At 43.5% G+C, this 72,089-nt stretch overlaps 1 long non-coding RNA gene across 3 annotated transcripts; it reads left to right on the top strand.

Annotated features, from left to right (window-relative positions):
• The first annotated feature begins 39,425 nt into the window (after positions 1-39,425).
• LOC124231772 (uncharacterized) lies at positions 39,426-71,324 on the top strand. 3 transcript variants are annotated; one of them, XR_006886676.1, is made up of 6 exons: positions 39,426-40,616; positions 46,296-46,420; positions 46,978-47,066; positions 56,992-57,260; positions 64,615-64,728; positions 71,241-71,324. It is a non-coding gene; the product is annotated as an uncharacterized LOC124231772 (long non-coding RNA). The 3 variants fall into 3 exon arrangements; XR_006886675.1 differs by lacking the exon at positions 71,241-71,324 and adding an exon at positions 68,482-70,773; XR_006886677.1 differs by lacking the exons at positions 56,992-57,260; positions 64,615-64,728; positions 71,241-71,324 and adding an exon at positions 47,461-48,988.
• The last annotated feature ends 765 nt before the right edge of the window (positions 71,325-72,089 follow it).

Raw genomic sequence — 72,089 nt, 5'->3', positions numbered from 1 at the left:
TAGGGCAGGGATATCTTTACTATTTTTTTTATTTTCTGTTTTTCTTGCTATGCCTAAAACAATGTCTAGCATATAGTAAGTACCCTAAATAGCCAGAGCAATCCTGAGAAAGCAGAACAAAGCTGGAGGCATAGCATTCCCTGATTTCAAGCTATTTTACAAAGCAATAGTAATTAAAATGTGTGGGATTAGCAGAAAAACATACATGGACCAATGGAGCAGAAAAGAGAGTCTAGAAATAAACCCATACATATATGGTCAGTTAATTTATGGCAAAGGAGTCAAAAATATACAATGGGAAAAGGACAGTCTTTCCAACAAATGACGTTGGGAAAACTGGACAGCAACTTGCAAAAGAATAAAACTGGGCGACTATTTTACACCATACACAAAAATTAACTCAAAATGGATTAAAGACTTGAACAAAAGACCTCAAACGATTAAACTCCTAGGAGAAAACTTAAGTGGTAGCCTCCTTGACATGGGACCCGGTGAAGACTTTTTGGATTTGACACCAGCAAAAGCAACAAAATCAAAAATAAACAAGTGGGACTATATCAAACTAAAAAGCTTCCACACAGCAAAAAAAAAACTATCAACAAAATGAAAAGGCAAACTATTGAATGGGAAAAATATTTGCAAATCATATATCTGACAAGGGGTTAATATCCAAAATACGTAAAGAACTCGTGTAACTCACAAACAATCTGATAAAAAATGGCCAACAGGTACATGAAAGGATGCTGAACATCACTAAGCATCAGGGAAATGCAAATCAAAACCACAATGAGGGCCGGCCTCAAGGCCAAGTGGTTAGAGTTCTGGGCACTCTGCTTCAGCAGTCTTGGTTCGCCGGTTCAGATCCTGGGCGTGGACCTAGTCCACTCATCAGCCACGCTGTGGAAGCATCCGGCATACAAAATATAGGAAGACTGGCACAGATGTAAACTCAGAGCTAATCTTCCTCAAGCAAAAAAAAAAAAGAAGACTGGCAATGGATGTTAGCTCAGGGTGAATTTTCCTCATCAAAAAAATAAAATAAAATGAAATAAAATAAAACCACAATGAGATATCACCTCACATCTGTTAGAATGGCTGTTGTCAAAAAAAATGAGAAAAAACAAGTGCTGTCAAGGATGTGGAGAAAAGGGAACCCTCGTGCACTGTTGGTGGGAATGTAAATTGGTGCACGGAAAACAGTACGGAGTTTCCTCAAAAAATTAAAAATAGGACTTCCATATGACCCAGCAACTCTACTTCTGGGTATTTACCTGAAGTAAAAGAAAACACTAACTCAAAAAGTTATGTGCAGTCTCATGTTCATTGCAGCATTGTTTACAATAGTCTAGATATAGAAACAAGATGTAGTACGTATATACCAGGGATTATTATTCATCCATGAGAAAAGAATGAAATCTTGCAATTTGCGACAACATGGATGGACCTTTCGGGCCTTATGCTAAGTGAAATAAGTCAGACAGAGAAAGACAAATACTGTATGATCTCGTTTATATGTGGAATCAAAAACCAAAACAAAACAGAAACCAAGCTCATAGGTACAGAGAACTGATTGGCAGCTGCCTGAGGCGGGGGTTGGGGTAGGTGAAACAGGTGAAGGGGACCAAAAGATACAAACTTCCAGCTATAAATAAATTAGTCATGGAGATGTAGTGCACAGCATGGTGACTATAGTTAATAATACTATATTGCATAATTGAAAATTGCTAAGAGAGTAAATTTTAAAAGCTCTCATCAAAAGAAAATAATTTTGTTAACTATGTATGGTGACAAATATTAACTACACTTATTGTGGTGATCATTTTGCAATATATACAAATGTTGATTCATTATTTTGTACACCTTAAACTAATATAATGTTATATGTCAATTATTCCTCAATATTAATAAACAAATTAATTAGTAAATAAAAACTCTCAGCAGATCACTATAATAAAAAATGAAACTTCCCCAATATGATAAAGAGCATTAACCAAAAATCTCTGGTTAACAGCACACTTAAATAAAAAAGTAAATGTTTCCTAGTAAGATCAAGAACAGTTCTCAAATGTCTACTTCCACCATTCATGTTTACCTTTGTGTTAAAAGTCCTTTCTAGTGCAGTAAGAAAAACAAAAAAACCTGTATCTATGTTCACATGTATATGTCTATAACTATATCTATCTAACTTTTCACAGATAAGAAAGGAAGAAATAAAACTACTTGTATTCTCAGATGACAAGGTTGTCTGCATAGAAAATCCCAATCAACAAAAAAGCTACCAGAATAATGGAATTTAATATGCAAAAATTATTTTTTTCTACAGTTTAGCAACATACAATTAGAAATTTCAAAAACATTTTAAAGGAGCCAGCCTGGTAGCATAGTGGTTAAGTTTGCACACTCTGCTTCGGCAGCCCAGGGTTTGCTAGTTCAGATCCCGGGCACAGACCTGCATACCACTCATCAAGCCATGCTGTGGCAGCATCCCCCATACAAAGTAGAGGAAGATTGGCACAGATGTTAGCTCAACGACAATCTTCCTCAAGTGAAAAAAGAGGAAGATTGGCAACAGATGTCAGTCCAAGGGCCAATCTTCCTCATCAAAAGAAAAAAAAACTTTAAAGTACCACTTACAATAGCCCCCAAAAATATGAAATTTATACTTAGATATATTACTGATAATGATTTTCAGCATATCAAATTATACACTGAAATCTCCAAAAACACCAACTTAAGAAGTTAAAGACCTAAATAAGCAAATAGTTATATTGTATTTATTGGATAAGTAGTTTCAATATTGTTAAGATGTCAATTATCCCATAAATTGATATATAAAAGTCAATACAATGCCAGGATTAATTTTTAGTTGAAAAGCTGGTTTTCAATTCCCATGGAAAGGCGATAGGGTTAACTGGCAGCTGTTCTGGGTTAGCTATGTGCTTGTCTCTAGGGATAACGCCTAGACTGCTAGTATTGATTCTCAACCATGATAAGGATGAAACGTACTAGTGTTTTATGGTGTATTGTTTTAAATGCTGAAACTCCACTGGAGGCATCCTGTGCTGGCTTCTCTACATTGTTCAGTGAAAATGTATAGATTGATGGTGTACATCTGGTTCAACTGGTTTAACACTTGTTTTAGCTACATGACCAGTGGAGTAAAAGAGACCCCTCAGTAAACTTGTACCTGTGTATCTTAAAACCAAGATACCTTACACAAACCTTACATCTTAAAACCAAGATACCTTACACATATCTTGGTGGATTACAATCCAAAAATAAGTATACCTATGGACCTGAGAAGATAAACCTTGAGGCTGTATCTAGAGGTCTCAGTCCTCTCTATGACTGTCTAGATTTTCCTTCTCCTCCTGGATTACTTACATTTACTACTGCCTTACATGAGTATTCCCTGTGAAGTCTCATGAGTCCTTTCAGTGATCTCATGCTGTGTGATAACTGCAGGCAAAGGAATACAAATAGACAAAAGAATTTTTTTTAAAAAAGAATAATGTCAGAGGACATACACTATCTGATTTTAAAGCTACAATGTTTAAGACTGTAATATTAATAAAAGGATAGACGCATAAATGAGAGAAAACGTAGTTGAAACCTAGAAATAGATCCACATATATTTCACCAATTATTTTCAACAAAGATGCAAAGGCAAATCAATAGACACAGGGTATTCTTTTCAGTAGATGGTGCTGGGAACATTTCCAACAAATGAACCTTTGCTCATGCCTCACACATATACAGAAATTAGTAGAAAATACTTCATAGGAAATAAAAGTAAAATCTAACATAAAAATTCTCAAGGAAAACATAGGAGAAAATCTTTGTGACTTTGGGTAAAGGAATATTTTCTTACATAAAATACTAAAATCTTGCTTCATAAAAGAAAAAAAAAATACATAAACTGCACTTTACCAAAGCCAGAATCTTCTGCTCTTCAAAAGTCATTATTAGGAGAATGAAACTCCTAATAAAACAAACTGTAGATAAGCCTTTATTATTTGAAAAAATACGTAAGAGCTAGCCACATATTGGTGAGATACGGAGCAACTGTATCTCTCATGTATTGCTGGTGGGGATAAAAGATTGTACAGCTACTTTGAGAAACAGTTTGGCAGTTTTTTGTAAAGTTAAACATATACTTACCATTTGATGCAGTAATCTCACACACAGATGTTCACTCAAGAAAAATGAAAACTGATCTTTATGCAAAAATTTGAACATGAATGCTTATAACATTTTTCTTCATAATTGCCAACAATTTGAAACAATCCAAGGGCCCTTCAATTAATAAAGAGATAAATTGACTAAATCCATACAACTGACAAATAATTATTAAAAAATGAACTGATACTTGCAACACGATTGAATTTTAACGGCAGTTTTATGTTAACTAAGATAGACTCAAAAGATGCCACAAACTATATGATTTAATTTATGTGACATTCTCAAAAAGGCAAAATTATAATGACAGAAATCAGATCGGGGTTGCCAGAGGCTGACTATGGTAGGAGAATACTGACTATAAAACAAAATGAAAAAATTAGGAGGATGGTGGAAATGTATTCTATTTTATTTTTCATAGTGGTAACATAACTGCATATATTTTTTCAAAGTGCATAAAAGAGTGAATTTTATTCTATGTAAGTTGTGTCAATAAATCTGATTTTGTTTTTACAGAGAGTAACAGAGAAGAACTAACAAAACAGATACATTATGGAACTGGTTGAGAAAAGAGACATGCAATAAAGAATAGTTTTTAAAAAGTCAGAGATATCATTTATTTAGTTTAGTGTTATTTTGTTTTTGTTTTTGAGAAATTGAAAAATCTGGACAACACTAAGCCCAAACTTCTGCAAGGTGATAAGAGGTAAGAGCTGAGTAGAAGCTGTTCACTTTCAATGGTCCTTGTACTGTCACTGTTTGGGATTCCCCATACTCCTCACTCTCTTTCACCTAATCTGCTTTACTGATTGCCAAGATAGTGGGGACATCACTCTTTGCTGCTCCTAAACCAAGATACCAATAATGATCTATATCTGTTGTTTGAGAGAGGGGAAAAACAAGGATCATCAAAGGAGAAAAAGGTATGCTAAAGACAAGAAATACTTATAGGAAAAATTGTTTAAGCAGCAGCAATAATGATAGTGAATATTAGGAATTTTAACATTTTCAAAAATAAAAACTTTGTTTAAATGATTTAAGAGTATCTGAGCACACAGAGAGTCACTATAATTTAATGATTAGAAGCACACATTTGTTATCTCTATACAGAAAGATTTGGTCATATTAATAGAGACAGAACTAAAAAATTATCTTTATTTTTTCTATATAATAATTCACAGTATAGGATTTATAAGGCTTTCTTCCACAACAATAAATCTATCACATGTAACCAACTTTGTCAAAAAATTTAAACATTTCACTTTTTCTTTTAAATTAGCTGAAATAGTGCCTGAGGGATGCTGGAAAATACTACAACATAAGGAAGAGGAACAGAGATATATATAAGATTTATAGTCCAGGACTGCAGGCAAAATTTATCTCTATCTTCTTATCAATAAAAAGATAGTTGTTCCTGCTGATTTAAGAAATTGCAAATTGGGAGCTACAGTCTACCTCAGAAAACCAACTCATTTGTCAGAAGCTTCTAAGTATCTAGCTGTTTTGTTCTTTCTTAAATCTTTTTCGATACATTGGGACAATTAAATTTCCAATAACCCATTTGTTTCTAACATCCACTAGTATCCTTGTTGAATGGGGGGAAGAGATTGTTTGTTCAGAGTTTGTTAACCTTGAAATGTTTTTCAAAATTGTGCCAATTAACCTTTTTCAATTAAATTTTTTGTTATCTCTTGTTTCAACAAGAAATTGACTAACGATAGAGGTCAGGTCTGGAGCACACGCGCCCAGGAAAAGTCTGAGTTCAGCAATAAAGTTTATCCTTTCTCTCCTGGATTTTGAAAACTGTTTTAGGGAGACAGCTTTAGAATTCAAATTGCATGGGGAAGATCCATTTTGTTGGTTAAAGGATGCAGACCATTGGATATTGGAATTTGTTTCCTTTTGATTTTAAGACTCCTCTCAAATGAATGATCTTGTTCATGTCAAAAGTTCTTTAAGGTTGTCATTCCAATTCTCAATTGTCCTTGTTGAAATTATGCCATTTAAAGAGACACATGCATGCATTAAAATTACGTGAAAACATAAGAGAAGCAGGAGTTCAGCCTAGAGGAACACAAATTTAAACAAGATGACCTCACATAAACTAAAATGTTCTGTAAGAGTGGTATTTCTGTAATGTCATATCTCTAGGAACTGGCCAAAAACAGCTGTCAATAGTTGTGGAACTGACAAATCCACAGTTCCCAGTAGACAGGATAAATAAAGCACTTCTCAGAAAAACAAAAATAATGCTAAGGAATGCCCCTAAAAGTTACTGAAAGGGTGACCCAAGTTAAAGTTTGGCTAAAAGATTGCAGTCTGATAAGATCTTTAGAAACCCCCCAAAAAACCAGTGGACTAGATCAAAGACATATATCAGACAGATATATTGTCAAATTGTTATTATAGGCCACTTATAACTGAATAACACTTAAGACACTGAGCAAGAAAACAGATAATTGAAATATGATGTTAGAAGTCATGTCTCATCAAGGAACATGTAATATGATCAGAGTTCAGTTGCATCAAGAATCAAAAATAAACATAACAGGGGCCTGCCTGGTGGCACAGTGGTTAAGTTCATACGTTCCACTTCAGTGGCTCAGGGTTCGCCAGGTTCAGATCCCAGGTGCAGACCTACACACTGCTTGTCAAGCCATGCTGTGGCAGGTGTCCCACGTATAAAGTAGAGCAGGATGGGCACAAATGTTAGCTCAGGGCCAGTCTTCCTCAACAAAAAAGAGGAGGATTGGCAGCAGATGTTAGCTCAGGGATAATCTTCCTCCAAGTAAATAAATAAATAAATAAACCTAACAAAATATTCAGAGATCACAACTGGCACAAAGTGTATTTTGCATTACATGCAGAGGAGTCTCAAGCAGGTGAAAATTCAAGGCCTTTCAGATGAACACACTATTACTGAGCCAAAGATTCTAGTCCATGGCAGGGAAGATTTTAGCCCAATTTCAGGCGAAACTCTGGGATTATTGAAAATTGGATAAAAATAAAGTTAGGTTTATATAGCTTGCTTCAGGAAAGAAGAGCACGATATTAAAACAAACAAATGCACAAACAAAAGCTGTGAGGCTATCTCAATAAGAGGAACAGACAGGGACTTTTTATATGATTTTGATTTCTGACTGACAACTCTAAGGGAGGATTAAGAAATTCGGGGGCTGGTTGTGGATTATATACTATCAGAAAGTAGTGTTAAATCAGCATCAAAGTATCTTAATTTTCACCTAGGAAAGAGTATTAAGTTTAGGCTAGAGTTGCCATTGCTAAGAAAGCAGCAATCCATCCAGGTTACTCAGAGAATAAAGCTATTGAGAAAGCCGGTGGTGTGGCGTAATAGTTAAGTCCTGCATGCTCCGCCTTGGCAGCCCAGGGTTCCGGGGCTTGGATCCTGGGCATGGACCTACACCACTCATCAGCCATGCTGTGGCAGTGACCCAAATACAAAATCGGGGAAGACTGGCATAGATGTTAGTTCAGAATGAATCTTCCTTACCAAAACAAACAAAAAAGCTGTTGACTCATTTTGTTGGTTGCAGAGAAGCCCTGTTCCAAACACAATCATGAAGTGTACTTGCCTGTCCTTCTCTGAGCATATTAAATATTAAATTAGGGCCATCACTAGATTGTTATACATTTAAGAAGCTAATCATAATCCCCAAGATAACCAGTGAGAATATAACAAAAAATACCAAATAATAAAAATTACAGAAAAGGAATAAAGAAGAAAATCAAAACAGTACCCTGCAAAGGCAGCACATGCTAAAGAATACAGTAATGGAGGAAATGATGAAAAAAAATATTTTAAGACATATAGGAACCACATAGCAAAATGGCAGAAGCAGTCCTTCCTTAATAGTAATTACTTTTAATGTAAATGGATTAAACTCTCCAAACTCTTAAAAGGCAGAGATTGGCAGAAGAATAAACAACCAAACTTAATCCAACTATTTGAACTGTTTGCTGTCTAAAAGAGACCCACTCTGCATCCAAGGATACAAATAGGTTAAAACTGAAAGAATGTAAATATACTCAATTTAAATAGAAACCAAAAGAAAGTGCAAGTGGCAATGCCAGTATTAGACAAAATAGAGTTTAAATAAAAATTGTTACCAGTGACAAAAAAAGATATTATATATTAATAAAAAAGTCACTTCATTAAGAAGATATAATAATTATAAACATTTATGGAAATAACAACAGAACCCAAAATTATGTGAAGAAAAATCTAAAGGGAGAAATAGATGGGTCTACTCTAGCAGTTGAAGATTTCAATACTCTCACTTTCAATAATGGATATAACAACTAACAGAAGATCGGTAAGAAAACAGAAGACTTGAACAACACACCCAACTAGACCTAATAGATATGTAGAGAATACTTCACTCAATAATAGCAGAATATTTATTCTTCTTACCTGCACATGGAACATTCTTCAAGATAGGGCATATGTTAGGGCATAAGATAAATATCAATACATTTCAAAAGACTGGAATTATTCCAAGTATCTTCTCTGACTACAATAAAATGAAATAGAAAGAAAAAGGAGAAGGACAATTTGAAAGTTTACAGTATGTGGAAATTAAACAACACAATGTTAATAAACCAGTATCTCAAAAAAGAAATCACAAGGCAAATTAGAAAATGCTTATGGTCAAATGAAAATACGAAAATTTGTAAGCCAGATTAGTACACAACTGTACACCAAAAAATAGTATAAGATAGATGAAATGGACAAATTCCTAGAGACACACAAACTACCAAAACTGAATCATGAAGAAATAGGAAATATGAACAGACTTAGAACAAAGAGATGGAATCAGTAATCAAAAACTTCCCAGCAAAAGATAGAGAAAGACAAACTCTGTATGACTCCACTCATGGATGGAAGTTAAATATATAGACAAAGAGAACTGATTGGTGGTTACCAAGGGAAAGGGGGGCTGGGAGGAGGGCACAAAGGGTGAAGTGGTGCGCCTACAACATGACTGACAATAATGTACAACTGAAATTTCACAAGGTTGTAAACTATCATAATCTTAATAAAAAGTTAAAAAAAAAAAACTTTCCGTCAAAGAAAAGTCCAGGCCCAGAGAGCTTCACTGCAGAGCTCTACCAAACACTCAAAGAATTAATATCAAATCTTTACAAACTCTTCCAAAAAACAGAAGCCAAGAACACTTCCCAACTCATTCTAGAAGGCCAGTATTACACTGATACCAACACCGGACAAATACATTACAAAAATAAAGAAAATTATAGACCAATAACTCTTATGAATGTAGACGCAAAAACTCTCAACAAAATACTAGCTACCAAACCCAGCATCATCTTAAAAGGATTATACACCAAGACTGAGAAGTGTATAATTTATCCCAGAAATGGAAAGGTTGTTCAACTTGTGAAAATCTATGTAATACAACACTTTAATAGAAAGAAGGGAAAAAAACACTTGATCACTTCAATTATGCAAAGAAGGCATTCAACAAAATTTAACACACTTTCTTGATAAAAAAAAAAACTCAGAAGACTAGGAAAAAGAGGAATTTCCTCAACATGACAAAGAACATTTATGAAAAATCCATAGTTAACATTTTACTCAGTGTTGAAATACTGGAAACTTCCCCTCCAAGGTCAGGAAAAGATAGGGATGCTCATTTTTGCCACTTGTATTCAAATTTCACTGGAAATTCTAGCCAGAGAAATTAGACAAGAAAAAAAAAAAAGCTATCTATATTGGAAAAGAAGTAAACTATATCTATTTGCAGATGACACAATTTTATATATAGAAAATCTTAAGGAACACACACACACACATACAAAGAAATGGCTAAGGATAAACATATAGATCCATATATAGATATATAAGAATAAAATTGAGAGTCCAGAAATAAACTGACACATCTATAGTCAACTGATTTTCAAACTAGTCAAGGGAAAGAAGGGTGCTTTTAACTGAATAACCACATGAAAAAACATGAAGTGGGACTCTTACCTCACACAGTATTAAAAGATTAACACAAAGGACCAGCCCAGTGGCATAGTGGTTAAGTTCCCACGCTCCACTTTGGTGGCCCAGGGTTCTCAGATTTGAATCCCTGGCATGGATCTAGCACCGCTGGTCAAGCCACTCTGTGGTGGCATCCTACATAAAATAGAGGGAGATTGGCACAGACCCTAGGTCAGCAACAATCTTCCTCGAACAAAAAGAGGAAGATTGGCAAGAGATGTTAGCTCAGGGCAAACCTTCCTCACCCACAAGAAAACAGTAACACAAAGTGGATCAAATACCTGTATATAAGAGCTTTACATATTTTGATGTTATATCTTAAGTGCCTATATATTTGCTGTTAGTATATGTTAGATAAATTCTTTATTATGAAATATAAATCTTTAATTCAAATGCTTTCTTTTCTTTTCAAAACTATTCCTGATTTTTATTAAATATTTCCATAAGACATATATTTCCATGTTTCTATTAATAAAATTTCTATATCCTTGCAGTGTTTCATTTCTAAGATACATATACTTAAGAGTTTTTTTGTTCACAGTCTGATATCTGTTTTTAAATGTGTATGGGTTGCTAAACTATTCGTGAAATATCACTGAAATTTTAAAATATAACAAACCTTTTCAATCATGCTTGTTTTTTTTCTTTTACTATAGTATATACTATTGCCTTCCCTAAAATTGGGAATATTGAATATATGGCTAATATTCTGAGTGTGAAAACCTTCAATAATCAGGATACATATGTGTATATATTTATGTAAAATATATTTATAAACAGAAAGATAAACAGGATATATATACGCATATGTGCATATATATATATATATATGTATATAGAGAGAGAGAGACTCACACATGAATAAATTAGTTAATTAGTTTATTTATTCTACAAATAAGTTAACCTTGAAAAACTAATGGTCAGGATAAAAAAACATAAACTACTTGCCGTCATGTCAATTTAAAAACACAAAGTCCAAATTTCAAATTCAGCATTTATTTTAGTACTTCTGTCCATTTCAGCTCATTGTTATGGAAATAAGCAGAGAGAGAGAAACTTCATATGTATGATCAAGCAAGTAAAATTTGAACTCATGGCAATATATAATATGCATTTGAGTTTATATTAAGATTTACCCTCTCAAGCAAATGAAGAACATAAAAATAATGTGTAGGGGACTGCTGTCATGTGGTTTCTTCATTATGAGGCAGATTATAAGGATCAGAAGGATTAAATTATCTTAGAACAACAGTCAAAGGTAACATTGCCAAAAGTAGTTAAATACATATTTTATGTCAGGTTGAAATGTTGTAGGTCCACAATGTCCACTAAAAGAGTTTACGTTTATTTATTTTCTAATCACTATCATTTTTCATATATAATATTAGTATATCTATATTCTTTAATATATAAATACAGTGAACATTTTCAATCATAATTAAAGTATTTGAGACTTACTTTAATAACTTGGATTCTTTGTTTCCAGGCTACTCTTGGGGCATATCCTCACTTTCATACTGTCTAAATATATTTTTAAAAATCATAAGGAATAAATATTTCTATTTAAAATAAATTAAATAGAAACATATTTTCTTAGGGATTCTTATGGACCACCAAAACCCTGCTATTATCCAAAAACATTGAAACCCTTCTCACTCGCTGACCAAGACCGTTAATGCACCTCTTTGCTTCCCCAAGGTATGCAAGCAATTGAAAATTATAAAAATCAAAATCAAGATGTTTTGAATTTATAATTTTCTCGGTTTTACAATTTTGTGATTTTTTTCTCTCCTAAATGTTTCTGTTGCAATCATGAAACTAACAATATTATCTGCAAAGACTTCTATTTCATTTTTTCCACAGTAAAAGTGTATTTAAGTAGTTTGGTTTAATATGTTTAATCATTTTCTGTACTACTCTACTCTGTATATTTCTGTACTTCATACATTTTCATGCTTATTTCATGAGAAACTAATTGAACTGTTATCTGTAACTGAGTCATAGCTATAACCATAGATTTTTAGTCATACGTACTATTTAAATTTTATTTTTATTCCTTCTCTGATTAATTGTGGGTGTAGCAGAAAGACTTAAGTTTCTCTGCCTTATTTTCTTTTAACTGCACAATAGGTTAAAATATCCTCTTGAATTTTCATGAAGCTTCAATAAAATTGTATATATAAATATTTTTTAAAGTATCTAGTTTTGTAAATGCAATAACATGTTATAATAGTAATAATGTGATTAGTCAAAGAAAATAGAAATATTTCAAAGGAGAAATAATTTCTGCTTAAGTTCATCGTTAACAGAGTTCAAGTTGCTATAAACTTAAAAACATTCATCTTTTTTCTTTTATTACTCTGTTACTTTCCTTTATATTAATCACTGTTATATCAAGTAATAAACTTGCATATAAAGGCATTTTAAATCTGAGTTATTATTGTTAATTTTACCATAATACTATCTATCAAATAGTTTATATGTATAACTTAATAAATCTTATAATTAAAAATGTAAAACTGACTTCTCTATACTCAAAGCTTGAAGATTTGGCAGTTCTTCATTTTTTTCATAGGAGAGTAACTTTTCTAGGTACAATGATCAGAATACGGAAAATAATAAGATAACAGGAAATACAATTGGCCATTTCCCAATTTTTGAATGGAGAGCACTCTCACTGTAGCGATATCTAGGAAAGAATACAGTAGATATTAGAGAGCATTTAACAAGATCATTAATATTACTACATGTTATTTGATTATCAAAATAAATTTGCTTATATTTTGAACTATTTTACAAATATATAGTATGTATTTTATGTATGAAAAGGATCTAATCAGAGCATGAAAGCACACCCACCTTTGACGCAGGTATAAAACTATGTATAAAAAGTAAGATTTTCTCAGAGATTCTTTAAACCCCCTTCCTTGCACTGTTACAGAGAGGCTAACATTCCTCTTATGAGAATTGCAGTAGCCTGCTTCTTTGCAAATATTTGGTAGTAAGAGGCTTTTTAACTTTTGATATTTTATATTTAATTTGTATTTCCTTGATTACTAATGACATGAAGCACCATTTCATGTGCTTATTGGGTATTCCTTTTTCTTCCAGAATTTATAAATAGCTTCTACAAAATAGTAACAAAAAGATAAACAGAATAAAAATTGGCAAGGATTTTGATATGTTCCTCACAAAAAAATATAAAGGGATATCCTATAAGTACGTGAAAAGGTGCTCAGTTTAGAGGCCTTGTCCATCTCTTGCTAGATTTATTCTTTAGTTATTTGATGCTTTCTAAAGCTAGTATAAATGATAAGGATTTTCAATCTTATTTATTTTGATTTATCCTATTTTGTTGCCATTATTTTTATAAGGAAATATAACTTTTTAAGTTTACCTTCTATACTGTGATCTTGCTAAATCTATTAGTTCTAGTAGTTGCTTGTAGTTTCCTTAGGATTTTCTATTTACACAACCACGCTACTAGCAAAAAAGGGCAATTTTATTTTTTTCCTTGTAATTTTTATCCTTCCTTCCGTCTATCCATCCATTTGTCCAACCATCCTTCTGCCCATTTGCCTGTTTTTCTTCTTTTCTTCTGTCCTCTCATTCCATCTCCCCAACTTTTCCTCCTTGTTTTCATTCTTGTTTTCTTCTCTCTGACCATCTGTCCACCCTTCCTTCTGAACTTTCACCTGTTTGTCCTTCCCTCCTCTGTCCTTCCATCCTTCTTTCCTCCCATCTCTCCAAAGTCTCTTCCTTGTCTTTATTCTTCTTCTTTTATCTTTGACCCTCCATTTGTCCATTCTTCTTCTGTCCATCGAGGTCTCCCCTCTATCTGTCCATTTGTCTGCTCATCCATCTGTCTGTCCTCTTTGTTCAGTCTCTCTCATTCACCCATTCTCACTCTCTTGGGTTCATTTCATTCACAGGCTTGATCATCCTTCTATTCACTCAGCCACTCCTTCCTTCACTCTCATTTATGGTACACCTGTGAATTGCTGTCCTAGGACAACCACTGCTGGAGCCCAGGTGAACATGGAGGGCTTCTCCCACTCTGTGGGGGTCTCTGTCCCTACCTGATGACAGCCCTTTCCACAGCTCCCAAGCCAGCCACCATGTTCCTTCCTAGTTCCTCATCACCTGTGCAACCAGAAGCCACCAGAAGTATCTCAGGGGCTCCTTTTCCTTCCCAAGAGAAGCTCTCCAGCCCCACAACTCCACCATCAGTTGTAACGCAGGAGCTGGGAAGCCAAGGTATGGAATTCTAGGTTTTGGGCAATCATACTGATCACAAAAATTATATCAACAATTCAATCTGATTCCAGTCCTCAGAATGACCCTAGTTTTGTGAAATTAACAGACAATTATAACACACTGTGGAATGTTTTAGGGAGAGGCACCTGGCATAATTTGGAGGGGAAGAATTTTCTGGAGAAAGTTTCACCTGAATGGAGTCTTTAAGAACGAGTAGGAGTGATCCAGGCAAACAGAGAATAAAGAGTTTTCCTGGCAGAGGGAATTCCTTGAACAAAGGCTCAGTGGCCAGAAACAGCATGGTATATTGGGAGAATTGAGAGAAATTTGGTTTGCATGAAGCACAAAGCTTAACCTGGAGTAGATGGATAAATGAAACAGAAAGGTCAGTAAAAGCCAGACTGAAAAGAGCCTTGAATGTCAGATCAAGAAGCTTGAGCCTAACACCGAAGGCCATAGGTAGCCATGGGCAGTACTAGAGCAGTTGTTCATTTGTTTACTCAAGATATGTTATGGAGGGCTTTCTACATAAATCCAGGCACTAGTCCCATCCTCTAGAGCTTACAGACAGTGTCAGAAGAATTTTAAAATTTTATTTATAATATATACATACAGCACTTGTGATATGCTATGTGTTCCAAGCATTTTTCAAACATTAACTCCTTTGATACTCTCCATGACCTTACAAAGTAGGTATGCTTGTCACTAATGCCAACTGACAGATGAAGAAACTGAGGCACCAACAAGGTAAGTAATATCCAATACAAATATCTAGTAGATTACAGAGCTGGAATTTGAACATAAGGTGTTAGCTCAATATTTTATGCTCCTAACCGTCATCTTTGCTCTCTAAAAGCTTCACAGCAATAAAAAGTGTGATCAACTTACCCATTTTTTTGGTACATTCAATAGCCCCACTATTTTATCTGTGTCTGAAAAATATAACACCTGCTTAGGAACTATTGCACATACACACCCAAATTACTTCTAATTATATCCTCTGACCCTGAAAATTGACACAAAGAACATTTCAAAATATTTCTTCCCCTCGATGGGAGGGCTCTGAGGAAATTCTGTTGTTTCTCTAAGAAGCCAAGGGTAGGCTGGGAGTTGGGTCTCAGGGGAAAAGTGACCTCAGAAGTTACCACTGAATTACAAAATCGATGGGAGGTTCTCAGCAGCAACTGAATTCAGGATCTGGTGGAATTTCAACCTGAGCACTCATTTCCTGGCTGTGGATTTACGGGTTGGTAACACATTATAGGGAGGGAGGACAGCTCACTGTGTAGATCCATGAGAGAAGAAATGATGGTTTCCTTTCACAATAGACTTGTGGTGGGAAAAATTCAGCCTGGAAGAGACAGTTGTGTGCCTGGTGTAACCAGAAGGAGTTGCATCTGCTTCAGCCAAAGCAGACAGCCCTTCCTCATGGACTCACTTTACTTAAATAGGACCAAGAAGGAGGAAATAATTTAATGCTCTTCTGGATGTGAGATATGTGATGGTAGAGACTGTGGCTGGGAGGTTCTGAAAGGTGTCACTGAGGTGACATCTGCGGGGACACAAATGACAAGTGTAAGCCACCCCTGCCTTTGTCTGAGAATAGTGTGTCAGGGAGAAAGCACCAGGTGCGGAGACTCACAGGTAGAGGTGAATTTGACCAGAGATGGTTAGAAAGGCAGCCAGTGTGGCTGGAGGAAGCCTGAGAAGAGAGAGGAGGGGAGAGGAGAGTGTGATAGGGTCAGATCGGGGCACCTGGTAGACTGTGTTAGTTTCTGTTCCTCTCTGACAACATCACTCTAAAACCTTATACTTATAAAGTACAAATATCTAACATCTCACAGTTTCTGTGGGCCAGGCATCTGGGCACAGCTTAGCTGGGCGCCTCTGCCTCAGGGTCTCTAGGAAGCAGGAGCTGCAGTCTCTACTGGGAGGATTTGCTGCCATGTTCACTCACCTGGGTGCTGTCAAGATTTATTTGGACTGAGAGTCTGAGTTCCCATCTGTCTGTTGCTTGGGAACTCCTCAGGACTCTCCCATGGAGCCTCTCCATGGGGAAACTGAAAACATGGGCATTTGCTCTTCTAGTTACAGAGATGTACTAGAGAGAGAGAGAGAGAGAGATTGAAACAGAGGGAGAGAGAAAGGGAGGGAACTCAAGAAAGTGAGCAAGAAGGAAGAGACAGAGTCTTTGTAATTAAAGCTTAGACTTGACATCCCATCACCTTGGCTGTATGCTGTTCTTCAGTAGCAAGTTACTCACCACTTATTGGTTACACAAGGATGTGCACACCAGGAGGCAGGGAACATTGGGAGCCGTTGTGGAGGCTGCCCACCACATAGGACAACAGGAGGCATTTGAGTCTGATCCTAAGTAAAACAGGAGACCATAGAAGGTTAAATGGCAGACAATATCTGAATTTCCACCAATTTCAACCCCTTAAAGGTGCAGACCTGAAAATGAGGGCAGAGGGGCAGCGACTTTCCCACGATCACAGAACTGGAACCCAGGCCTGTTTTGAGTGGTGTTCTATGATATATCCCACCCCTTATAATTCTTCCATCTCTGAGTTTGTGCATCAGATACATGTGACACCAGCCCATGGGTGTTGTAGGTATTATCTCATATACACCTGACAGTGTCCCAAGGAAGCTGTGAAGTTTCTAGCATCAACCTCATTGTACAGTTGAGAGACTGGGGAGGTCCTGAGAGGCACAATGGCTTTTCCAGGCCACAGAACTGAGAAGAAAAAAGAGGTCTGGACTCAGTTGTCTCCTCAAAGCTGAGACCCTGGTTCCATTCCCAAGGAGCTGTGGGGAGGGCGGTGATGGATATTTGTGTACAGTTATAGAGATGACACGCGTAAGGAAGGTGAACAGTCAACGGCCCAGAGGGGACTTTGGGTGCGTCTGTTGGAGAAGTGACCTCACTCTGTTGGTGACAGACCCTAATGGAAGTTAACACTCTGGTCACCAGGCATACACACCCTAGACACAGCCTCCTATCCAGCTCACGTGACCAAAAACACTCAAAAGAGCAAGAGGTTATCATGCTGTATCCCAACTTCCTGAGGCTCTGGCTCCTGGAAAGCCAAGAGTGAAACCCTCTTGAAGTCACCGTAGACATTGACTCAACCCTCACCTCCAACTCCTCTGGTCATTTGGCAGGAAGAGCCCTAAGGTAACACTGGGCTGCTAAGGACAGGCCATTCTAGGGCAGGCCACAACTTCAATCCCATCTTGGCAGCCTCCTACCCCTTGGCCTTCATTGTGTATTGAGGTGGGTGGAGTGAGGGAAGGTGAGGATGAGGGGGGATCTACCTTGTGCAGGAGCAAGTTCTTAGGTTGGAAGCCTGGTGTCTTTTTCATACACCAAGTCATGGCTGGCAGGATAGGAAGGTGAGTGCTGGGGACCAAGCCCCTCTACCCACGTGTTAATCCAAAGCCCTCGAGGTGTCATCTCTTTCCCTCCTTGGCTCGACATCTATGCAGATGCCCCTCTGTGCCTGAACTGTGCCTTTCCCCCTGTGGCAAGATCTAGGCAGGCCCCTGATACCTCCTGGCCTAACTACCAGGCACTATCTTTTCAGAGCTCCACTTAGGAGATGATCAAGGAGCTGGTGGGTGAGTTCAACTATTCCATCTCTCTGGACACAGTGAGGTGCACTGGGCCACCGACAATGGCCAGGGCTGGTCTGAGGTGAAAGTGAGTACAGAGTGGTCTCTACAACTAGGACACTGAGATGACTGGAGTGGGCCCAGAATCCAGACTCAAATCCAGGGAGTCCCCGGGACCCTCCCAAGGCTTTCCCACTAGAGTGTCCCGCAGTCCCACTCCTAAAGGAAATGGGACCTCCACTCCTCCCCATCAGCTACATAGGAGGATAGAAAGTCACTCTTCGCATATTCCTAGAAATGTTAGAGAAAAAAATTCTGTTGTTTTCACTTCACACTAGGCCATGAGTATCTTTGAATTTTGACTTTTTCTGAATCTAGGATCTCCATAACGAGGGTGCCCAAACTCCTTTTAATGTTAAAGAAAGAAAAGTCTGTGTCTTTGCTTTGATGTCAGCAGGATTCTTATAGGGTGCATCTGCCCTGTACACTGTCTCCAAACTAGGGAGAGATGAGGTTGCTGCAGAACATTTCACCCAATGTCAGGGGCAGATGAATCCTCAGGCAGTTTAGAGGGAATCCCATGCAGCCCTAGCTTAGGGTGGTTCTCAGTTCTGACTCGCATGGCTGTGAGCAGCCTCTTGGCATCACTAAGCTTCTGTTTTCTAATGTCTATAATGAGGATGTTTGTTGAGGATTCACTGGGATAGTGCTTTTAATACAGGGGGGTTTGTTGCTTCTTGGCTAACAAAGTGCCTGGAAATCACTAATTTTATCCTTCACCACCCAAACTCAAATTGTACTTTGAAAGCCCAGAACCTTCTTCAGTGTGGGAACTCCCATCCTTCCTCTTGCATATGTGCCTAAGCGGCTGGGAGTTCCTGGGTGAGCTCCAGACCTCGATCCTCCTGGTGGTTCATGGTGCTGCCACTGACTGTACGTCTCTCCTTGTCCCACCCAGCGTGAAGATTAGTCAGTCGTGTATCTAACTGAAGCCTGCAGGATGTGGTCCCTCCAGGCAGGCATGAGGAGGAAGCTGGCAGAGTCCATGGTACTAGCCTTCTAGGGGAGAAACATCTTCTGCACCACTATCTTCCTGTTCAACTACTCAGGCTTCAACACCGCCCAACAAGTCCTGGACCAGTTGTTCACTATGCAAGTGCCTGCCCACTCCACAGCACAGTGATGACTCTGCCCACGGCTAGCTATGTGTCTTGGGAATGTCACCACATCTCTCTGAGCCTCTGAAAAGTAGAGTAGTAGAAGACAAACTTCATAGGCTTCTTCTAGGGACTAATGGGATCAGCCATGGCAAGTTCTTATCTGGTGCCCAGCTCTGCAGAAAGGGTTACTGGACATGCTGTGGTTGTTCATGGTGATTATTTCTCTCTCCTCTATGAAAAGTAGACTGTCTCACCTATATAGGGATATGGCCTTTCTAAGTTTGGAAAAGCACATGGAAATCGTCCTGTCAAGGAGTTGGAGATTCCATCCAGCTGGTCCAGGTCCTTGTCTTTGTTGCAGCCAATTGGGGATCTCTGGGGGCAGCAGAAGGGCCCCAGGCCCACTCGAATATCTAGGATGGTTCTGGTTGGAGTTCATTCAAGAATGTATATTAAGCACCTACTATACGCAGGACTTTTTGAGACACTTAGCATAACTCAATGAATGAAGCAGACACAACACCTGGGGCTCAATTTTAGCCTGAGCCAGACAGTCACACTAGACATCAGTCACAGGTCCTGTCCACCATACATCACATGTGATGCCCTCATAGCCTCCTTTACATCTGGAGGCATCTTCCATATTCTGACTAGCATGAAAAATCACAGGACCAACTAAAGAAGTGAATGGTCTTTGGGTCCAGATGGAGAGCCCGGTATCTCCAAAGAAAAGGGTAGGGGTAGAGTGTGGGGTTTATGGCTGGGATAGGCCTGGAAGAACCCTGGATCTCACTCATCTTTTGATGCCTAAGGGAGGGTATAGGTCTGGTGACTTCCACTCCAGGAAGACAGGAGTCAAAGAGGGCTCTAGATGGGGTCCCAGAACCCTTGGGAATCAGACATGAAGCTGAGCTGGGTTGTCTCCTAGGGACCCACCAACAGTCCCATCTCGATGTTCCTCCCCTTCCCACATCCACTCCTTCTGATCACCACCACTAGAGGCCCAGGACAGGAGGTATGTGAACAACCTGCTCACAAATATGCCTCAATTATTAGCAGTTGCCCGAGTGCATGGAGGGCTAGGGCGGGCTATTTCCAGGACCTTCAAAAGAAGATTGTCAGTGGGAGGAAGAGTCTCACACAGACTCTGTGCTAAACCTGCTGGATGACCAGCCCTGCCACTGCCAGGACAGCCACACAGGTGTCAGAGATGGGATGGGTCGTCCCGCTAGATGGGAAGGGCAGACATAGGGGCCCAGACCCAAACAAGGGTTCATCAGGAGGGCACTGTGGAAGGAATGGCCAAGCCTTTGACTCTGTTGCCTAAATGCCTCCCTCTAGTGCCATCTCTTCTATGGTGGGAACCTGGCTGAACCTGGTGCAGGATTTCTGGGAGCCCCTGCACTTTGCCTGTTTCAAGTCGAAGTTGGCCTAAGTGCATGTCATCTTGCCTGACTCAAACCTAGAGGGTGACTCCCATCTTCTCCAGGTCCAGCTGGAGCATCTAGAGCCCACTGAGGCAGAGCTGGAAGGTGAGGGGACTGCAGGCTGGGAAAACTTATCTGCGGTGAGGTTCATGGGCTGGAGTTCCCTTCAAGGCAGTGGAGTCTTTCTTGTCTTTGGAAAGTCACAGGGAAAGTTAGGTATGTTGGTGAGGTTTCCTCTTTATCCTACTGCAGCCCCAGCTCTACAGCTCCAGCCAGCTTCAGAGCCAGAGCAAGGGCCAGCTCCTGGGCTGAGCCAGCTACAGCTCTAGTTCCACCACCTGTGCTAGATCTTTAGCCACCGTTACCTCCACTACCTCCTCCAGGGCCAGAGCAAGTGCCAACCTCAACTTCAACCTCAGTGCCAGCTCCTGAGCTGGAGCCAGATGGACCATCGGCTCTAGTACGACTTCTACCTCCAGTTGCAGAAATAACAACAGAGCCAGATCCAGCCCCAGATCCTTTCTGCCCCTGAGCTGTGACCACCAAGAACCTGCTGAGGGAGGAGAAGCCGAACCTCTTGGAGTTCCCTCCCCAACTGGTAGCAAAGTAGTTGACTTTGGTGGTGCACTGAACAGCAGGGCTCTCAGGCCAAGCGGGGCCATCCCTGTGCCATCAGCTGCCTCAGACCTGCCATTCCCTAATTCGGAATCCAACGATCTGGGTCCAAGACGCAGTTCTCCCACTTACCAACTCTGTGACCCGGGAAACTTGCTTAACCCCAGGCCTTCACCATCCCCACATGGACAGTAGAGGTGGGCACTAAGAGCACCTGCTGCACAGAGTGGCTCTGCAGATGAGTGAGGTAGAACAGAGAGGAGGTTGGGCAAGTCTGGCCTATGATGAGGGAGGAGAGCTCATTGACATGCTGCCAGGTTCTTCAGTCACTCACCCATCTGCCCCGGAGGCCTCAATAGCCTGAGCACTTATTAAGAATATGATCTGTACTTTACTACACAGGAGACAAACAAGCAAAGCCTCTGGTTGTAGCAGCTTCTGGGGAGTGTGCATCTGAATGGGGAGTTTGGATCCAAGGTGTAATCTCAATGGGTGGAAGATGTCCTTTGAGATGGGCAGGTGTGAGTAGTGCCCTGGTGTTTGGAGGAAGTGAGACTGGGCTGGAAGCAAATGCCACTTTCCTTCCCCACGGTATTGGGTCCTCGGTTATCCTGCTCAGGGCAACTCATTGGGCATAGACAAAACCCAGGGACTCCCACAAGCTTCAGGCCACATGCTCAGCTTCCTGAGCTCCAGCTAACCAGTGACTTCTGCCTGGGACTGTGGGGGACTGTGGATGCTGAGCTTGGCTGTGGCAGGGCCTGGTGACACTCTCCATCCTCCTCAGGAGCTGGTCAAGATGGTGGTACCCTGACAGTGCCTCGACTCCATCTGGTCCCAGCAGGACAACAGGGGCAATGAGCACATGGTGCCCACCCTCCATAACACTGTCACACACTTCCACAGTGTGGTCAACTGTATTGTCATCATCTGTCTGGGGACCTGAGAATGATGGTCCAGAACAGGGCTAGGGTGGTGGAGCTCTGGATCCAGGTGGGCAAGGTCTGTCTTGGGGGAGACCAGTAGAGCCCCTCTTTGGAGTTGGAGTCTTCCCTTTCTCAGCTCTCAGGATTGAATTCTGAGAATTGAATTGTGTCCTGAGCCCCTGCACAGTCCCTAGGCCCCTCCTGGCAGGTGCATTCTGACTCCGACTTCTGTGCCCAGTGTTCGGAAGCTTACTTTCTTTCTGGGCTCCTTCCTTGGGTGGAGATAAAATAATCCTCCCTGTGAGTGTTACTCATCAGGTCCCAGGTGTGCCCTCCCTGGGTTCCCTGGGCATCAGTCTCATCCAGGACAGCAGAAGTCCATGAGGGGACAGAAGCCAGAGGAAGCAGGGCTCCAGCTCCCCCTCACAGCTCACTCCCCTCCCTTTCCCAGAAGTGCGAGTCCTCAGGGACTTCTCCCCACTCCATCCTATCCTCTCTGCTCTGCCACGCCCCTCAATTCACCATCTGAAGAAGACATGGGGACAGGTTTTCAGGTGGGTAGGCTACTCTCCGTCCAAGCACCACCAGGTGTACCAGACATCCCCCATAGGGCTGGCATTGCCCCATCAGCGAGGTGGGACCTCCTGGAAGACAGCAGACCCTGGGGACAGGGACTGACCTGGTTGGCAGGTGGCTGAGTCTCTCTGAGAACTTCAGCCAGCAGTTCTGCTTCAGGAATCAGTTTCCTTAAATGTTGGATCCTGGTTTGAACCATATTGGAGATTTTCAAGTGTTTGCTTTGCAGCAACAGAACTCTCTGTCCAGCCGAAATCAACACTCTTCAAAACAATCTGCTCAGTAGATATGGGAACGGAGGCCCCAGGTGACAACAAGAGAGTTCCCACAGAGACCTCAGGGCTCAGAGGAACCCAGTGAAAACCCTCATTCCAGCTATTTGGATCTTCTGGATTCTTAAACAAAAGGGATTTGCCCTTAAATCTCTCACATTATTCCCCAATTTTTCCTTCCTTCCACCCCTCCGCTCAGGAAGGGCTCCCCCAAATTTAAGAACTTGTGCACCAAAGACCAGTGAGTGAGCAGGAAGCTATCATTGAGGTAACACGGAGGCTTGAGATCTGGAGGAGGTGAGGGGAAGCGAGGTGGCCCTCTGTCCTAGTCTGTCCTCAGAAGTCAGGCCCACTGCTTCTTCTGTCTTCACTGCACCTCACAGGGGAGGGCACCCTGCCCGCCCCAGGTATGGGCACTGCAGGATCCCACAGACCAGGAGATATGGAAGCTGCCCAGCCTTGGCATGAATGGTGGACCTAGGACTGATATGTGTGCTCTCTGTGACTCTCCACTCTGCCCCGATAGTGGTCACTGCTTATCAATCCCAGTGGGATTCAGTCAAAGTTCACTATTGGCCATGATGTATACCCCAGATGGCAATGAGAAGTATCTGGAAAATCGGTGGATTCTTAATGGATCTTTTCTCACAAGACATTAAACGTTTCCACGGAAAAGAGGAAGCTAATGTCTCCACCCAGTGCCCTGGTCACCCGCTATCCTTTCAGTCCGACATCGCACTTGGGGGTCCCTTTCCTGAGTGTAAGAAGGAAGAGTTCTCTGCAGGGTAATGACCTGAGGGGTTCCTAGGGAGGTAAGGCCTTTGGCATGGTTTCAGGCCCAGCCTGGGTTCAGAGACTCCTAGGGGACTGGGGCAGGCAGGAGCTGCTTGACCAGGACCACCAAGACACCCATCAGCAGGGGCTGCTTCACCAGGCCCCCTGAAACACATTGTATTTCTCCCCACCCTAATCCAGCTGGGGACCTGGACACACCCTGAGAGTCCAGAGGACAGGCCTGTGGTCAGTGGCGGGGCTGGGAGTGAGGAGAACGCAGGCAGAACATGACCTCTGGATCAGAGAGGGAGAGGCCTCTCCTCTGTGAGCCTCTGAGCAAGTCACTGCCCCTCCACGGGTCTGGGTCTCCTTCTCTGGGAAATAGAGGGAGACGGTCTGTGGTACAGGCCTCACAGGGGCATGACAAGGTTCCAGGGAGGAGGGAAGTGTGCTGGCTCCACCTGGAGGGGTGAGGGTAGAGCAATGATGACAGTCAGATGACACTGAGTCCTCAGGAGACCCTGGAAGGCAAGTGGTGTTCTCCTCACACTTTGCAGATGAGGAAATAGGCTCAGGGAGGCCAGGGCAGGCCCAAGGTCATTCACACAAGTGAGAGTTGGTGCTGGGACTGATCTAGAATCAGAACAGGCTGGAGGTGGGAGCAGGATAGTTACGGGGTGACTGGGACCAGATGTCCAGGGTGCAAGGTCAGGGGCCTGAAGGGACATGTGGAGGGAAGTTTGGCCTCAATTACCCTCTCCTCAATCATGGCAGGAAGTGATCTTCATTTTGGCCTTCCTGGAGATGGGCCCCCTGGGAACCCAGGAGAGGCAGCAGCAGTAGGTAAGGGTGCCTGTCAAGGAGGGGCCCAGGAATCAGGGGCTCTACAAAGAGGGTCCTTTTCCCCTCCAGCCCTACTCCTAGTGCCACAGAGCCTGAAATGCCTTTATTGGAAGTGACCAGGAGGAGGCCCGGAAAGGCTGGGTGCAGGATGGATTTGGGGTGGTGAGATGCAGGGAGCACATACTCTGGGATTTGCCAAAAGCTGGGGCTGGGAGGTGACTGGGGGGAGTTTGGTGTTCCTGGAAGGGAGAGGAGAGAATTGAGGGGAGGCAGCTAAGGGTCCTAGGCTGCTTTATGTGGGAGCCTGGGTGGCCAGGAAGCTGGGGTGCGGAGTTTCAGGGGAGAGTCCTTGGAGGCACCTGAGAGAGGGAGCGCATCACCACCCGACTCCGATGGCACAGGCTGATGTCCCCTTCCTTGGCACATACTTCAGTTACCTGTAGCTGCTGGACACTGTGGTGGAGGATTATCTGGAGGTAAATGAGCCTGGAGGTGGGGCTGGGGGATCAGGATTCTGTGGCTTGAGGGGAGAGAGCTCTGCACTGAGCCCTGAACTCTCAGGACCTGGCAAAACTCCTCTCATGAGAATCTCACAGCCTCCCCTTCATGCTGGAGCAACAGATCCATCTTAGCGAAGATTGAATGGAAGATCTGCATAAGCCACTGTCTGTGTTCCCTGGGCTGGTGAAGCTCAGAGCTGTCTGACTGCAGAGCTGTAGGAGGTTGTGTCCGAGCTCGATTCAGTCTCCCTCAGGCCCTGCAGGTGGGAGGGAAGTCGGGCCCTTCAAGTGAGGAAGCACATCAGTGGCCCAGCATCACTTCATGCCTGAGGCCTCAGTTTCCCTGTCTGTCATTAGAGACAGTTGGGCTACAAGGTCTCTGGCCTCAGCTCCTGTGGCCCCCTTGCTCTGGATCCCAGAGCCTGGCCCAGGTCCAAGTCCTGTTTCTGGCAGTGCCAGCTCCTAGTGGGCCCTGGTGGCCATGCAACATTAGAAGGGGTGGAGATGGGAACTACTTATGGGCTAAGGGGGCTCTTTCTCATGGACTTTGGTTGTCTGCCTTCCAGAGCAATGTGACCAACTTCCAGAAATGGAATGAGGTGAGCAGCTGTTGGGAGGGTGGGGGTATAGAAATCAGAGACCTTCTGGGCAAGACTCTCTCTGGCCCCATCCCTTCTGTCATATATTTACTTGGAGAGTTAGATACACAGAGCTGGGGTAACCCATCCCTTTGGCAGGAGGGGGAAGGGGCTGGCCTCAAGGACACTTTCCTGAAGGAAGAGCTACTTCAACCCAACTGTGAGAACACGCAAGTCCTGAATGGAATTGGAGGGAAGCAGGGTTCTCACATGAGCAAATATCCCACACCAGCTCCTTGCCCCTCTCCTCACTCGCCACAGGGTCCCTACTGAGTCCTCCATCCAGGCCCTGTCTGCATCCTGTACTTCTTCTGTCCCAGGAATTCAAAGTATTTAGGGAGATCCAGCTGCTCCAGGAGGCTGCAAATCAATACAACCAGGAGCAATTTGAGGCCTGGTTCCAGGCCATGGAGCCTCTCAGTGAAGATGAGAGGTGAGATGGGGCAGGAGTTGGGTGAAGGAAGGGTGGACTCTCTCCAGAGAGCTCATGGCCATGGCACCATGTTTCATGGCACCCCCTGGGGCACTGGGACTCCAGCTGCTGGCAGGCTCTGGGAGAGACACCTGAGGTGTGGCTCCTGGTAGCTCACAGGGCTACTCTGTCCTATAGCTACAGCCTGTCCTGCCAGCTGGAGTGCCCATACCAGTGGGGCAGAAAGATTCGAATGTCCTTCAAGACCAAGAAGAAATGGCCACCTTCCAGCTCAGGGCTGAGTGAGTGTGCAGTCTGGCAGTGACTGAATCCAGGGGCTCAGTAAAGCTTTAGGCTAAGCATGGGCCTGGGGAGCAGGACAGCCAGCGCTGGTGTCCCAGCTTCACTACAGTCCTGGCACAGATGATTCCCCTCACCCTTCTGGGACTTGCGTTTCCTTCTCTGTGGAATGTGTGACACTCCTATGTCAGGGACAAATGAGATGCTGCTGATTGAACAGTCAGTACAGGGTTTCGGGCACAGAATGCAGTGGGGGTTAGGATTTGGGCTGTGATTCTGAGGAAGCTCCCCAGTAATCAGTTTCTTCTATTTGGTCACCAGGCCCCTGACACAGAGCCTGTACCAGAGGCAGGTCACACTCCTGGGACCAGCTCAAGTTCAGCTTCTTCCTCAGCAGCGGAGACACAGCTGAGACACTCAGGGTGTACCAGGCCAGCTCCTCCTGCCCTGATAGGAAGGAGAATATTGTAAGCCTTTTCCTTGGGTTCTCTGAAGTCTAAGAAGGAGGGGATGACCCCACTCTAACTCCCTGACATCTCTAGTCCAGTACCTATTTACCTACTGCGGAGGAGAAATACTTATTTGTTGTTAATAGCAAATATTAGATTTGAATATTATATTAAAATCTTGTTTCTTTTACAGCCTGGGAGTAGTAGTGTGGTTCTTTCACTTCCTGTGCTCATATAATTGAGATACAAAATCTCACTTTTCTCCTTGAATTAAGAAATCTTGCAGGGTGACAGCTTATTGTATGTAGGAGAAGGGAGAAGGGTCAGCCCCATCCCTGGCTGCTGAAAGATACCCCCAGGCCCGCTTACTCAGAGGACAGGTTCATTTCAGTGTGGTTCACCTGGGCCAGCAGCAGAGACAGCCCCTCAGAACTCCCTGGATTTAGAGGTTGGAGATACTTTCACAGGCAGAGCAGCAACTACTGAAAGCGGGATGTCTTTCAAATAGCACTAGCCGGACCATGTCCTTTCCCAGGACGGTGGCTGCCTTTCTACAGCTTTGGAGGAAGCTGGAACGTTTTCTGCTTCTTTTGTTGAGGTTTCTTCTGACCAAATATTAGAAACTTGCAGTTTTCTAGTTCAATCTCTAGATTGCAGCAGCGCTAAGTGGGGAAAACAATGTAAAAAGATTGAAATGTGTCTGTGGAGAGGACAAGGCCAGGGGAAGGTCGTTTGCAGATGGACTAAGAACAGGCAGGACTTTCCCTTCTCAGGCCCTCTCTAGGGGCTCTGTGTTCACCCTTTACCTAGACTTGAATCCTCCTGGGATCCTGGTCCATGACCTCTGAAGTCCTTTTCCTGCTTGTTTTGTATCCAGGGGAAAGATTTGTGATGCAGATTTTAAGGCTACAACTGGACCTTGTTCCATAAACATCTCTGCACCCTGTGAACTAGGATTTCCAGCATCCCTGCATTTCCTTATACAATTCTTCTTAGGGCAGAAATTCTCCCAGAAGGCCCCCAGCCTCTCCGTCACATGCATCGTGATCACTCCTCCCTGGCTGGGACCTGATGGATCACAGGCCAGCTCTGATTTGCCAGGAGAAGGGACCACAAGCCTGGCCAGTGAGTGACCCCACACTCTCCCTTGCTGCCCAGTGTGACTTAGGGTCCCTGTGGTTCTGAGGTCCCTGGTCTCAGACAATCAACATTTTACACACTCATTTATGTTGTTATCAATTTGTCCTAAAGGGGCAGCTGGGCCTGAGCCTATAGAACACGCAGTCCCTGGTATGGCTGTGTTGTTTTCCTCAGTCTTGTGCTGTGGTTATGTGTTATGGGGTGTGAAACTTCCCAGTTGGGAGCTTTGAAAAATGAGGCATGAGAGTAGCCAGGGTCAGGGGATGGGGGCGCGGGTCCAGCAAGGAATGCCATCAAACAGATGATCCCTGGGCCTGCATGGACACAGCCTTACCGATTAAAGTACTGAAATGCTTCCCATCTGGGTGGTGAACATGCACTGCTCTGAGCTCACCCCGAGTACCAACCCCATGACCAGGAGCTAAAGGGTTACCAGCTTGCATTTTGAATGTCATCCCCTGGAAACACCCTGTAAGATAAGGGCCAGATGAATTGCTTGGCACTTCTTCTCCCTCTTTTCTGATGGCTGGAAGTGCCACCCAGGGAGGCCCATCAATAATTCAGTCAGAAGCAGAGTATAAATCATGGTTCTTGGAGCCCAGGCCCTTCCTGACATGGCACAGACATCCAGGAAAGTGATTTGTTAAAGGAAAGTTGGTAAACATGTACTTTCCCTCCAAAGAAAAAGAGGAGCACCAGTTTCCAGGGCTAGTCCAGGGCTGAGGGGAAGGCGCAGTGTCTGAGGGGTGGTTCCTGGGAGCCTACATGTAGAAATATTTAATGTCTTAAATATTAAATTTGAGTATTTTTGTATTATATATGAATACACATATATGTGTACATATATGTACATATATGTATATATGAATACATATATAATACTCAAACTTAATAGTAACAGAATAGGAAAGAAATAGAACCATCAAATCCATGTTTTTGAAGCTAGTCACCTTTTCATGGCTGGTATTTATAACTACCTTCTTCTGTTATCCATTTTGTATTCCTGTGGCCTCAGCAAGCACTTCAGCTGGTCATGGTTCTCTGCCTGTTTGGGAGACCCTCACCTTCATTTCTGAAGGATCTGGTCCATTAGCAGTCCTGTCTGGATTGGTGTCTTGTAATTTTTCATTGACTTTAATCACAGGGCATGCTGATACAAAGGAAGCCCTAAGGAATCTCCTGAACTCCTGACATGGCTTCTTTACCTCCAGTGTGGAGCAGCAGTCCAACTTCCTCTTGGAAGGAAGAGGATAAAGATTAATCATTTCAACCAGTACAAATATTTCATTCTTTCCCTGTTGATTCAGAGACATGAGAGGACGAAAGTGGCCAGGTGGCAATTTTAACTTCCAGTTCAATGGAATCAATGTGTCTCCTGATAGAAGCCTAACTCCCTTAGGAATTAAGACCTCTAGACAAGCAGAGCATAAAGTCATGTGGACATGCAGCAAAAATTCTGAATACCAGGGGTAACAGTGGTAATAGTGAGTGGTACCACTTGCATTTCCACCTTGATCACTGGATCTGTAAATCCTGGCTATGGGAAAATCAGCGCCAAATCACAGATGCTGATTTAGACCATATACGGCTTCCTAGAAAACATCTCCCCAGGGATGCAAGGCATTGCCACCTAGGGGACACTGTCACTCAGTCTTCAAAATCCCATCCTACTGTTCTATCATGGCAGCTGCTTCGGGATGGTGGGGAACATAGAAAGATCAGTGAGTCCATGCATGTCAGTTCTGACCAAAGCATTCCATGCAGGCTAGGCAAATCTGTATCCAGAGTAAATGCCTATCCTAGAAAAAACAAAATACTACCCCTTCAAAGTCCAAATTAATCCAATGGAACTACCTATCACCCAGGGCTGATCACCCCAGGAAATGATGCTTTCTCAAGGACTCTGCCTTGGTCCTGGCTGCTGATAGATTTGACACTCTGTAGTGGCTGTGAATTGGTCAAGCTGATAAGTGAAAGTCCATGATGCTAAGCCCATGCATAACCTACATCCCTGCCATCATGGCACTTTATTCATGAGTTCTTTGGACATCAACAGGTACTGCTGAGGAAGGAGACTGACTGGTATCCACAGAAAGGGTTATCCTATCCACTTGATTATTACAATCCTCCCTGCTGAGATCACTCTTTGGTGAGTACTCTTATGGGAAACAAATAGATTCACATTTTTTTGTCCATTCAGAGAGGATCTCTTCCCTGTACCTCTTTGTCACAAATATTCTGACCATATTCGTTCCAAGTCCCCGACCAACCAGTCAAATCTTGACGCTTGAATTAAAATGCATCATCCTCTGGCTATTTCTCCTTCCAAGCAAAATGAACAACCCGCAGTATTGCTCAAAGTTGTGCCCATTGGGAGGATTTCCCTTCTCCACTTTCTTTCGTAGATGTCCCAAAAGGGTGGGGTAGTGCTGCAGCTATCCACTTTTGTGTGGTGCCGGCCTATCACATAGAACCATGTATAAACCAGGCCCGAGTTTTCTCTGCCTCAGTTAACTTACTGTAGGATGTTCCCCATGAGGCCATAGGTACAGTCTGTGAGAATGAAGGTAATGCAGCCTGAGTGGGTGTCATGGATTTTTCAGCCATATCTTCATGTAACTTAATCGCGCCTTCAGTGCCTGCTCCAGCCCGATCACATAGAAACCACTTCCTTTTGAGGATGGAGTACTGCTCTGCACATCCAATGTTATGGTTTGGTAGGTAAGGTAACACCTCATTCAAAATGGTTAGCCAAGGTCACATGGTCACTTGGTGGCTATAGCTGTGCATTTAGCCTTTACTAAGGCCCAGTAGTAAGCAAGAAAGCTGTTTCTCAAAAGGAGAGTATTATCTGCAGTGGATATCAGAGCTTTACTCCTAAATCCTAACAGGTTGTGTTGTGATTCCTCTCTAGGGGCCTGCTAATGGCACCACGCAACATTTCCACATGGCGCTGACACTTCTGAATACTATTGGGTCTCCTGGATCATATGGCCCCAGTGGCAGAACAGCTTACCCAGCAACCTGGACCTGTTTCAGAGCCTTTTCTTGTTCTGGTCCCTACTCAAGACTTGTAACTTTTTGGGTCACTCAGTAAATGAGCTCAAGTAATCCACCTTAATAAGGATTATGTTACCTGCAAAATACAAAGAGGCCCACTATGCATTATGCCTCTTTCTTGTTCATAGGAGGGAAGGTGCCAGATTACACAACTTATCCTTCATCTTAAAAGTGATATCTTAACATATCCAACACCACTGGACTCCTAGAAATTTCACTGATGGGGGTGGCCCCTGAATTTTTGTTGGGTTTATTTCCTACCTTCTGACACACAGTGTCTTACCAATAAGACCAGAATAGTTGCAACTCCTTGCTGACTAGATCAAATCAGCACAACGTCATAAATGTAATGAGACAGTATTATGCTTTGTGGAGGAGAAAGGCAATCAATGACCCTGCATACTAAATCATGACGTAGAGCTTAAGAGTTGATGCATCCCTGAGGTAGGACTTTGAACGTGTATTGCTGTCCTTGCCAGTGCAAGGCAAACTGCTTTTGGTGGCTCTAACAGATGCTGAGGAAAAAAAACAATTTACCAGATGAAAGCCTGCATATAAGGTACCTGGGCTCAAGTAATGAAACCACATCAGGGACAGCAGCTATAATTGGAGTCACCACATGGTTGACTATATGATAATCCTCCATCATTCTCTAAGATCCATCTGTTTTATGCACAGGCCAAAAGATGAATTGAATGGAGGTGGTGTGGGATTTATCACCCCTGGATACTTCAAATTCTTGACAGTGACACTAATCTCTGCAATCCCTCCAGGAACTCAATATTTATTTGGTTTATTATTCTCCAAGGCAGAGGCAATTCTAATTTCTACTTGGTGTTTCCTACCTTAATAGCTCTCACCCCACAGGTCAGGGGTGAGAATGTCATTTTATGTGATGCTTACTGTAGGGAAGGTGGATTTGGGGATTCTGCCATTTGCTTAGTATGTCCATTCCAATTATGCATTCTGGAACTGAGGAAATGGTTACAAGATGGGTTCAGGGACCTGCTGTATCCATGTGAGACAGACCTGAGTTAAATGACATCGTTCACCTGATTTCATAAGTCCTCCTCTGATTGGGGAAACACAGAGATGTTTTTGCTTCCTGGAATTAGTGTTGGATGAGAGACAGTATCTAGTAATCCTTAAAAAAAAACCTGATTGTTTCCTTTTCTCCAATGTACTATAGCCATTATAAACAGCTATGGTTCCTTTGGAGGTGACTAGGGGAAAGAGAAACACAAGAAAATTTTTGGCGGTGCAGCTAAATCTTTCTAAAAGGGGATTGACCTCCCTTTCATACAAGGGGTTTTGTCTATGTCAACTGGCCAAACTCTGGAAATTGATTGAAGGGCCATAACTCTGTTTTGGTGATTCAGGTTAGACTTGTGTTCACTTAGAATTATTCTGCTTATATGGACCAAGTAAGACTTTAGTAGATTGCCTTCTCTTTCTTCTCTAGAGACGCCATGATCAAGTAGCTAATACCATAGGTCTCCGTGTGTCAGGTTATTCTGATTACTGCTTTAGTCCACTAACCAGAATGGAAAACCACATCCACCTTGTCTTTGGAGAGTAGTAGCCACCACTCAGTCTCTTCCACAGTGGTTTCCAGTTATCCCCATTGTATATAAGGATCCCAGTTCAGTGACAACGGTTCCCACTGTAATTATTGGCCTACAGAGAAGAGTGACCACAGAGCTTCTCAAAAACTCTTAGGCTCACCTCTAGGATTAGTTTCTCACAGTGCTGGCAAAAGGTATGTCCTCTGGACACTTGCAAGCACAGGCAAGCAGGTCTTACATGATCAATCCTCTCTAACATTGCAATCACACCAGCCTTTGGATACCTTTTTCTATGGTATAACAAGGAAATTCAACTTCATTTAGTGTACTCTGCTTTGTGGTCTGTGTTACAGCCAATCAGCTGAACAAACTGGTAGAGCTCTTTCTAACCCCTCGAAATGCAACATTAAATAGAGAATGTCTGCTTAGTGGGCCCAAATCCATACATTTGACCTAATCCAATTTTATGTTTTTCCACAACTTGTTTTGTTTGTTCCCTCTGTTTCTTATTCCTCTGTTTCTTTTTTCTTGCTTTCCTGTTGTATTTGATTTAGAATTCCCTTATGATTCATCTATAGTGATTTTTTTTTGAGGAAGATTAGCCCTGAGCTAACATCTGCTGCCAATCCTCCTCTTTTTGCTGAGGAAGACTGGCCCTGAGCTAACATCCGTGCCCATCTTCCTCCAATTTATTTGTAGGACGCCTACCACAGCATGGCTTGACAAGCAGTGCATAGGTGCGCATATGGGATCTGAACCAGTGAACCCGGGGCCACCAAAGTGGAACATGCGCGCTTAACCGCTGCGCCACCAGGCTGGCCCCATCTATAGTGATTTTGAGTGTATCGTTTTTATAGTTTTCTTAGTGATTGCTCTAGGTATTATAATATAGAAATACAACTTATTGAAGTCTACAGGCAGACAACTTACCCATTTCAGATGAAGTGAAGAAACTACTTCACTTAGGTCCCCCTACCTCTCCCCACTTTGAAGCATAACTATCTTATGTATTTGCACTCTCTACAGTAGGCACCACATAAAATGACATTGCAAATTTCACTTCAACTGTCAAACATGAATAAAAAGGTCATGAGAGGATAGTTGATTATATTTACCCTTACTTTTATCCATTTAATTGTTCTTTCTTCTTTTGTGAAGTTCCAAGCCACCTTCTGTTACCATTTCTTTTCCTTTTGGAGAATTTCTTCTGCCATTCTTGAAGAGTACGTCTGCTGGCAACAAATTCTCTTAGTTTTCCTTCTTCTGTGAATGTCTTTATTTTCCCAATATTTTCACTGGATGTAGAATTTGGTGTTGACCATTTTCTTTCACATCTTGAAAAATATTGCACCATTTCCTTCTGACCTCTGTGGTTTTAGATGAAAAATCTGCTATTAATTGAATCCTTGTACCCCTATAGGTAATATGTCATTTCTCTCTAGATTCTTGCAATATCCTTGTCTTTAGTTTTCAGAAGTTTAAATATAATGTACTTTGGCATGGTTTTAGGGGGGAAGCAGGGTGGAGGTTTGTCCTATTTGAGGTACACTCAGCTTATTAAATCCATAGGTTTATGTCTTTCACCAGTTTGGAGACATTTTCAGCCATTATTTAAAAAATATTTCTCAGCCTCACACTCTTTCTCCTATGTTTATGGGACTCTAATTATACAAATATTACATCATTTGCTATTGTCTCACTGGTTTCTGAGGCTTTGCTCACTTTTTTAAGACTCTATTTTCTCTCTTATCTTCAGCTCTGATAAATCCCGCTTATTTCAACACAAATTCACTGATTCTATCGTCTGTCATCTCCAATCCAGTATTGAGCCCATCCAGTGAGTTTTTTCTTTCGGTTATTATATTTTTCAACTCTACAATTTTCTTTTAGTTTGTTTTTATATCTTCTATTTCTTTGTTGAGATTTTCCATGTTTTTGTTTCAAGCTTATTCTAATTGTTCATTGAAGTACTTTTGTGATGGCTGCTTTAAAACCCTCATCAGATAATTCTAACAAGTGAGTCATTTCAAAGTTGGCATCTTTTGATGGTCTATATTCTAGCTGTGACTTTCCTGGTTCCTGGCATGACAGGTGATTTTCTATTGTATCCTGGACATTTTGTATATTATATTGGGAGACTCTGGATCTTATTTAAATCCTCTATTTTAGCAGGCATTCATCCTGGTTAGGTTTATCACACAGGTTCTGATATAACTTTGTGGGCTGTGGTTCCCACGACAATTTAGTTTTCAGAGCCCTTGAAGTGCTCCTCTGACTGGCCTCATTTGGGCATTGCTTGGAGGTCACTCTAAAAATACATCACAGGATCTCACACTGCAGTTCAAGTTTCAAAACTTTTGGCATGTTCTTATCTGTTCATGGTTGCATCGATGAGATGTCTGCCCGGGACTCCTTATGCAGTCTTGGTGAGTCCCTTTCTCTAGCTCCTTCCTCTCCAAGATCCTCCCTCTCTAATTGGGAGAATGAGGGATGCCGTGTGCCACCACTGGTTGGGAATGGAAGATCAGTCTTCCACTCCATCTGCACTGAGAAAAGAGGAAGGGAGTGCCAATTTGGGCTCCTGGCTGCCACCATATGGGGGAAAATGTCCAAACTTCCTACTCAGTTTTCCTTGGTACTGATCCAGCAGGCTATCTCCTACAACACTAGTGGGAGACAAAGGAACAGACTCTCAGATCTGTGACCACTGATGCTACCAGTGGAATAGGAAAGCACCCACCTGGGGTGCCTGCTGTTGTCTAGCAGGGGTGAGAGACTAGATGTTTGACTTGCTCTTTGTTGATGCTGCCAGTGAGACAGGAAAGTGACTTCCTGAGCTACTTGCTGCTGCTGGGTTAGGGAGTCAGTAGAGACAGGATCAGCAGGTAAGAAAGCGTCCACCTGGGTTGCCTGATGTTTCTGGGTGGGAAACAGGCATCCAGACTTCTCACTCAGTCCCCACTGACACCATGGATCACCCATAGTATTTGGGAAGGTTAGGGTGAGTATTGTAAAAAATGTTTCTGTCCTGCTGAGCTTCCCATGTCCTGACCTTTTGGCCAGAGAGAACAAGTTTTTCTTAGTTGTTGGGGTTTTTTTTGTTTTTTGTCTGGGTCTATTGGTGATTCCAGGTTACAGGCTTCTCCAGTGATCAGTATGAGATAAATAGGAGACTCAAAGAAAACCTAAAGAACTCATTGCTGTGTCATTCCTTAAGTGCTGAAGTCTTTAGCCAATCCACTCTCCTCTTTTCATCTTTCCGTCTTCATACAATTATCTGTTAAATTATTTCCAAGGTTTTTAATTGTATTTAGCAGAGAGAAACAGGGAAATGTGAGTCCACACCATTGTGCTCAGAACCAAAAGCCACATTATAATTTTTTTCTTTATGATTTGGACATTTCTTCTTAAGCTTTTGCTTCATATTTTACACACATTGATCTAATTGAAGAACTCTTTTTTTCTACTATATTTTCATATGTATTATCCTTGTATATAAAAAGCTTCTTACATATTGATCTTGTATGCAGTCAACATAATGAGCTTACTGATTAGAAACAGAAATGTGAGCAGAGCCTCTCAGATTTCATTGGCAGATGATCTTGTCATTAGGAAAATTAATGATGTTGCAATATTCTCATCTTGGTCTCACATAAATTGGGAGTTGCTTCAATCCTTAACCAGCAGTGATTAACATGGGTTGAAATATGCCCTCCTCCAAAAAAAATTCATATGTTGAAGTTCTCATCCCCAGTACCTCAGAATGTGACTGCATTTGAAGACAAGGTCTTTATAGAGGTAACTAAGTTAAAGTGGGGTCATTAGGGCAGGCCTTAATCCAATATGACTAGTGTCCTTATAAGAAAAGGAAATTGGACACAAACAGGGACAGAGGGAAGACAGTGTGAAGACACAGGGAATATACGGCCACCTACAAGCCAGAAAAAGAGGCCTGGAACAGATCCTTCCCTCAGGACCTTCAAAAAGAACCAACTCTGCCAACACTTCGATCTCAGACTTCTAGCCTCCAGAACTGTGAGGAAAAAAATTTCTGTGCTTTAAGCCACGCAGTCTGTGGTGTTTTGTTATGACAACCCTAGCAAACCAATACAGGGCTTAATGGCCTTTTAATATTTTCCAAATTAGGGACGGTCTTTCCATTCTGTGAGTTATATATTAAAAATGAGTATTATATTTTCTCAATTTTTTTATTGTGGCAAAAAGCACACAACATAAAATTCACCCTGCCAACAATTCCCAAGTGTACATTATAATACTGTCAACCCCGTGCACATTGTTGTGCAATAGATCTCAGAATCCCTACCGCCACCATCTTGCATGACTGAACCTCTATAAACACCAACTTCCCACCTCCCCCTACATCCAGCCCTTGGCCACCACCATTCTATTTCGCTTCTCTGAGTTTGACTACTCTAGATACCTCATATAAGAGGAATCATGTGGCTTTTGTCCTTTTGTGACTGACTTATTTCACTTAGCATAATGCCCTAAAGGTTCATACGTGTTACAACATATGACAGGGTTTTCTTTCCTTTTAAGGCTGAATAATATTTCATTGTGTGGATATAGCACATATTCTTTATGTTTTAATCCATCAATGCACATTTAGGTTATTTCCAACTCTTGGCTATTGTGGATAATGCTGTAATGCATTTTCCCAAATGTTTTCCTGGCACTTAGTGAGATTGAAAAAAATTCTTCTTATATACATTAGTTAATGTAATAAATTACTTTCCTAAATTTCTAAAGTTTAAATATTTGTCACTCTACAGATAAACTTGCCTAATTATGATTTGCATTGACATCAGTTCATTACTAATTTAAGATTTTTGCATCAAATATTTTGTTACAATAGCTTTGTGTGTGTGTGTTCAGGAAGTTTGCATACTATGGGGATTCCCTGCTTCTTGAATATTTAGTAGAGTTTTCTAGTAAACTTTAAGAAAGGAAGTATCTTCTGGATATGAGGCAGAGAACAGAAAAATAATAAAGTGGTTGATATATTTAACTATATCATAGGAAAACTGTAGTTTTATTAAATTTTTTATATACTCTTTGCTTATTTGTTAGAGTGGCACATATTATTTTATTGATGAAAATAAAATTCAATAAACACTTTTAAAATAAAACAGTATCTACTGAGAACTTCTATGAAATATGAAACTTTTAGCAATATTCTGCCATCAATTTCCTCATCTCTGAATTGGAGATAGATAATAACATCTTCCTTGTGGATTGCTGTGAAAATACCCAGGAGTAACACATGTAAAACACTTAGCATCATGTAAGTTGGAAAGTAATGTTCCATTCATTTTTCCACCAGGATGATTATAGGTTTTTCTTAGTGCTTGAAGTCTGCGGTTTTCAAAAACACTTTACTGTTGCAAAGTGAATCATTTTTATAAATTCTTTATACAGTTTGAAGACCCTTTGGAATTCAAATTCAGGCTTGTGTATGTGTGTATGTGTGTATGTGTGTGTGTGTCTATATACATATATCTCAAATAATAATTCAAGCCTTATAATGAAAAGCTACCCTCCCCACTCCTTACTCTGACTCCCAGAAATATTCTTTTCTGGTTGAAGCTCTGTATTTCTACATCAGCTACTTACACAGCTTTTTCATTTTTTAGCTTTCGACTTTTTCTAATTACCTTCTTCTCTAAAAAAGATAGTATGTAGTTCTCTTACATACCTTAAAACATAATACCCCTCGTCCAATATAATTATTTAATGAATTAGGATACATCAAAATTCAATGTTTATTGCTTTATGACATAAATGTTTACCATTTTATCACACATGAATTTTATCCAGAGTGGTGCCATGTAGACATTATGAACACGTTTTCTCATTTTTTCTTTTGACCTTTAAATGGTGAAATTTCTTTGTTTATTTTCTTCCTATGAATTCATCCCTGGTTCATCCCTCTCCATCATAAATTTAAACACTTTTCAGTAAATTCAGATGTATGAGACAATTTACCAGCTTCAGTTTTTGCTTGGGGACATCCCTCTTGGGCTTGAACTTATATATATGCATACATATATACACTATATCTTGAAGGATAGAGGAGAAAAGGATGCTTATCTCTGGGCAAAAAGACTAGGAGATAGCGGTGGGCGTGAGAATATTTCACTGACTTTGTACACCTCTTTGAAGTTTTCTTGTATGTACATCCGTGATGTAGTCCCCTTCGCCCCCCCAAGTTTTTAAAATTAAAATAGCGCTAGATCTACTGGCTTGGGACAGCAAGCTGTAGAGGAATGTGAATACAAGATCCAGTTTTTAAAAGAAGTTAAGAACAGCAAACATACCCCCGTAGAGAAAGGATTGAAGAAAAGTTGTTTGCTAAGCACCCTGCTACCTGCACAGTCTAGGGATCCACAGAAAGCCCCGCCTTCAGGCCCGGGCCCTGGAGCTACTTTTCTTCCACAGTCCAGCCCACCAAGCCTATTCCAGCCGCACCCCCGCCCCTGGAACTGGTCCCCGCCCACCGTCCAGCCCTTCGACTCTAGCCCTGCCTCCAGGCCTGGTACCGCCCAGAGCTTTGTTATCGTTCACAGTCCCGCCCAGAGGTCTAGTCTCCGCCCACAGCCCCGCCCTCCGGGCCGGGTGCCCCCCATCGCCTGGTCCTCACTCACAACCCCGCCCGTAGAACTGGTCCCAGTGCCTGGTGCTGACGTAGCCCACGGCCCTCACTAAGCAAAGCGGACACCTCGCCCTAGGCTGGGGGACGGCCCCGCCTCGCCCGCTGCCTCGACCCGGCGCCCCGACCTGTCCCGCTCTCACGGGCGCCGGAAAGAGACTGGAAACAAGCGCAGAGCGTTCAGCCCGAGGCCGGAAGCAGAAGCGCGGGGCCGCGCCGTGGAAGGAGCGGCGGTGCTGGCGGTGGCGCTGCGCAGGGAGCGGTGGCGCTGCGCGGGTGTGCTGTGTCCTCCGTGCCGGACGGGGTCCGCGTGGTGCGGTCTGCCTTAGCGTGGGGGGCAGCCCTAGGCGAGCGGCGGACGGTCTGGCGCTCCGGTCCGAGTCCGGGGAGAGGCCTGGGCTGCCAGTGACTCCGCGCTCGGGGCCCGGCGTCCCTCAGTCCCTCCCGGGAGCCCCGTTTCCTCCTCTGGGCTGTTCGTTCAGGTGTGCCGGAAGCTGCTGTTTCCTCCCAGTTCTGGGCGCCGCCATCCACTCCTCATAGAGTGCGCTGGTCACCTTCCCCTGTGTGGTTTTTGCCCCCACGGGATTTTTAACCACGTCTGAAGGCATTGTTTTGCTTGTTACAGATGGTGGCGCGGATGCTACTAGCATCTAGTGTGTGGAGGCCAGGAATGCTGCTCAACATCCTACAATGCACAGGCAGCGCCCAAGACAAAGAATTATCCAACCCCAAATGTCAGTGATGGGGAGTTTGGGAAACAGAGCTCTAGGGCCTGAAAATCTCGGGAGCCCTGAATGAACTGTAGAAATTGTTTAGAAGTCAACTGAGTCTCTTATAGGGCCCATAAGTGACAAGCAGTGTTCAAAGTGTGTAGTCACCAAAAAGTCTCCATCCAGCCAGATGAGTTGAGCAAGTCAAGTGCACACAGCTTGAAGCTGCTTTCTCACATCTTGGAGAGCAGATGGCTTTATAGGATTCTGGAAAATCCAGTCACAGCCAAGTATTATGTTAAATCAGCAAATACAGAAAAGACAAGAATAGGATGGGCTTTCCATCTAACACCTGTATTACGCCCTGTATAAGGCCTCAAAAACAATATTTGTGGCTTTTTTCTTCAAACAGGAAAAGCATCTCTGGAGCTCAAGTTTGAGTTGAACTCAGCCTCAAGGGTCACCTGTCCTCACTGATCTGTGGATTTCTGCGTGACCGGGTGAGTACCATGTGGAACGTGTAACAACAGGTTCCAGCAGCCTCTGCTGTGCAGAAGAACTACTAATGGGCTTTCCTGTGCTCAGGTTGTAAACACAAGAGTCACAAAGAGTGAGGGTATCTTAAGAAAAGTATTTATGTTGGATGGGTTATATTCAAGGGAAAGATAGTAAGCTGTATGTGGTTATGTGTATGTAAATAATTTAGTAAATAGTTATGTGCCAATAAATACACATTAAACAAACATATAAATAACTGTAAATATGTGTATCAGTAGAGAAATAAAGATTTACTTGCATTCTGTAATACTAAAATATCGAGATTTTATATATAAGAATAAATATATAAACTTTTTACATGTATATGTATTATTACTAAGTACTGGCAGGACCACTCAGCAACATTCCTCAGGTCCATTCAGTTTGACTTCTAAAGCCCTATAAATCCTCCACAAAGATTCAAAATATAGGGGCACAACGGGGAAAAAATGATTTGAATTTCTTTATATTAGTAACAGAAATTTAAAATTGAGTTGACCAGCAACAAGATGCATTTTCACCAAGTGTTTTTTAATTTTTTCTTAATGAGATTTCAAATCATTTGGAGGAGTATTGAGCAACAACTTGTGGACTGAAAGTTAGGGGACTGGTCTCCAATAAGATTGTGCCCTACGCCTTGCCTTCTAATAGGAATTAACTTTGTTAAAACTTTTCTACGTAAGTCTGCTGATTCATACTGCAGAGAATCATGTCGAGTAAGTTTACGTTGTCGGTCTTACTAATTGTGTGTGTGTGCCTTTTTCATTCTAGCTTTTCTGTAACATTCTTGAGGGGAATGTTTACTTGTCTTGCAATAGGTATTCTTTGAGTACACAATTTATGGTGACCGGTCATCCCCGTTTCTTCAGGACTGAGGGGTTTGCTGGGACACAGGATGCTTAGTATTCAAAGCAGGACAGTCCTAGGCAAACCAGGATAGCTCATCATCACTATGAGCCAGGCCCTGGGCCAGATTCTTAGGGACCCTGGAGAACCAAACAGACCTTGTCCTGCCTCCATGGAATTTATGTTCCAAATTGAGTTTTAAACAATTAATGATAAGAATGATATGGGAGCTTGGCACAAGAGGACTCAAACTGAGGGAACTAGAAAACCCTCTTGAGAAAGACTGATATTTAGCTTGAGAGTTAAAGTTGGGACTGGTTTATCTAGTTGGAGGGTCAGACTGGAGTGAAGGTGTGGGAGTGTGTTCAAGAGAGCGTTTCAGGCAGAGAGACCTGCATGAGGACAGCCCTGAAGCAGAGAGCCTGGTATGTCCTTGAACTGAGAAGACAGGGATGGCTGAGCTGAGTCCACACAGGTGGGCGGGGAGTGAGCCAGACTGGAGAGGTGAGGACAGGAAGCACCAGGTCAGACATGGCTTTAGACTCTGCTCTAAGACCAGTGGGAAGACGCTGGAGAGATGTGAGCAGAAGGATGATGTGATTAGCATTTGGTCCACGCACGTGGGTTAAAATGCACTTTAAGATTAAGAATGAAGACTTGAGAAGCAAGAGAGGACATATTAGGAAGAAGTTTAGGTATAAGATGATTGTTCCTCAGGCCCAAATGATGGCTGTGGAGTAGGAAAGACGTAGAAAGAAAAGACCTTGGAGTTTAGAACCGAGAGAATGGAACAATAATTTCATGCCTGCATTTGTCCGATGGCACAGGATGCTGACTGTGCTCCTAGCTCCTGTCCACGCAAACCTGCAGGCATCCCCTTCACCCACGTCTGTGTTTTCACCCCACTTGGCCACTCACAGGTCCCCCCTCCTCATACTAAAGGAAGTCAGGCCTGAGTTTTTCTAGGGTTCCCCTGTCTACTACCATAGCCACTAGCCACTTGTAGCTGTTTCAGTTGAACCAATGAAAAATGTAATTAGGAATTTGTTTTCTCAGTCACACCAGCCACATTTCAAGTGTTTAGTAGCCACATGTGGCTAGTGGATGCCCATATTGGACAGAACAGAATTGTACAGCATTTCTGTCATCACAGAAAGTTGTATTGGGCAACACTGGTTCAGAGTGGTCCATCCTCTGTGACCCTCTTTCAGCACTGAGATATCCAGAGAGGCAGGAGTCACTGACTCTGTGAACTGAACAGAGACCCCCTCCTGCCCTACTATGAGACTTCAGCTTCCAAAAAACCTTGAAAGGGTCCTTGGGGCCTGAAAGTGTCCCAGGCACCTTCTCAGCCTACTTTCCTCCTGGGGCCCCAGTGAGCTGGCTGGATCCCAGCCCTCCTCTCACTCGGCTCAGTGACTAAAGTTATTCCTAACTACAGATCATGTCCCTGGTGGGAGAAGGGAGACCTCCGCCACCTGCAGAGGGGAGGGAAGTTCTGCAGCAGGTGTCTGAGCCCACTGGATTCCCACCAAGGCTCATAGAGCGTTTGCTATGAGAAGCTGTATTAGTTTCCTCTGGCTGCTGTGACAAATTACCACAAACTTCATGGCTTAAAGTAACACAAATTTGCTCTCCTGCAGTTCTGGAGGTCAGAAATCCTAAATGAGTTGGCAGGGCAGCATTCCTCCTAGAGGCTCTAGGGAGAATCTATTTCCTTGCTTTTTCCATCTTGTAGAGGCTGCCTGCATTCCTTGGCTTGTGGTTCTTCCTCTGTCTTCAAAGTCAGCAGGTAGCATCTTCAAATCTCTCTCTCTGACCTCTGCTTCCATCATCACATCTCCTTCTCTGACCCTGGCCCTCCTGCCTTCCTCTTCTAAGGAACCTTGTGATGACATTAAACCCATTTGGATAATCCAAGACCAGCTCCGCATCTCAATATCCTTACCTTAATCACATCTGCAAAACCCTTTTGTCGTGTAAGGTCCCATATTCACAGGTTCTGAGGAATGGAACATGGACATCTTTGGGGTGGGAGCATTAATCTGTCTACCAACCAGGCCCAGGAGTCAGACTCCCTGTAACCCTTTGTCTACCTGGCACAAACTCACTTTTTGTGTCCAACATTCCCCTCCCTGCCCACACTCATACTTTTTATTGCTTTTATCTTTAGGGTGCAGGGAGAACATGCAGAGAGACCTCAAGAAGCTGATTTTATGGAGTTATATTTTATTCTGTGGCTCCAGGGAAAGGATGCCTCCTCTTCCTATAAAAATAAATGTTTCCATAGAGATGGCTTTCTTCCTTGACTTTGTTTTTCCACTTAAGTTTATTGGAGATCAGAATCTCTATCAATACTCAGAGAAGATCTCTTTCTTTTTTCTGGCTACGTGTTTCTTCATTATGTGGATATCCCAGACTTTATTGAACTGATTCCCTGTTGATGGTCATTTGCATTGTTTCCAGTCCTTTGATATTATTAATAAGGTCACAGTGAATAATTTCACCAGTGTCTTTTAGTATTTGTGTATCTTTCAGATAGATTCCTAGTAGTGTGATTGACAGGGAAATGGTAAATGTTTTTGCATTTTGCTTGACATTGGCAAATTTCCTTCCATAGGAGTTATACCCCAGCAATGTATGAGAATGCCTTTCCATACAGCCTGGCCAATAAAAGATGTGGCCCACTGTGTCTTTAATAATTTGACAGATAAGGAATAGTATCAGTGTAGTTGCAATCTACATCTCTGTTCTGTGAATAAGATCAGTGGTGACTTTGCCAAGAATTTTGTCCTTGAAATGGCAGTGGATGGAAACCAAGTTATACTGTGTTGAGGAATGAGTAGGACATGAGGAAATGAGACAGTGAAAGCACTTTGCTTGAGATGAGGAAGTGAGACTGGGGAGTAACTGGAAAGAAAACTGTGCTCTTAGGATAAATGTATTTTACTCCTAAAAATACTGCGTCAGGTTGAAATGATGTAAGGAAGAGTTCAGTAGAGTGGGAGAGCTGTTAGGGAAAGAGTGCACAAGAGATAATCAATAGTGTACCGCTCCTAAAATGGCAGGTGGGATGGAGCACAGAGCAGAGATGCAGAGCATGGCCTTAGAGGGCAGGGGAGACAGCTCCTGGTTTATAACAGGAGAGAGGGAGGAAACCATGGTGCAGATTATCGTTTTGGTAACAAGGCAGGAAGGTAGATTCCTTCTCATGATAATTGCTTTTAGAAGTAGGATACAGGACTATCTGATGAAAGGGAGGATGTATTCGCCTTCTATTGCTGCCTAACAAATTACCTGTAAACGTAGTGACTTAAAACAATAATCATCTGTCATGTCTCTCAGTTTTCCTGGCTCTGGAATTCAGGAGCAGCTTAGCTGGAAGGTCCTGGCTTGGGACTTTCATGAGGTTGCAGAAGGATATTAGCTGGGACTGCAGTCATCTGAAGGCTCGACTGGTGCTGAAGGATTCACCTCCCAGGAGGTTCGCTCACATGGCTGTCACGTCGGTGCTGGCTGTTGGAGGGAGGCTTCAGTTCCTCTCCACATAGATCTCTCCAGTGGGCTGCTTGAGTGTCCTCAAAATATGGCAACTGGCTGCCGCTAGAGCAAGCAGTCCAAGAAAACAAGGTGGAATCTGCAGTGCCTTCCAGGACCTAGCCCGGAAGTCACTCACTGTCACCTCTGCAGTATTCTAGTCACACAGGTCACACAGGTCAGCCCTAATTCAGTGTATGTTGGGGGAACTCACAGAGGTGTGAATACTAGGAGGCCTGTATCATTGAGGACTATTTAAGAAGCTGGTTACCATGGAGGCGAAAGGTGAGGATGTGTGAGATTTAGAGACATTGGAGAAGGTTTCATGACCAGGAAGCTCCATGGAGTTGTTGGATTGTCCTGCGGGGTCAAGGGCTCTTCGCAGGTTGGAGACCATGTTTTTCTAGTGGTGGCAATATGACAGCTCTTGTGCAGATTGGTCTCCCCAAATGTTGCCATGGAGCAGGTGGATGGCTGGACTCATGCCTGGTGGAGTTCTGCTGGGCCAGTGTGAAGGTAGCAGGTAGGGATAAGGAAATACTTTGAAATGAGGGCCATTACAGTCAGAGCTGGGTAAATATGAAATGAGGAGAGATGGTGGCGGACAGACTGTAAGAAAGTAGGAGAGTGGATGGACTGAGTCTTTTGTGTGGTAGAAGAACGCTTGTAGTGAGAGGAAAAAAAATGAGTGAACAAGGTAGAAATTTAGGAAGTTGTGTTCAGGGAGAGGGAAATTTCTGAAGTATTGTTCTGGGTGGTAGAACAGTGTCAGGTGACAACAAAGCCTGGGGTGGTGCCCATGGAAATGAGTGGCCGAAGTGGAGTGGGGACAAACTTGTCATACTGTGAGGGTCATCCTCATGGACTCTGATGTCATCTGAGTGAGGTGGGACTGGAGGTTGAAAGAATAGTAGGAGTCAGGTGCCAAAGTGTCGAGTGAATAAGGATTGTAGCTAGGACTGTGATTGTGACAACCATGTGGATGGGAAGAACGTGCCCTGAGACTCAGTGACACTAAGCACTTAAAATGGGGTGAGGGGGGATCAGTAATGTATTGGTGTACTACTGGGGACAGAAGAAGGTATGTTTTGCCATCACATCACCCTGAGTTCATCACTTGCTAAGCAAAATCAAGGCTTAGTAGCGAATATATTACATTTTGAAGGAGGACGTGATGGACAGGCTAAGAGAGGTTTGTCCTCAGGAGCCTGGGGAGGGAGAGAAGCTGTGAAGACTTTGTGTCTTTCCATTTATTCCAGAACCCTGTCCTGAGTGCGCTGTGGGGAGAAGGGGAGGAGCGTTGTGGTCCTCTGCTGCCCTCTTGTTCAGGAAGATTTGCTGCTGAGGCTCAGGATGGTAGCCATGGTTCTGTCCCCCAGTTTTGGTAAGTTGTGGGGTCCTGGCAGCCCTCAGAGTCCAGGCATTAAAGTCCCCTGCACCCTGGAGCAGGGATGGGGAGGAGGCTGAGCAGTGGAGGTGTGAGTGGAGCCCCAGGAGGCACGAGGTCACTGGTATCTGATTGGGTGATTTTGGGCATTGGAGACTTTGGAAGTTTGAGTGTCTGTGGAGATGTCACCTGTCTTGTGAGTGTGCCAGAGCTTCTGAATTTTACCTCTAATTCCTTCTATAAATTTGATATGATAACAATGATGTCCTTCAGAACTTAAGTTTACTCACCTGTGAAATGAGAATAATCTCTTCCTCAAGTTCAGGAAGACCCTAGAGCCTATTTTCTGGCCCCGGCTGAGACAAGGCTCTATTCTGGTTTCCTATGAAAACTGTAAGTGTTTGTATGTGGGTATGGATGTGTGGTGTGTGTGTGCCTGTGGGTGTGTGTATATGTGTATCTGTGTCAAAAACAGGTAGGTGGGGAAGCCTCCAGATTTTTGAGTGCTAGAATGTGGAGCAATCCTGGATTCTTGTGTCTCATTTCTTCTCCAGCTCAATCTTCCCTGTTGCCAGCCTCTCCTCAAAAAGGATGCCCAGAGGAGGAAGGGTTGGCTAATGACTTCCTGATAAGCTGGTTACTGGTGAGTCAGATATTCCTTTCTCCAAATCATTATTCTTTTGAGTAAAAGTTGGACTTGTTATCTTTCAATGACCTGGAGCCTCACAGCCAAACCAGGTCTTCAGGTATTCCAGGATCTCTGGGCATCTGCTGGAGGGTTAGCGGCTGCCCCAACAATGTCGTACACGTCAACATTTACCACATTGCGAAGCTTCCTCCAGGGTCACTGTCTACATTATGTTCTACTGAGAGATATTGTTTGTTTGTTTGTTTTGCTTTTGTTTCTGTTTCAAGGAAGATTAGCTCTGAGCTAACATCCACTGCCAATCCTCCCCTTTTTGCTAAGGAAGACTGGCTCTGATCTAACATCCGTGCCCATCTTCCTCTGTTTTTTATATGTGGGACACCTGCCACAGCATGGCTTGATAAGCGGTGGGTAAGTCCACACCCAGGGTCTGAACCAGCGAACCCTAGTCTGCCAAAGTCAAGCATGTGAAATTAACCACTGCGCCACCGCCACGTGGCTCGCCCCTGCTGTGAGTTGTAAGGGGAAGTTAAGTAAAGAAATGACTGTGTTCTAAACTCAAGCAGTTGTTGATGGCCATTGGGGAATCATTCATACATTTGCCAAGTATTTCTCTGATTTATGCAATGTCCCAGGCCTTTGCTCAACCTTTGAGATTGAGGGAAATAAGATTGCAGGAGTTCACAGTCTCTCTGGAAAAGAAAATCACCTATGTGTTGGAGGTGCATCTAGACTTGGGAGTGGGCGTAAGAAGACAGGAGATGAGCATTGAGGATTGAGCCCAGAAGCAAATGAGCGCAGAGCTTAGCACCTGCTCGGACTTCTTCTGTTTTGGGTTCCCTGTCCCTACTGCTATTGTCTTTGGCCCTTTTCCTGTCCACATTGGTGGGGGTGGTCTTGGCTACGCCATGATGTTTGTGATGGTGTTAGGACTTGGTGACCTTCAAGTGTTCACCCAGGAATAGTGGGCATTGCTGGACCCTTCTGAAGACCACCATACAGAGATGTGGTGCTGGAGAACTGCAGAAGCCTGGTATTGCTTGGTGAGCCTGACATCATTCCTGCATCTGTTTAATGACTCAGTTAACAAGACTCTTTTTCCCTTGTTTTCAAATTGAAGTAACATTCACAAAACATAAAATTCACTGTTTTTACCATTTTAAAATAGACAATTCATTGCTTTTTGATGTATTCACAGTGTTGTGCAACCATCAACACTATCTAAATTCAGAACACTGTCATCACCCCTAGAAAAAACCTGTACCCATTAGGTCGTCAGTACCCTTTACCTTCCCCACTGCTGGCAACCACTAATTTGCTTTGTCTCTATGGATTATCCTATTCAGAACATTTCATATCATTGGAATCATAAAGTGTATCATCTTTTGTATCTGGCTTCTTTCAGGCAACATAATGTTTAAAAGTTTAGCTATGTTGTAGCATGTGTCAGTTCTTTTTTATTCCTTTTTATGAGTGAATAACATTCCGTTGTATGGACACACTAGATTCTGTTTGTCCATTCACTGGTTGATAAACATTTGGGTGGTTTCCACTAACTGGCTATTATAAATAAGGCTGCTAAGAATATTTGTGTACATGTTTTTCTGTTTAAACATCTGTTTTTGGTTCTCTTGGGTTTATATGTAGGATTGGAATGCTGGGTCATATATTACTATGTTGAGCTTCTTAGGGAACTGCCAAAGTGTTTTCCACAGCAGCTGCCCTGATGTATGAGGGTTCTGATTTCTCCACATCTTCCCCAACATTTGTTTTTTTAATTATAGCCATCCTTGTGGGTAATGAAGTGGTATCTCGTTGTTTTGGTTTGCATTTTTCTCATAGCTAATGACACTGAGTGTTTTTTTCATATGCTTGTTGGCTACTTGTATTTCTTCTTTGGAGAAATGTCTTTTCAAGTTCTTTGCCCATTTTTAAATTCTGTTTATCTATTTGTTCTGGGGTTGTAAAATTTTGTTATATATTTTGAATACTAGGCCCTTATCCAAAATATGATTTGCAAATAATTTCTGTTATTTTGTGGTTGTCTTTTCATTTTCTTGATAGTGTCCTTTGATACACAAAAGTTTTAATTTTGATGAAGTCCAATTTATCTGTTTTTTTTTTCTTTTTTTGCTTGTGCTTTTGGTATGATACCTAAGAAATTATTGCCACAGCCAAGGTCATGAAGATTTACCCCTATATTTTCTTCCAAGAACTTTTTAGTTTTAGTTCTTCAGTTAAGTTTTTGATCCATTTTGAATTAATTTTTTATGTTCTTTGGAGAAAGTGTCAACTTTATTCTTTTGCATTTGTATATCCACTTGTCCCAGCACCTTTGTAGAAAAGACTGTTCTTTCCCCAGTTTGCTATGGCACCCTGGTCAAAAGTTATTTAACTATAGACATGTGAGTTTATCTACACTCAGTTCTGTTCCATTGCTCTATATGTCGGTCCTTGTGCCAGCACCACACTGTCTTCATTACCATTGCCTTATAGTGGAAGTGTGAGTCAGGAAGCATGAATCTTCCTATTTTATTTTTTTTCAAGATTGTTTTGTCTGTCTGGGATCCCTTCAATTCTTATGAATTTTAGGCTCAGCTTGTCCATTTCTGCAAAAAAAAAGCTGTTGGAATTTTGATAATGATTGCATTGAATTTGTAGATCGCTTTGGTTAGTATTGTCATCTTAACAATATTGTTTTCCAATATATATCTTTCTATTACTCATTTTTAATTTGATTCTGTTGTGGTCAGGGAATATACTTTGTATGATTCCATACAAGTAGTAAGAGAGTAGAGATATTAACTTATCCCCTAACATTCAGTGGTCAAGGTTTTTAGATGGGTAAGAGGGACCATGAATACTTGGTGACTAAGGCCAGGTTTGGAGAAGGAGCAGTGGACATGGAAAAGGAGAGACAGAATCTCCTCCCATTTTGGTCAGAATTGGGATTTGTTAAATATTCTCTTGAAACAAATTCAAAGAGATCAATCTGATAAGCATAAAAATCTCACATAATCATTAATACTTCTTAAATCATGAGTAGATGATTTTTTGGCAGTTGGAGGGCTGAGTTGGAGTAGAATTACAGACTAGATTTTCTCTGAAGATGCAGGAATTGTCCTCTCCTTTCACAGACAAGCAGAAACTCCAGTTCCATTGTCTGCTCACATTTTCCAAACAAGCATCCTATCATAGACCTGTCCAGTAGCATCCAAAGGACCACTGATATATCTACTACCCAAGGCTTCAGGGAGCCCGCCAAGATCTAAGAGATCAGAGACACTGAAGAAGAAAAAGAGATTGCCATCACAGCATACACCACTGGATCTGCCCTACTTCAAACCACTGCTCTCTTGGGGCCAGCCTGGTGGTATAGCAGTTAAGCTTGTGCATTCCACTTCGGTGGCCCGGAGTTAGCCGGTTTGGATCCCAGGTGCAGACATGGCACTGCTTGGCAAAAGCCATGCTGTGGTAGGCATCCCACATATAAAGTAGAGGAAGATGGGCACGGATGTTAGCTCAGGGCCAGTCTTCCACAGCAAAAAGAGGAGGATTGGCAGCAGATGTTAGCTCAGGGCTAATCTTCCTCAAAAAATAAATAAATAAATAAAACCACTGCTCTGACAGGGTCCACAGCTGCATGGAGCAGAAGTACAGCAAACATCCCAAACAATAATTTCCTATTCTCCAGAGCCACAGTTCCAACTGAGTCATTCTCTGATGTGACCATGGGTGCAGAAAGTAACTCTGATTTCACTTCCCCAGTTGACATTACCCCTGGCTCAAATGTTCCAGAAAGGACCAGTCATTCATTTGGGACACAGCCTGTCCACTGTCTTTGAGTTAACACCTAAAACAACCATAACTTCTGGAAAGAGATCCAGCATCCCTCTGACTCATGCTCCTGGGATTTATTTCTTCTCTCCTGGGACTAACTGATAGTCCATTGATAGGACTAGGCTGGGCATTAATTTCCCTCTAACATCATCCTCCATAACTCCAAGTTACCAATGGATAATCAAAAGTACAATCTCAGAGGAACTTGTGCCCACCACAGGGATAGATTTCAGTCCATCTGTCCTTCCTTCCACTGCTCTGAATAAAATTCCAACAACAACTGTATCAGCTGCGATTTTGCATTATTCTTCTCCCTTTGTAAAAGTAGAGCAGACAAAGAAGAGTGGCTTGCCCTACCCAGTGCTTTCCCTGAGGATATAGGCACAGCAGGAACCACTCATGCTGAAACCACCATCTCACTCAGAACACTTGATTGGACAGAGGGTTCAAACCCCATGAGCTCCTCCGTTTATATCACAACCCCAGCCCTGGAATCCACGTCCAAGAGATACATTGGGAAGAAGAAACCATTAAGGATGCTTCAGCAACAAGAGCTCCCGCTGAGGCCTCATATTCTGGCTAAGAAATCAAAGCCACCTCTCCTGGCTTTACCATCGTTTTTATGACCAGCCCCAAGAAAGAAGTCAGAACCATGGACAGCACTCAAACATGATGGCCACCATAGGATACCTTGGGATCACACCCATTGGCTCAATAACTACCTTTCTGCTAGTCACTTGGACAACCTCAGTAGTACCAGAGTACCTTCTACAAAAAATACACTATCACCCCAGGCGTCAATCTCTTGTTCAGTCTCTGCTTCCAAGCTCCAATGGCCCTGCAGCAACAACTGCAGCCAGGAAAATGGTATCATCAGCACTTCAGACATCTAAATATATGATACTCAGAAGACATTGACAATAATTTTCAGGGAGATTTATTGACTTCTAATATGAATTTCTTCTACTTAATAATTTATATGTTCAAGAGCCAATCACTTCAGCCTTAAGAACAGATATACTGTCTCTACAAATCAACTGACCAATCATGAAAAGCCTTCCTAAATCAGTCACCATCACTAAGGTCAAGGATTGCCAAGAACAAGGAAAGGTAAACTTGAGAGCCATAGTTTTATTCTGTGGGACAATTCATCACTAAGATGATTACAATATAAGGTGAAATAATTATCATCCTTTGTTAACAGCTTTCAAAACATGGTCTGCAGTTGACAGGAGGTGTCCATTTGAGGTGCTTAGGTTAATGAGTAGAGCTGTCCTGATTCCTGAAAGCAATAATTTGACATACCCTTCTATGTTGGAAGGTGAAAGGGTTCTGTCCTTTCCGGATGAGAGAGGTGAAAGAATATGAAAATACATAGGAAATAAGATGCCTTGATTTACCTCTTCCCCTAACCTATTAAAATCAAGCCACAGAGCTACTTTTCAATTAGACTCACAGTTTTGAGGTCTAGGCTAAAAATATTTGAAGTCTACAATAAAATGGATTGATTGAAGCCTGGAGCCAAGGTGAAAAATGGAGCAAAAGAAGGGAGAGTTTTCCTCTCTTCCTTGATAGAATCTTTACCCTCTACTGAGACATGAGATGTGGTACATAGATCCACATGGAGGCCACACTGATATAGAAACTTAGGGTTCCAAGGTAAGCTCTGCAAGCCAGTGATAGATCAAGCTCATATACCCACCGTGAGACACAGGGATGGATAATATGATTCCTGCCATCTAGAGAGGCAGAATATGGTTAGAGGGTGTGCCCAACTGATTTGTAAAGATAGAAGAAGGAGAATCAAAACAAGAAGAACTCTTTTTCTCACCTCCTTGCAAACTTCCTAACTGAAGAGTTGTTTCAGTCATAAACCTGCTGCCCAGAAGCCCAGGAACATCTGAGGATATCAGAAACCCAAGCTCTGAGGAGCCCAGCAGCAGCCACGAGACCAGTTACTGTGGGAACTTCTCTTAAGGAGACTCCAACAGAGACTGCTCCCATGGATACTGTGGTGGGACCAGCCACCCCCTTCAGTCCATGGCCACAGGGAGTGGCAGCACCAGGATCCCTCACCTGTCCACAGGAATTGTGGTGCTAGCAGAATCATCTACAGAAATGGTGGTAGCTACAAAAAGGATCTCACACTCCGTATTTCCAGCTGCGGCTTGGACCGTTACATACTCTGGGACTCTTGAAGGGACCAGCCAGTCAAGAGGAACAATGTCCTTCCCTGCCCCAGAGTCAACTCCTACAGGCACTACAGGGAATGTTCAGCAAGTCAGCCTAGTTCTGACTCCTAAGACAACTGAAATGGACTTATCCACATGGCTGGGCTCCACTGGGGGACCACAATGGACACACATGTCCCTTTGAGCACATCTTCCACTGGCCTTCAAAACTCAGCAACAAGCTTACAACAAGGAACAATCCCCAAGGTTACTACAGCTCAGTGACAGATAAATATGGACTTAGAATGATGACATGGGTCAGCACCACAGTCGTTTCTTCCACTTCCTTGATTAAAAAAAAAAAAAACAGTGACTACTGAATGGCAGACATGTGCACCTGTGGGTAGTGCTTGTTCATCTGCTAGCCCATGGTCAGAGCGGACAGCTGGGAGTGAACTGATATGAGTGTCTCCTCTGTGGACACAAGCACAGATATTACCACCCCCACAGCCCACATTATTCCAACAGGGTGTTGGACTTCTGGTAGATCAGAGGGCCCAGCCACTTTCAGCCTTATAGATGTGGCAGGAGAGAAAAATGGCTCCTCTGTATCTGCTACCTCCTCTTTAGTGGAGCCCAAGTCTGAGTCCACCACAGGATTGGAGACCACTGAAACTACATCTCCACCTGGGGCCCTTTCTGTGATATTATCTCCTGCAGGACTAACAAGCAAGGGCGGGGCTCTTACTCTGTGGGTCATCCCCTCCAGCCCAGGGGAGCAAGGTGAGTTTCAGCTATAATACCAGTCCAGAGAGGAGGTCCAGGACCACAGTCAGCATCCAAGCACTGGGAACCTCTCTGTTGACTGTCACAGACATAGCTGCCCATTTACATGACACTGGTTTGCCTGAGGTCATTTCTACAGAGAGGACACATTCTTCCTTAGTGACAGCCACCACAGCAAGCTCTACCCATCATTCTGAAACTTTCACTGGAAACAATCTGGCCTCCTTTTCCTCCTCTTATTCAGATTAAATCACTGAAGTCAGCACAAAACTGAGTCCAGGGGACACAGCTACATCTGCTCTCATTGCAACTTTTCCTGATGTCCAGGAGGTGAGCACCTCATTCCCTGAAATTTCAGGTACAAACCTGACTCCCCAAAGAACTGCACTCCCTATTTCCATTTTTTTTTTCTGAGAAGTCAAACACACGGACTGGTGTAAATAGCTCCCCTCCCACTTTTATGCCTGATGTGTCCACCTTGGACTTGGCCACTAAAAGATCTGTGTCTTCAGCATCTATAACAGGTCCAATTCATGTGGGAGCCACAAGTTCCCAAGTACTCACCTCGGGACCCAGTGGTAGTTCTTCCCTCTCATTGTTGCCATCCCCTACAGGGGCCATGACAGGTGGGGTCACATTGCCTCAGGAGCATCTGTCACAGGGGAACCTGTGATCACAGATTTTGTGTTCTGGCTGGCAGAAAGCCAGAGTAGAGTTCTGTGCTGCTTCCTACCATTTTTGCAATTTCAAGACAGAAGTCCACAGTCATAGTCACTCTTCCTGGAGAGACCACAGCCACAGTGGGAACTCTAACCCTGAATTCCAGTGCCCAGGGACAGAGCCGAGCCCCTGTATTGGAGATGACAGATTCATCTGTCTCTCAAAGTGAGGTACAGACAACCTCAACCACACTACTTGAGCACAGAGATGGCATCAGTCTTTTCCATCTCACTGGGGACCATCAATATGTTTTCTCACTTTCCTGGCCTGCTGACGACCACAGATCTTGGGGGCACAAGCATGGAATCTGGGCTATCAGTTCTAGCTCTGAACCACATTCCTTTGCCTCTGCACATTCTGAGTCACACAAGACCATTTCTTCAACACTTACTGCATCCACTGTGGAGACCACCAACATGTTTCCATCATTCCCATTTATCCTATATCTGCAAAGTCTGGAGAAGAACCTACTTCCACTCACATCTCTAGACTGAGGGAGACCAGTAGTTCAAGATACCAACTCAGTCACAGACAGAAGCACAAGTCCTTTCTCGAGTGCCCAGTGCTGCTACTACTGAGGTCATCAGAACTGAGTTTACTTCTTCTGACAGAATATCTAGCCCAGGCCCTACTTAGTCCTTGGGGACACCTAGTATCTCCAAAAGAACCAGCACCAACCATTCTACCACCTCTCCCATGACAGAATCTTCATACATGACCTTTACCACCCAACAGGTCCCTCTGGGGGGTAGCCTTACTCTGGACAAAACAGCCACAGCTTTCTGGGAAGGGACACCCCTGGCTTTGACTCAGAGCTTTCCACTCTCAGAGATGTCCACTCCTGTGAACAGAGGTCCAGAGACTCTGTCACAGAGAAGCCCTTCCTCTGAAGAAGAAACTAGATTTCTGTCTTCCTCAATGTCTTTTCCTAGTAATCTCACCTTCCTTCAGCTTCTCTGCAACAAGGGAACCCAGAATCCTCACCTCACCTCCTCTTACCTCAGGGCTGACACCATCTATATCATCCATGGACATTCAGTCCCAGAAAACCGAACATTTTCCAGGCACTAGTTCACTAGAAGATTCCTCCTGGTCTCTGAACACTGCTAAAGGAAAGAACAGGACCTCTGAGATTACCTCTATGGACATCACCACATCAGTGGCCAGGAATGAACCACTGAGGGCCCCCACATCTGGCACAGCTGAGACTACAGTCACCAAGGAGAGCTCCTTGGTGTAGAGTCCAGATCTGCTACAGTCCCTGACAACTCTACCTTGTGTGGTAAGGAAGGGTTAACATTTTCTTTTCTGGAGAAGTAGGAAATGGTTTGAATTGAAATCCCAGGAGGGAATGAATGATATTGTCAACCAGAAGGACTCTCTTTCTGTACCATTTGCATATCTCCTACCAACTGATTTTCTAATCACAGGCATACCCACAAGAAGCCCAGAAATGGCTATAGCTCTCAAAATCATAACCTTTGAGGAGTCTAGCACCAGCCCAGAAACCAGGCACACTCTAGGAAATTCTTGGAAGAGTTGAACAGTGATTGTCCCCATGGAGAGCACAGCAGAACCAGTTGCCCTTCAGTCCATAGCCATAGGGAGTGGCAGCATCAGCCTCCCTCACCTGCCCACTAATGTCACAGCACCAGGCAAGTCACCAGCAGAAGGGATGGCAGCTACAGAAAGAGTCTTACTCTTCCCTTCTGAGGCTTGCACCAACCCCTATTCTGAGATTCCAGAAGGGACCAAAAAGTCATTGGGTACAGTGTCCTTTGTCTCCCTAGAGTCAACTCCTAAAGGCACCACAGGGTCTTGTTGGCAAAGCTGCTCAGCTCTGATTCCAAAGACAACTGGAATGGATTTCTCCATGTGGCTTGGGTGCACTGGAGAGACCACAGTGGACACACATGTCTCTGCGAGCACACCTTCCACTGGCCTCAAAGACTCTGTGACTTTGAAGGTCCTTGAGCTCAGTGACCGATAAATCTGAATTTATAACCAAGACATGGATCATCTCTTCCACTGCCATTCCTTCCACTATCCTGAGTAAAAAAACAACGACAGCTGAATGGCAGACAAGTATATTTGTGGGTAAGCCTTATTCATCTGCTAATCCATTGTCAGAGCAGACAGCTGAGAGTGACCGGACTCTTGGTGCATCCCCTGGGGCCACAGGCACATTGCATATAACCATATAGGACACACCATATTAGCATCTCTGACCTCTGAAAGCCTAGCCATTACCAGCCTCACCAATGCTTCAGGAGGAAAAATGAGCTCTTCATCCTCTGTCACATTCCTTTCAATGGGGTCTAAGACTTTGATAGCCATCATAAGTGTAATGACTAGTGATGCTGCCTCTACTTCTGGGCAACTATCATGGACCTCATCTCCTGCAGGAGTGAACATCATGGATGTAACCTCAGCCCCCTCTCCAGGTGTCGCCACCACCATCACCACCATGGGAACCAACTTGGTCCTGGCTACTGTGCTCAACTCAGAGGGGAGTGTGAGAACCATGGACAGCACTCTGGCCACAGAGACCTGCATACCTGCTCTAGAGCACCCTCCCACCTGGTCATCCACAGCTGTTCCTGCCCAACATCAGGCCTCACAGCTGCCATTCTCTACAGGGGACATAACAAGTGGAATCATATCGTCTACAAAGGTAAGTAGCTCTAGAGTCGCTTTATCAGAGAGGCCAGATCTTGCCAGCAAAGAAGCAGAGCAGGGTTCTACCCAGGTTCCCACGACAACTTCTGCAGAGTCAGGGCACGTATCTAGACCAGAAGCAGCAACTCTGTGATCCCATACACAGTAAGAACTCCAGATCCAACTCCCCAGGGGCATGGGCTAAGGACTCCTACAGCAGATGTAAGAGCTACATCTGATTCCTGGACTGGGGAAGAAGAATCAATGTCAAATACATCTCTGAACACTGGATGATAAATGTCTTTTCTGTCTAAGGGACCCCATTAAGGAGATTACAGACTCCCCAGGCTTATTGAGGACCACAGATGTACTGGGCATAAGCTCAGAATCTGGGACAACTTCATCTCCAAGTTGGAAAACAGCACTTGTGAGAGAATTTCTACTTCTGAGACCACCACAGACAAAGAGGCAATTCACCCTTCTGCAAACACAGAATAGACAATAGTGTGGGCCACAAGTTCTGACCATGATTCTCATCCCACTCCCAGTCCACTCAGAGTCATCCAGGGCCGCATATCCAATGACTGCTGCCTTCACCATGGTGAAAACCATTGTTTCCACATCAACAACCACCTGGCCAGAGTCCACAAGGGCTAGAACATAGCTTGATTACTGAACTAAGGGAATCTAGTACTTACATGGAGCAATTCAACTACAGAGGCAGGTATTGTCCCCTTCCCCAGTTCTATTTATATTACTAAGGGGTACAGGACAGGAGTCACCACCTCTCACAGAATATCCAGCCCAGGCCTTGTTCAGTCCACCAGGTCATCAGACATCACCGTAACTTCCTCCTCCCCTGCCAAGATAGAATGTGAAAGAATTACCATCACCATGCAAACAGATCCTTATGAGGTGGTGTCACTGGGTACACTTACTGTAGACACATCAGCCACAGCCTCCTTAGCAAGATTCACTGAACTGTGACTCAGGGAGTTCCATAGTCAGAGATGACCATTTTCTTATAAACAAAAGTCATGAGGATGTGTCATGGACAAACCCTCCCTCTGCAGAAGAAACCACCTCTCCCTTTTCCCTGGTACCTATTCCTGCCACAACCTCATCTTCTCATGTTTTGTTGGCATTACAAGGGCACAGTCCCTCTTCTACTCTATCTGTGACCTCAGTTCTCTGGCCTGAGACCTATGGCCTTGGGAAGACCACAGACATGTTCAGGACAAGCTTGGAACCTAGCACCAGTTTACTTCCACAAGTTGAGCAAGACCTCAGATGAGATACTGGCCACCTAAAAAGTCTCCACAGATACAGAAGCAACGCATCCTTCCATAAACACAGCAGTGAAAATGTAGGAACTACCAGTTCTGGGCATGAACCACATTCTCCTGTCCTAGCCCACACACTGCTACCCAAAGCCACATCTCCAATGGTTACCTCCTCCACCATGTAGAACATGACTGCTTTCACATCAGTCTCTGGCTCCTCTGAGGCCACAAAGAATGAGAGAGAGACAACATCCTCTCTGAATCCTGGACTAAGGGAGACAAGCACCTACCAGGAGACTAGCTCTGCTACAGGGACAAGCATTGTCATTTCCAGTGTGTTCACGGGTGATGCTCCTAAGCCCTGCTCACTTCAAACCTTCCCCAAACACACCTACAGAAAGCAGAACCAACCCTTCTACCTGCCTGTTCATGACAGAATCTGCAGGAATGACCATCACCACTCAAACAGGTCTTCGAGGGGCTAGAGCACAAAGTACATTTATCTTGGACACATCAACCAGGCTTACTGAGCAGAGACCCACTCGGCTGTGACTGAAGAATTTCCACAATCAGAGATGACCAGTCTCGTGAGCAAAGTTATGAAGATGTGTCATGGACAAACCCTCCCTCTGTGGAAGAAAGCAGATCTTTCTCTTCCATAGCACCTACCCTAGCCATACTGTCTCCTGTTGATTTCATATTACAAGGGCACCTCCTGTTTCTGTGATTTCAGTTCTCACCCCTGGTCTGGTGAAGGCTACAGACATGTTGGGCACAAGCTTAGAACCTATGACCAGTCCACCTGAAAGTGTGAGTAATATCTCAGATGAGATACTGGACACTTCAGAAGCCACCACCAATACAGAGGCCATTCACCTTTGACAAACACAGCAATAATGAATGTGGGGACCACTAGTTCAACAAATGAATCATGTTCCACTGTCGCTGCCAACTCAGAGCCATCCAAAGCCACATCTCAAATGGTTGCCTCTTGTACCATAAGGGACGCCTCTATTTCCACATTAGTGCCTGAAATTATACAGATTGAGTCTGAGTTAGTATCTTCCCTGACTCCTGGACTGAGGGAGACCAGCGTCTATCAAGAGAACAGCTCAAGTGCAGAGACAAAGCTTTGCCCTCTTCAGTGTGCCCTTGGGTGCTACTACTGAGGTGCTGCTACAGAGGGTCCCTCCTTTGATAAAACATTCTTGCCAGCCCCTGCTTAGTCAACAAAGTCCCCGGATATTTTTTCACAAAGAAGCGGCAGACCCTCTACCTATCCTCCTCTAACAAACATGACCTTCAATACACAGACAGATCTTTCTGGGGCTACATCACTGAGTGCACGTAGCTTGAACACATCAACCATAGCCCCCTATGCAGAGACTCCATCAGCTGTGAATCAGAGTTTTACACACTCAGAAATAACCACTCTCATGAAAAATGATTCCGAGAATGGGTCATGGACAAACCCTCCCTCTAGGGAAGAAACCAGCTCCCCACCTTCCCTGGTACCTATCTCTGCCACAACCTCACCTTCCCCTGTTTCTTCCATATTACAAGAACACTGTACCTCTTTTCCTTTATAAATTCAGTTCTCACCTCTGGACTGGTGAAGACCACAGACATGCTGGCCACAAGCTTGGAAACTGGGACCAGTTCACCTCAGAGTTTGAGCAGCGCCTTAGTGGAGATATTGGCCACCTCAGCAGCCATCACAGATAAAGAAAAAGTTCATCCTTCAACAAACACAGCAGTAACCAATGAGGGGACCACCAGTTCTGGACATGAATCACGTTCCTTTGTCCAGCTCACTCAGAGCCCTCTGAAGCCACAGTGATTACTACCTCCACTATGGGGGAAAACACTGTTTACACATCAACATCTAGCTTCTCTGAGGCTACAGGGATTGAGACTGAGACAAGTTCCTCTTTGACCCCAGGATTAAGGGAGACCAACACGTCCAAGGAGACCAGCTCAGCCACAGAGCCAGCCACTGTCCTTCCTGATGTAAACAGTGGTGCTAATACTGAAGTCTCCAGGACAGAAGCCATCTCCTCTAGTGGGATCCTCAATCCGGGCCCTGCTCATTCCATGATGTTACCACTCATCTCCACAGAAACCATCACCAGGCTTTTTCCTTCCCCCATCATGACAGAATTGACAGAAATGCTGTCACCGCTCAACAGCCACATTGCAGGGTACACTTCTTTTGGACACATCAACCACAACATCCTTGGCAGGGATCCCTTCAGCTGTGACTGAGGGATTTCTACACTCAGAGATGACCACTATCATGAGCAGAGGTCCTGAGGATGTGTCATGGATGAGTCCTTCTTCTGTGGAAGAAACCAGCTCTCCATCCTCGCTGGTGCCTTTACCTGCCATGACCTCACCTTCCCCTGTTTCCTCCACATCACCAGGGGTTAGCCCCTCCTCTCCTACTCCTGTGACCTCAGTTCTCACCCTTGGCCTGAGGAAGACCACAGACATGTTGGGCAAAAGCTTGGAACCTGTGACAAGTTCACCCTTAAGTTTGATCAGCACCACAGTTGAGATACTGGCCACTTCTGAAGCCTCCATAGATGCAGAGGCAATTCACCTTTCCAGTGACACAGCAGTGACTGATCTGGGGACCATCAGTTCTGAACACAAATCACGTTCCTCTGCCTCAGCTGACTCAGAGTCATCCAAAGTTGTATCTCTAATGGTTACCTCTTCTACTATATGAGACACCACAGTTTCCACATCAATGCCTGGCTTTTCTAAAACTTCAGAGACTGAGACAGAGTCAACGTCCTCCCTGACCCCTGAGCTGCAGGAGACCAGCACCACCCAGAAGACTGGCTGAGACACAGAGACAATTACTGTCCTTTCTGAAGTGCCCACTGGTACTACTACTGAGGTCTCCAGGACAGAAGTAATCTCCTCCTGCAGTACATCCATCCCTGGCCTTGCTCAGTCCATGATGTCACCAGACATCTCCACAGGAATCATTGCTAGGCTCTCTACCTCCTCCATTGTGGCAGAATCTGCAGAAATAACCATCACCATCCAAACAGGTCTCCCTGGGGCTATGTCATAGAGCACACTTACATTGGACACATCAACCACAGCCTCATGGTCAGGGACTCACTCAGCTATGATTCAGAGTTTTACACGCTCAGAGATGACCACTTTCATGAGCAGAGTCCCGAGGATGTGTCAAGGGTGAGCCTTTTCTCTGTGGAAGAAACCAAATTTCCATCTTTCCTGGTGCCATTACCTGCCATACATCACCTTCCCCTGTTTCCTCTATATCGCCTGGGAGTAGCCCCTCCTCTTCTACTCCTGCGACTTCTCACCTCTGGCCTGGTGAAGACCACAGACATGTCAGGCACAAGCTTGGAACCCTTGACCAGTTCACTTCCAAGTTTGAATAGCACCACGGTTGAGATACTGGCCACTTCTGAAGCCTCCACAGATAATTTCTCATACAGAGAAAATTCATCCTTCCACAACTACAGATGTGACCACTGTGGAGTCCATCAGTTCTAGACGTGAACTATGTTGCTCCGTCCTGATCCACTCTGAGCCATCCAGAGTCACATATCCAATGGGTATTTCCTCCTCTGTGGAGAAGACCGCTATTTTCACATCAATGTATATCTCTTTTGAGATCACAAGATTTCAGACAGAGCCACTTTCCCATCTGACTCCTGCACTGAGGGAGACAAGCATAGCCCTGCAGTCCAGGTCAGCCACAACCACAAACACAGCTTCATCTCCTCTGTATACTTATCTTTTGAAGAGTCCCAAGACTGATGCCACCTCTTCTGTGGCAGTCCCAGACCAGCTTCCATCTTTGCAATATACTGAAATTCCAGTGGAAACTATTACCCACTTTTAGGCTTCTCTTTCTTTTACAGGGTCTGTTGGGGTAAACTCCTTTCCAGAATCCAAGATTGCTGTGTGTATATCAGAAAGTGTCATCACCTAAACACGGAGATGCTGACTTCAGCTGAGACTTCAGCTGACACATTGATGCCTTCTCTGTCAGAAGCCAGGGCTTCTTTTGCCACAACTGGAGTTCCAGGTGTCAGCTCTGCTGATTTTCCAGCCAGTCCATTTTTTAGGACAGAGTCAGGCACCAGGGATGCTACTATGTCCACCATTGCAGAAAGCCTACTTTTATCAGCTTCAACACCATTCCCCTCTTCAGACTTCACCTCCACTGACTCTTCAACAAGCCCATCCTACCATGGGATTACTTCCTTACCAGCTACCCCATGTACTGTATACACCAACCTTGAGGCAGAGAGCAGCACTACTGAAGGACCCTTGGTTATGGTCAGTACTTTGGAGACTTAGACTCAACCAGTCAGGACGCCTTTATGCCCATTATGGATTCCAAAATGACAGAGAGTGTTGACTTGGGAACAGTGACAAGTTCTTCCCAAGTTCCTCCACATGCAACACAAGTACCCACCGCACCTATACTCCCATTATTTGGGACTCATGGGAAGTAACTTCTTTGCTGAGAAGTCAAAAGGAGTTAATGAGGAGTTTATTACTGAACCAGCACTTCCTTTAGCAAATATTTGTTGATCTATCCTCAGTTCTAGGCATTGAACTAGGCCTTGGAGAAACAAAAGTAAATAAGCAAGTAGTTGACTAATTACTGTGCCATGATATATGTTCTAACATTAATACTAACGCTGATGATGACAATCATAATGACCACAAATGTTTACAGAGCACTTATTCTGTGTCAAGCACCCTTCTATTGTTATTTAATCCTCATTGGAATACTATTTAAAGAAGGGAGTATTACAAACCCATTTTACAGATGAGTAAATGATGCACAGAGAGGTTAAGTAATTTGCTCAAGATCACAAAGATGGTAAGTGATAATAAGTCAGACTATGTGGCACTAGGAATCCATACTCTTAACCATTAGGCTAGGCAGGAGTAGTTAGAGAGATACGAGGGAAATAAAGACCTTCTGGCATCACATAAGCCATAGGATGGGAGTTTTAGGAAAGAGGAATGGTCACTTCTGTCAAATGCTACAGAATAGCCAAATTGAAATGAGGTAAAAAGTTCTTTGGCAACATGCAAATCCTTAGAGATTCTAATGAAGGGAGCATCAGTGAGTTGTAGAGGACTAGAACAACAGCTAAAGTAATGCATACACACAGGGGAGGGATTCCCCCTTTGAGCTGAGCATGTTTCTATTTTGAGAATAGAGTCAAAAGCAAGGGAAAGGTGAAAGAAAAGGTGAGCATATGAAAAGTGAAGGGACAAAGTACTCACGAATGTGGGAGGAACCCAGGGTCTGCTAAGAGAAACACCACCTCCAAGAGGTCAGTAGATTACGGAAGAAAGCTCTTGGGGATTCCAGTCCTCTGAAAAGTTGAATTTGGCCCCAACTTTTATTCGGGACACGAGTCCAAGGAGGCCTTACTCCACTACTGTTCACTAGACTGTTGACAGTAGAATGACTTGATTCTCTCTCAAACTAGTTTTAACAATTCACAATAAAGTTAGACATGTTGATGGCTATTAACCCGTGTCTTAAAACATGGCTCAACAATTGAGTTGTGAGTGTTCAGTAAGCAAGTGGTGAGTGGGATGGTAAGAAGGTAGAACTGTGTGGTTGGATAGATGGAAGGATGAAGGGAAGAATGGGGAGATGGATAAGTGAAAGATGGAATGTTGGATGTATAGAAGGAATGAAGGATGAAAAGAAGGGAGGATTGAAGGAAGTAAAGATTGAAAGAGAGAGCAATGAAAAATTGAAAGGAGAGAGGAAATATAAAAGGAAGGATGCATTGTAGGAAGAAATGATAAAAGGAAAGATGGAAGGAAGAAAGGATGGCAGAATATGGGTAGATATAGGTATGGGTGGAAGGAAAGATTGACAGATCCATGAGTGGATGGATGGATCTGTGGATGGTTGTGGCCACTCATGGCACATAGCCCTGGCAGAATTCCATGTGGACTGGAGAATAATTGGGTTGTATAGTCATTTAAGTGGATCCATTTAAACAGTACACTCCTTCTGGATAAGATGAGTTATGCTAGATTTCTCCCTCATCCTTGCAGGGACTGCTGGCATTGTGGAGCATCTCACAGGGATACCCAGTGAGGCAGCATATGAAGTTACCGCAGCACCAGTCTGTGTCCCTCTGACATCTACATCATCTGCTAGTTTTAACAGTAGGTTCAACTTTACTTACTTCCTGGTAATCCCTCTTGTGGCCTTATTTCCTGTTCCAGAGAGATGAAACGTTCATTCCTTTAGAGAGAGAATTATGTGAGATTGCCATGAGCTTCCCTGTTTTAGCTGGGTCTTTGTCTAGTGGTTACCAGGTGGGTATTTCCACTTTTCCTTCCCTCATAACATGCTGAATGAGTTTAGTTCAAGGTTGGATATGTCACCTTCATAAATTTCACCCAGTTTAATTCTGAAAATGCTTATTAATAGCTTACTGTGTGTAGAGACTATGCTAAAAACTGAGGATGCACAGATAAAAATATTTTGGCATTACATTTATGGAGCTCTCAGTTCAGTAGGGGAGAAAGCAAAGGGACAAAGTAATTATGATGCAACCTTGAAAGTATGTAATGAATATATATTTGAACTATAGAAGGAAGGGTTCATAGAGGAGGTAATAATTTGCATTGGGTTTGAAAGAATGAGTAGAGTTTATCAGCAAGACAAAGGGAGTTGATGAAGACATTCTGGAGAGAGGAGAGAGCCACGTGCAAAGGCACAGAGAGGAGTAAACTTGGGAATATCTGGAAGGTACAAATAATTTACCTTTGCTAAAGTGTGAAATATGAAGATGGGATGGTGGGAGATGAGACTGGAGACATGGGCAGAAAACAACCTTCAGAAAACTTTCTAAGCCTTAGCAATGCTTGAATGCCCTTTAATAAAGGTTAGAGAAGTTTGTGGTCAAAAAAGTTTGGAAAACATGTTAATCCTTCCTAGAGTTACATGCAGAAGCATATTAAAAGCTCAGAGAACTCCGACTGTAAAGACATTTGATCAGCTTCATACAACGCAGGGTTTTACAGTTATTTGACTGCATAATCTTTTCCTCTGAAAGACCCCTACTGACAGTGCACAGTATTATTGTTCGGCCTGAGCATTTAAGAGGGGCAGGTGTATATAGCGAGGGGTCCTCCTCACTGCGTGGCATAAAGGTAAAGCTCCTTGTACTCATTGAGTTGCTCTCAGGATATTTAGAGACCAACCATTTTACCGGGACATTTTTGTGAGATCCAGGCTTTGAACAGAGTCACCCACAGTCAGGTTAGTAGCCTTTTCCTATGACTCAGGTATTTTTGGTTGGGTCTCCCCAGAAGCAGACTTGAGTTAAGGAGATGAGGCAAGTGGTTTATCTTAGGTGGAGGTGGGCCCAGGAAGGACTGGAGACGAGAAGGAAAAGGAAGTCAATGCCAGGTGCATTCATGAGCAGGTGACAGCTGTGGGAAACTGTGTCAGTCCCACTGAGGAGTCTGGGAGATAGCATAGCACACCTCAGCATTGTCCTGTCCCAGGAGCAAAGTCACTGGGGTATCGTCCAACCCCCTGCCATTATTGGCTGTGGGCTGCTTGCTCCTGGGGTGGTAATCCTCAGCACTTCCAGCCTGGCCCACACAGAGGCTAAGTGAAAGCCCTCAGGTATGGAGTCACAGGGCCTGTATTAGGATCCTGTTGAGGTCACTGTACTGCAAGAGTGAGCGCTTATGGGATGTGAGTGGGGCATTGACAGTGGGCTACATCAGATCACTGGGAAGTGAATCACTAGGCTTCAGGTGACAAGTATTTTTTCATATAGTAACAGCTTTGTTCTAAACTTGACGTCTCATGCAAAGTTAGAATGATTTTTTTTCTAGTAAAATAAAAAGCCTATTAGAAGCTGATAACCAATATTTAGATGGCAAAGCTTTTGAGGGATAGCCAGCAGTATTCGTTGGCTCCTTTCCATGTAGAGCAAGGTTTCTCAGCCTCAGCACTATTGACATTTTGGGTAGAAGATTATCCATTGTGTGAGGTTGTCTTGTGCATTATAGGGTGTTTAGCAACATCCCTGGCCTCTACTCACTAGATGCCAGTAGCACCCTCCACATACACACAGTTGTGACAACCAAAAATGTCTCCCAACATTGCTGAGTGTCCCCTGGGAGCAAATCTGCCCCAGAGAATGCTTGTTAAGTCCCCCTAGATGGACATTTTCTCCCCACGACCTCCTTTTCCCTTCCTGGCCCCCACAAGATCCTGACATTCAGTTAGGGAATTGATGCACTGCAGTGGTTAAGAGCATAGGCTTTGGATTCAGACAGACCTGTGTTCAAATTCCCACACTATCAGTTAGTAGTTGTGTGGCCTTGGCAAATTATGTTCTCTGAGTTCTGTCTTTCTCTTCTGTAAAATGGTAAGGATAATAGGTTGTGCGTTCAGTGTTCTCGTGAGGATCAAAGAGATAAAGCATGCCAGTGCTTTGCAGTTGCCCATCAGCATCAGCATCATCAATCACCATCATTATCGTGTACATATGAAGCACTTTAAGATATCCACTCTCAGAAATATGTTTTTTTTAAATATTCTTAGCAAAAGAAGAACATTGCTCCACCATCAGAGTCAAAATCTTTTTCATTTTGTCCCTCTCCCTGCACCAAGCTCCAGTAGGCTTTGTGGTCTTTATAGAGAAGCCTCCTCCAGGAATTCTTCCTCCTTCCTGGGCTCCATTTTCTGAAGCCTTGGCTAGTCACTGCTGTACTGTCGCTGCAGTGCTCTTTCAGAGGATGAATTCCAGTCACCTTGGCCAGGTTTGGTACTAGTCTAGTGTGGTTCTTGGCAAATTTGATTCAGCAAATGCTTATTTTGTAGTAGAAGGACAAAAAGTAGAAGTAGTAGTAACTATAGTAATAGTACCTAGTAGTAGTAGTAACATGAGCAATAACTCTAGTAGTAGTAGTGGGACAGTAGTAATAACAATAGTAATGAGTGGTCATAGTAGTAGTAACAACGCTAATAGTAGGTAGTAGCAGTGGTAGTAGTAACAGTATTAGTAGTAGTAATAACAGCAGTAATGGTATGTAGTAGCAGTCATAGTAGTAACAGTAGTAGTAGGTAGCAGTAGGGTTAGTAATAACAGTAGCAATAGTAGGTAGTAGTAGTAATACTGTAAACCAGGAGGCACTATCCTGCGTGTGTTTTTATCAACACTCTGAGGTGGCCACTGTACTGCCCCCTACTTTATAGATGAGAGAATGGAGGTCTAGCAAGATTTGGTAACTTAAAAAGCCACCCATCTATTCAGTGGAGAAGCCAGAATCTTAGTGCAGGACACTTATTCCAGACCCCAAGCTCTTAAGCACAGTGACACATGATCTCTCTCAAGTCAGAGGAGACCTGCTTATGTGTACATCCCTCCATGTGTTCATTCCTTCATTCATTCACTCATTCCTTCATTCATTCAACACTATGTGTGGAGTACCTACTATATGCCAAGCAGTCAGACATGAATAGCTGTTAACAAGCTGACTGTGAGCGTTGGTACCCTACAGACTCCAACAGCATGAGAAGGAAATAATGAGAAGGGGGAGATGAATTCTGACACGCATTGTAAGGGTAGATTTGAGCTGGGGTTTGAAGCGGGCAGAATGTAAGGAATGTGATGAGAGATGCGCATGGCAGACAGAGAAAATATCCTGAGCAAAGGCTCAGAGGCTGGAGAGTACAGAAGACATTTGGGACCAAGAACGGTCAAGAATTCATGGAGGAGTTGCAGTGCAAGAGGATGCCAGTCACAGTTCCTTCCCCATTGCAGAGGTATCTCATATGCTGGGAAGAGACATTTCTCTCCCTTTACTCCTGTGAAGAAAAAATAAGCTATGGCCAGCCCAGTAAGTGGTGATCATTTTGTGTGAATTGTGTGTCCATCCCCCAATTTACAGGATGATCAACAGGAGGACAGAGGGGGTAGAAACTACTGCCACAGCTCTGAAGATCACCTCCACAGCCACTTTATTAGTCTCTCCACTTACTTTGGGAATGCTGACTTTCCTCAGGATATGTGGTAAAATGGCCAGCAAAAGCACAATAGGAGTGAGCATCCCTGATGTTTTCCCTGATGTTCCAGAGGTGACAGCCTCCTTGACCCTCAGACCTGGAGCATAGACCAGCACAAGCAGTTCCAAGGACAAACCCGTCTATTTTTAATAGAGGATCAGAGACAACATTCTCACTGGTCCCTAGTTCAGGGGCAGAGACCGGTGCAGCTGTTCAAATTCTGACTGTTTCCCTGGTGAGCCAGAGAGCACACCCTCATGGCTCACCCATCCTGCAGAGACCAGCCCACCTGTTTCCAGGGAAACCTTGAATGTTCCCCATAATGAATCAGACAGCACCCTCTCAACAGCTACCAGTTCTGGGGAAGGAGTCGGTTCAGCTGTTTCAACTCCAACTGTTTCCCCTATATAATGCTGGAGATGGTGACCTCGCTGGTTATTAGTCCTGGGGCAGAGATCAGTGTGGTTATTCCAACTCTGGCTGATTCTACATAGGAACCAGAGACCATCTGGTGAGCCAGATACAACAGCCTCATGGGTCACCCATTCTGCAGAGACCAGCAGACCTATTTCCAGAACAATTCCTAATTTTTCCCATAGTGAATCCAACACCACACCCTCAAGGGCCATCAGTCCTGGGGCAGAAGCCAGTTCAGCCATTCCAACAATGACTGTCTCACCTAGTGCATCAGATGTGGTGACCTAACTGGACACTGGTTCTGGGGCAGAGACCACTACAACATTTCCAACTCTAATTCCCCACATGAACCAGAGACCACAGCTCATAAATCACCCATTCTGCGGAGACCAGACCAGGGATAGTGACTCCACTGGTCACCAGTTCTGGGGCAGAGACCAGCACTTTTCCAACTCTGACTGATTCCTCACATGAACCAAAGACCACAGCCTCATGGGTTACCCATTCTGAGACAGAAGTCAGTTCAGCTGTTCCAACTCTGACTGTTTCCCTTGGGGAGGCAGGTAAAACAGTCTCATTGATCACCCATTCTGCAGAGACCAGCCTGACTATTCCCAAAACAATCCCCAATATTTCCCATAGTGAATCAGACACTACACGCTCAGTGGTCACCAGCTTTGGTGCAAAAGTCAGTTCAGCTGTTCCAACTGCAACTGTCTCCTCTGGTACCAGATACGGTGACCTCATAGGTTACTAGTTCTGAGACAGATGCCAGTATGGCTGTTCCTACTCTGACTCTCTCTCCTGGTGAACCATAGCCCACAGGCTTATTGGTCACCCACCCCAGTGCAGAGAGAAGCACGAATTTTCCTGCTTCAAGTGTTTTTCCTCAGTTACCAGTGACCGCAGTCTCACTATCCATCTGACCTAGGTTGGTGATTGGTCTACTTCCTTCAACTCAGACCATTTCCCTTGGTCCACCAGAAACATCCTTCACCAACCTATGACTAAGACCAGCAGAACTGATCTAGGTCCAGCTGTCTCACTTGGCGTTCCTACAGAAACAGCCTCATTCTTCACTCATCCTGGGATAGACATCAGCACAATCTTTCAACTTCAGCTGTTTCCCCTGGTTCATCAGAGACCACAGGCTTATTGGCTACTAACCCTGCAGCAGAGGCCTGTACAACTATCCCAACTCTGACTGTTTCCCGGCTGTTCTTGCAACAGCTCGTGAGCCTCGTACTGTAACTTCCTGGAGCACAGAAATCTCACCACCCACAACCTCACTTGGACTTCCAGAATTTTCCAAGACTGTGACAGGGGACACTGTGGCCTTGATTGCTTCAGAGACCCCAAAACCACCTAAAACCAGTCACAGGGAAGGATCAAGTCCAACCGCTATCCTGGAAACTACAACTTTGGAGACCACTAATTTAGCTGCCATACGTTCATCCCCCATCATTGCTGAGACCACAACCACCTTCAATACACTGGCTAAACGTCTCTTTGTTCCAGTGACCACACCTGGAACGTCCACCTTGGCCTTAGAGTGTGACTTCAGGAACAAGTAAAAATAAGTTTTTTAGTATTTTTATTTTTTATTATTCTTTTAATTTTATTTTATTATTTTTATTTGCCATTTTAAACCATTTTAAATGTACAGTTCAGCGGTTGTACTTACATTTACATTGTTGTGCAATCATCATCACTATCTGTTTCCAAAAGTTTTCTATCACCCCAAACAGGATTTGTGTACCCATTAGGCAATAACCCCTCTTTCCCCACCCCCTTCAGTCCCTGCTAATCTACTTACTGTCACTGTGACTTTGCCTGTTGTAGATATCTCATATAAGTAGAATCATGCTACATGTTTGTCCTTTTGTGTCTGGCTTATTTGGCTTAGCATAATGTCTTCAGGGTTCGTCCATCTTGTAGTATGTATCAGAACTTCATTCCTGTTTGTGGATGAATGATATTCCATTGTACGGATATATCCCATTTTATCTGTCCATTCATCTGTTGATGGACAGTCGGACTGTTTCTACCTTTTGACTATTGTGGACTAATGCTGCTATGAACATGGGTGTACGAGTATCTGTTTGAGTCTGTTTCTAATTCCTACCTAGAAAGGGAATTGTTGGGTCATATAGTGTACTTGTTAGGCTGCCATAGCAAAGTATCACAGCTCAGGTGGCTTAAACAGCAGAAATTTATTGTCTCACAGGTCTGGAGGCTGGAAAAGAGCTCTGGGAGAAGGCATAGAACATGCACCTTGGAATCATCCCATCGGAGGGCGTGAGGGAGCTAGGTATTTATCCACAAACCCCATCAATCATTGCTAGAGGAATGATCCCTGGACCTGTTAATTCCCCCAGGACAAAGAGATACAGGTGCTGGTGTGTGCGGAAATGGTAAAAGCCAAAGGGATGTGGGAACAGGGTGACCAATCCATCTCGCTTTGCCTAGGACCATTGCACTTTTAAAACTGAAAATCTGCATCCCAGGCACCCACACAGTCTTCGGCAAACCGGGATGGGTAGTCATGTATGTGGGAGGGTCTTGGACAGCGACTGCTATGCGAGGTGTCTCAAGTAGGACAGCCGAGAGCAGACGCCAGCTTGGCACTAGAGTAGGTGTGTCCTCAGAATCTCACCTCCCACATCCAGCCCTGGGCCTGACCCAGGACTGGCCTCATTTTATCCCCTTTCCTCCTACTGCAGCTGCAGTTCCTTTCTTGATGCCTTTTACTGTCAATTTCACCATCACCGACCTGCACTATGTGGAGAACATGGGAAACTCAGCTCGGATATATTATATTCAATGCCACTGAAAAAGACCTGCAACACCTGTTGAGAGCCCCCCACCCATGCCCATCTCACTCTGACCCCACCACACCCTGCTGTCTTGGCCTCTCCTGCTCATCTCTCTCCCAGTCTCTCCCAGCTCAGGCCCCTGTTCAAAAACTACAGTGTCACTTATTTCTGTGCCGGCTGCAGACTGACCTTGCTTAAATGAGACCTCCTTCAAAGTACCTATAGAAACTCCAATTCTCTATTTTCTTGGTACCCCACAA

Source organism: Equus quagga, chromosome 22 (genome assembly GCF_021613505.1).
Source record: "Equus quagga isolate Etosha38 chromosome 22, UCLA_HA_Equagga_1.0, whole genome shotgun sequence".
Taxonomy (NCBI): domain Eukaryota; kingdom Metazoa; phylum Chordata; class Mammalia; order Perissodactyla; family Equidae; genus Equus; species Equus quagga.
The sequence above is the reverse complement of the archived record's forward strand: the minus strand, read 5'-3'. Positions and strand labels throughout refer to the sequence as shown.